This window comes from Gobio gobio (genome assembly GCF_949357685.1).
Source record: "Gobio gobio genome assembly, chromosome: 7".
NCBI classification, from domain to species: domain Eukaryota; kingdom Metazoa; phylum Chordata; class Actinopteri; order Cypriniformes; family Gobionidae; genus Gobio; species Gobio gobio.
Window position 1 is genome coordinate 14,936,562 of NC_137103.1, and position 72,089 is coordinate 15,008,650.

General features: G+C 39.6%; 2 protein-coding genes across 2 annotated transcripts; both read left to right on the plus strand.

The window, feature by feature from the left end:
• Window positions 1-884: 884 nt before the first annotated feature.
• Window positions 885-28,845, plus strand: LOC307128707 (serine/threonine-protein kinase pim-2-like; the record flags this gene model as incomplete). Its single annotated transcript, XM_079820649.1, has 11 exons — window positions 885-890; window positions 1,184-1,394; window positions 2,335-2,487; window positions 25,227-25,268; window positions 26,815-27,093; window positions 27,252-27,524; window positions 27,698-27,780; window positions 27,876-27,926; window positions 28,007-28,379; window positions 28,496-28,669; window positions 28,754-28,845. 11 exons carry the CDS (start codon window positions 885-887, stop codon window positions 28,843-28,845), a joined length of 1,737 nt encoding a protein of 578 aa, XP_079676775.1.
• Window positions 28,846-69,238: 40,393 nt separating this feature from the next.
• Window positions 69,239-71,051, plus strand: LOC307128881 (phospholipase A and acyltransferase 1-like). The gene is made up of 4 exons (XM_079820906.1): window positions 69,239-69,332; window positions 69,489-69,594; window positions 70,013-70,245; window positions 70,405-71,051. Exons 2-4 carry the CDS (start codon window positions 69,492-69,494, stop codon window positions 70,465-70,467), a joined length of 399 nt encoding a protein of 132 aa, XP_079677032.1. The 5' UTR covers window positions 69,239-69,332; window positions 69,489-69,491; the 3' UTR covers window positions 70,468-71,051.
• Window positions 71,052-72,089: the final 1,038 nt, after the last annotated feature.

The window sequence follows — 72,089 nt, forward strand, 5'->3', positions numbered from 1 at the left end:
TTTGTGTGTCCTTTTGTTGTGTTTACTTGGCCTGTTGTTAATCATACAAAGTTTTAATCCTGATTATTGAATAACACTGTTCATCAGACTTGTCAGAGACTCAATGATGAGACTGCAAGGCTAGCTGACCTAAAAACAGAGCTAGATTGCACAGATGAAGTGGTGACACAGTGGCTATCTGATGTAAAGGAATGGGCAGCTGGTGGTAAACATGACCAGATAAAAGAAACAACAAACATCCCTTTCTACAATCTAAATTTTATGTTTGATATTAAAGAGCAGCAGAAAATAGTAGGCGGATCATCATCTAATGTGATGCCACATTTTTCTCAGGTTTATTAGTATATTCCAGTTCCCTGCAGGAAGTGCACATACAAAGTTTAAATAAGTTGGATTAAAAGGTTTTACATAAAATTCAAACAGAGAAACGGTTCTGTGTTGTTTTAACAGTGAATTTGCTTTCACTAAATCTTCTACAGAGACACCTGATACATCTCGTGCCAGTCAAGGCACAACACACAGAGGAATGCAGCAATCAATTGAGGGGCTCTACCTTAGTGTGAGGCACCGGAAGCGAACCCTCTACCGTCAGAATGGTATAACTATATAATATAATAGTTTGATAAATTCAGGCTACTGTATGCATCCTACTCCACCAACATGGAATTAGCTAATAATGTAGTAGCACAGTTCAGCTCAATCATTGAATTCTGTTCTTTAAATGACCAGTCTGTAGGATTTAGTCGTATCTATCAGTGAGGTTTGACGATTGCAACTAGCTTCCCTCACCTCTATCTTTCCAAGCTACGGTAGCCGACGAGAAAATGTGAGAGGTACAATCTAAACCCAGTGTTTGTGTGTCCGTTGTGGGCTACTGTAGGAACATGGAGGTGCAACATAGCGGCCTCCGTGGAAAGGGAACGTATTTAGATAAAAAACTGCCCATTCTAAATTAATTAATGCACAATTATTATTTTCAGGCAATAATGAAAAGTGTGTGTGTGTTGGTTATTCCTGCAAATAGATTCCCCCCAAAATGTTACACACTGGACAATTTGTTTCCCATGTCAGTCTACATTATAATTTTCACATACTTCAATAACTGCAGCTTTACTTTTAAAATTTTTGGTGCTATAATTTTTTTCTTGTTGAAGAGTTCTGTCAAAAACCTCTGCCTCTGTAGCTACTTAATGTCTTTCTAGACAGCAGCAAGTTTCGCCATCGCCTTCGAAGGAAGCTGGCAGAAGACAAAAAACTCCTTCTTCAGGAGATACAGAAATACAATGATCTTGTACTAGACTCTGCAACAACCATTGATGTAGCTGTGGTGGAGCATTCCCTTACTGGAGATAGCACTGTGTCTCAAATATGGCCGTGGGAGGTTCATGGCAGTGGTATGTCTGTTTTTAGATGCTTCACAGGAATTTATTTACAGTTCTGCTTTATAGAGTATACTGAACTAAGGCATACATGTTACATATTGAGGGCCCTATCTTGCACCCAGCGCAATTGACTTTGTACACCGACGCATGTGTCATTCCTATTTTGCACCCGCGCAAAGCGCGCTTTTCCCTCCACAGAAGCACGTCGCTAAACTAGTGAATGAACTTGCGCTACCTGGGCGGTTCAGCGCAAAAAAGGAGGCGTGTTCCGGCGCAAACAATCCCTGGTGCTATTTTGCTGTTCCATTAAACAATTGCGCCACTGACCAGAAAAAACCTAGTCTAAAGTCAGTGGCGCGTTGCGCGTTGTTCATTATGCTATTTTAAGGGCGCAAAAATTTTAACTGAACGACTGAAAAAAAAAAGACTGTGAAATCACCTTTACCATAATGTACAACATTACAACTTCACTTCTCTGTCTTTCACTGCTCTTACAAGAACATCAGTCTCCTCGGCTGTGAACCGCTCCTGGCGTGCGCCTGGTAAATACGCCATAATAATAGCAATCCATAATGGAACTTGCGCACCTGCTTTTAAAGGGAATGTTGGATGACGCTCGGATTGGTTTATTCACGTTACGCCCAAACCACACCTATGAATAATGAAGCTACTTCAGACCAACCCATTTTAGATTTGCGCCGGGCGCAAGAGCCATTTATCCCGCCGGGAAAATAGCAACAGCGCCGAGACCCGCCCACAAAGTTACTTGCGCTTCGCGTTTTGACACTTGCGTTTCAGATCGTTAAAATAGGGCCCTGAGTGTTGTAATATTAATTTAGTTTAATGGTGTATTTTCAGTTTTCTTATGTATCAATTTGATAAAAAAAGTCAATGTTTGTAGTGATTATCCAAGATTGTCTCATGTATACATATAACTGTTATTGATTCTTAGCAAACATTTCAATCAAGAAACGAGTGCACGACCAAGTGATGTTAACAAGGCGACTACATGAGGAAACAAGAGTTTTGGTTTTGGAGATGGCACAACACTGCACGTGGTTGCAGAGCCTGGCAATGGTTCTCAAGAACAAGTTGGCTGAGGAGGGTAAGTTTAATTAAAACCCTGTCCATATAATGTGTTTTAAAAAAACATACAACAAAACACGTCAGTCACAGAACTTGGATGGAGTAGAACGGTTATGGCTCTCTTTGCCGTAGTCCTTTGGGATATACATAAAATGGGGATTAAAGTTGTTACTGTAGCTATGGTAACAAGTCAGTAAGGCTATAAAGATTCACATTTGCTTGAAAGATGTGCAGATTTGTTGTACTATGTCTGTTACTGGAAAGCGGAAATGAACGAAAGAATTTTTGTCCTGATGTGTTAGATTAATCTTATTATTATCTCCCCCAGTCAACATAGAAAACCTTGCTGGTCAGCAAGTAACAAAATGTGTTACTTCAGCAAAACTGTAGTGAAGAAGAAAACTGTTAACTTAAAACAGCTATCAGACATAAATATGCTGCTTTGGGCCTCCCTCCATAAAGTCACCTCAGTGAGCCATGTTGCTTTAAGTTGTTTTATACAGAAGCTAGCCTGGTCCCATGTCAGCGATACACATAAAAATGCCAATCATCCTGCTATGTAGATTTGAATTGGTGATATCTTTTTACTCCATTTAAGTTATTTGGCCTTATGAAACAATCTTAAAGGTTGTATCAGTGATTTCAGGCCCAAACATAAATGATCACATTCATCTAATCTTTCCTAACGATCCGCTAGCTGCCCGCCCCATAAGCAAGCCGTCAAAAAAACGCGTCTCTGTAGGCAGCATGGGCTCTGAGATACCTTTTATTAATGCATTACACACCTTACTTATTCTAAAACAGCTGAAAATCACCCTCTGATCCTAATTCTTGCTTTTTTGTTTTTCTGTATTTCCCCAGATGGAAGCTGCAGGAAGGACTATGTTGAAGGAAATGGACTTGCCCTAAATCTGTGTATTATTATTATGCTGATTGATTAACCACATCAAAATCTTGTTGAAAATTCAAACTGTATCTTTAGATTTTCCAAGCAATTTAGTAAGCACATTGCAGTTCATTGAAAATGCACAAACCTCTCAGTATAGGTGCACCAATCTTATCCAAAAATGTCAACTTTGCATGTATGATATTACCAGATGTAATTACTGGGCTCAAATGATATTAGGGTAGTGTATACTCTTTTAAGAGAGACTCCCATTAATTGTGGTGACCCTGTGACCTTTTCTTTTGCACCAACGTTAGGCCAAACTTTTGACTTGCATACAACAAATGTTATGAACCGATTTCTGTAATTTGCTCAGCAATGAATCATGTCATGTTGACCTTAAGACATTCCCTGTAGCACAATCATTAGACCAGAATGTAAAATTGAATATTGTCTAATTGGGCAGATTGCCATGAAATCTTGTAAGCACATGATGACAATTCCTCTATCATCACATTTAGGCCTTAATGTAAAAACTCATTCTTTATTGCATTTCTCAATATTCACTTATTCTGTGGTGCAGCAGCAGTGTCTGTGTCAGTCTATGATATTTTGTTTTTCCCCAGAGGAGGCTGCCTATGGATCACTACTTGATTGAGTGTATATAACTGTTGTGTAACTTTATATCACTGCAAAGATGCATTATAGTGTGTAACAGAAAAATACACCGTTTTTTATTTTACGATTATAATTTATATTGTATATTATTACAGTTGACAGATGACTTTGTTCTGCTGGAGCTTTTTGCAAGTGAACTTAACCTCACAGTCCAATGTTTTAAAATATAGCCTTATGGCTTGTTTGACAAATATGCATTTGGTGTATTTTCACTGGTATTGTTGTGAAAGACAAGAAATAAAGTATTTCCAAAGATGAATATTTTGTTTTTACTTTTTCATACTTTATTGAAAAACAATATTTTATGTTTTTATAGTTGATAAAAAACATCACACTGTGGAATCTTGTTTACAGATAAACTGTTTAACAGTTTAAACTCTGTCACATAAAACTGCATTATTAATTACTTTAATGCATGTCTTTTTACTTATTTTCAAACAATCAACCTTGTTTGTAATTAAACAAGATCTATCATAATAAGTAATGTGTATCTGTTAGGTGTTACAGTTTTCTCGATTGCTGAAACACTATAACTATGGATTTGAACTCAAATTTCAAAAACACAACACTGTTTATCAAAAAGCACACCCTTTCCCCCAAACTATAAACACTACGCCCCAGTTTTGACACATGAGTCAGATTTGTTAAACTTTCAATGAAAAAAAACTTTACACACATTATCCATTTATCATTGCCTACACAATGTTGTAATTTAGAAAGCACTACACAAAGAGTCAAAACTGATCACACAGCAATCAGAACCTTCAACAGATCGATGAAACGGATAAGATGAGAGGGGGAGGAGAAAGGGAAAGGGAAAAGAGACAAGCAGTCTCAGATGAGATTTGTGCCAGCTCCCTAGTTGGGGTTATCTCTCTATTCCCACAGCTCTATGTTACAGCTACATGTTATGCTACAGCTAGTTAGGGTTAGGGTTAGGGTTAGGGTTAGGGTAACCCTAACCCTCTGTGGGAACGAAGAGCTGTGGGCACTTAGGGCTCTGGGAACATAGGGCTGTGGTAACACAGGGCTGTGGGAACATAGGCACGCTCCCCCCTGTAGAGACGTGCCATTGAACTTGTTACCAAGCGGACAAATCAGCGTCCATACTTGAAGTTCTTCCAGTTTCCAGAGTAGGGTTGGTTTTAGGGTTATAAAATTGTAGCTTTACTATACACTCACCTAAAGGATTATTAGGAACACCTGTTCAATTTCTCATTAATGCAATTATCTAATCAACCAATCACATGGCAGTTGCTTCAATGCATTTAGGGGTGTGCCCTTACGAAAATAAACCATGGTTTTACTACAAATAAAACCAAAAAACCATGGTTATTGTAGTAAAACCATGGTAACCGCAAATTAACCATGGTTTTGATTCTCTAACCATAGTTTAACCATGGTATTTGTGGTAAAACTGTAGTTATATAAATGGTATTCAATTAGCCAAAAAACCATGGTTACTACATTTTTACTACAATAAAACCATGGTTAATTTTCGTAAGGGTGGTCCTGGTCAAGACAATCTCGTGAACTCCAAACTGAATGTCAGAATGGGAAAGAAAGGTGATTTAAGCAATTTTGAGTGTGGCATGGTTGTTGGGCCGGTCTGAGTATTTCACAATCTGCTCAGTTACTGGGATTTTCACGCACAACCATTTCTAGGGTTTACAGAGAATGGTGTGAAAAGGGAAAAACATCCAGTATGCGGCAGTCCAGTGGGCGAAAATGCCTTGTTGATGCTAGAGGTCAGAGGAGAATGGGCCGACTGATTGAAGCTGATAGAAGAGCAACTTTGACTGAAATAACCACTCGTTACAACCGAGGTATGCAGCAAAACATTTGTGAAGCCATAACACCGTAACCTTGAGGCGGATGGGCTACAACAGCAGAAGACCCCACCGGGTACCACTCATCTCCACTACAAATAGGAAAAAGAGGCTACAATTTGCACAAGCTCACCAAAATTGGACAGTTGAAGACTGGAAAAATGTTGCCTGGTCTGATGAGTCTCAATTTCTGTTGAGACATTCAGATGGTAGAGTCAGAATTTGGCGTAAACAGAATGAGAACATGGATCCATCATGCCTTGTTACCAATGTGCAGGCTAGTGGTGGTGTAATGGTGTGGGGGATGTTTTCTTGGCACACTTTAGGCCCCTTAGTGCCAATTGGGCAACGTTTAAATGCCACGGCCTACCTGAGCATTGTTTCTGACCATGTCCATCCCTTTATGACCACCATGTACCCATCCTCTGATTGCTACTTCCAGCAGGATAATGCACCGTCACAAAGCTTGAATCATTTCAAATTGGTTTCTTGAACATGACAATGAGTTCACTGTACTAAAATGGCCCCCACAGTCACCAGATCTCAACCCAATGGAGCATCTTTGGGATGTGGTGGAACGGGAGCTTCGTGCCCTGGATGTGTATCCCACAAATCTCCATCAACTGCAAGATGCTATCCTATCAATATGGGCCAACATTTCAAAAGAATGCTTTCAGCACCTTGTTGAATCATCCAGTATATATCCAGAATCATCCACCTTAACAAATGTAACCACACTCCAATTTTTTTTATAAAAACTTGAGAGCCCTGATTAAATTATATATGGATAATTCGAAAATCTAAATTTTAATTAAAAAAGAATCCACTTGTACAGTTAAACAAATTTCACATATAAATATGCTCAATGTAGTCTGTTCCTTTTGTCTCAACCACTTCATCCTCATATTGTTTTGAATTAAATTTATGTATGGAAATGTAAAAACAAAAATGATCATCTTTTGCAAGTGTTATTGTAGTGTATTTGTGTTCTTTCACAAAAATATAAGTGAAAATATTCCAAATGCTTATTTATTGCTTAATTACTCACTAGAGGCTTAAAGAATGATCAAACAAATTTATTGACAAGGTGCATAACAAATTGAAACTATATAGTTTCATAGGCAATTGGACCACATCAAGACTTCATTCTTTTAAGAGAAATGCATGATATGAAAAGGGATATCCCCTACATGGAGACACTGGTGGTGGTGAAGGGGTGAGTAGCAATGCTGAGATCTAGATGAATGTGGAGCTCTTCTCCTGATGACCACAGTGGAGGGACCTACTGTATGACACGATTGGCTCAAGAGGATTGAGATGAAAATACATTTGGTTTAAGACATAAAACACCTAGTCAGCTGATGAGTTTGGAGTAGAAGAGAGTGAGAGAGACAATGTAAAAGATATGATATAATGTGAGAGTATAAAGAAGGACAGTCTTATTTTTTTGAACTTCATATTTTAGCTTCATGTCAAACAAGCCATAAGGTTGTATTTCTTAACAGTGGACTGTGAGGTTAAGTGAACTTGAAAAGCACAGAAAACAGAACATGAAATCAAATTACACGTCAACTGTAAAAAAAATAACAGAGCAATTTATGATCATGAAATATGAAACATGCTTTTGAATAACATCTGAAAAAGAAAATTCAGTTGGATTAAGTACATTTCTAGTACATTCCCTTTCGAGATTAAACTCCAGGTCATATTCTTGGAGATGTTCCCCTTTTCATTACTACAGAAAGATGAGATATGACTTCAAATGCAGCACAGAAACAATTTAATAAATAGGCTGAAACCAAAATGGGGTTCAAAACATACATTTTATTTATTTTCATTATTTTGGAGTGAATCCTTTGGCTGCCAGGAATGGGCCCACTGCTCCCCATTAAAAACAGAAGGGATTTTTTTTATGTTACTGGTTGGGGTTTCCAATAACCTTAAAATATTACCGAACATGTCTTTTATAAGTATAAGTTTCATTTTCCGTCTATGAAGGACCACCACCTTCATGCATGCATTAATGGTGGTGGTCCTTCATAGATGGAAAATGAAACTTATACTTATAAAAGACATGTTCGGTAATGATGTGTGCTTTACACTTGTTTAAAAGGCTTGTTTAAGCTGAAACAGAACAGATTAATAAAAAAATGTTAGCAAAATAAAAAAGTTTAATTAAATAAATAATGAATGCATTAATTCATAAAGCAGAAGAACAGAATAATACATACCATACTGGACAGGGCTCCCAGTCAACCAGCATTTCTGCTTTGCCCTAATGTAAGAAAAGACAAAAAATAAAATCCATTCTTAGCATAAGGCTATTATGTCTGATTATAGGCATTGAGTTTCACTGATTTTCAGAAGACACTCCTTCATAAACTGTAATTCAAAAAGACTAAATACATAAAAAGTATCTACCGAACAATTATGGCATGTATAATATATGTATTTGCCAAAACACACGGAAGTTTCTAAATCTTATATTACACTCTGCATACTGCCTACACTCTGCAGTTTCTTTATGACTGTCTAACCTTTCTCACTCTTTCTCTTAATACCCTCCTGATAGGGAAAGCCTCTAGGCGAGTGTGGTAGGAGCAATCTGTGAACATCAAAAACACATTTCAAATATTTTTTAGATAGTTAGATTAGAAACAAAATAAACACAACTATGAATACTTAAGTAGTGACCAGACTTGCAAGGATGACAAGTGATGTTTATCACTAATCAAAACATGTATCATGGAACCAAATTACTCTCGGTTCCAATGTGGTATGCTTGCTTGAATAACCATACTACTGCTAAGCCACAGCTCACAACTAAGAACACTGCTGCTACTTCTACTACTTGGCAATGCATTTTGGTCAAATTTGACAAATTAAGCCTGTTGGATTTTATAGCTTGTCAATTGTAATAATCTCAATAACACTAATTCCTATTCTATAGGCTATCTATTATGAATAATCATGGTTACGTGTGCTACGCTGGACTAGATGGACTGGTCATGACATTTACATACAGTATTGTTGCCCTGTTGTTGATTTGACTGCATGTATTGTAAATATTGTATTTATTTGTAAGTCACTTTGGATAAAAGCGTTTGCTAAATAATTCATTAAAAGGTTAGTTCACCCAAAAATGAAAATTCTGTCATTAATTACTCACCCTTATGTCGTTGGACACCCGTAAGACCTCCGTTCATATTCGGAACACAAATGAAGATATTTTTGTTGAAAGCTGATGGCTGAGAAAGGCTTCAGATAGGCCTCCATTGGCATTCAGTACATTTACACCCCCAAGACGCATAAAAGGCACTTAAAACGTCGTTACAAAGTCCATCTCACCAAAGTGGCTCTACAATAATTTTACGATGCGACGACAATAGTTTTTGTGCGCAAAAAAAAATCAAAATAACACCTTTATCCAACTTGTTCTTGTCTTCCGTGTGTGCCTCCACGACGCATGTGCGAAAATATGACGCAGATCCGGCGTTCGGACACATGACCCAGAAGCGATTTGTTGACAAGCAGAGGAAGACGCACGTGTCTAAGCTGTTGAATTCTACATTGATCGTGATTTAGGTCTCGGCGTAGTTCTCAAAATGGGGCTTAAGTGTGCATTTCATTGATTCCCGAACGCTGCCGCTACGTCATATTCTCGCGCATGCGTCGTGGAGGCACACACGGAAGACAAGAACAAGTTGGATAAAGGTGTTATTTTGATTTTTTTTGCGCACAAAAACTATTGTCGTCGCATCGTAAAATTATTATAGAGTCACTGTTGTGAGATGGACTTTGTAACGACGTTTTAAGTGCCTTTTATGGGTCTTGGGAGTGTAAATGTACTGAATGCCAATGGAGGCCTATCTGAAGCCTTTCTCAGCCATCAGCTTTCAACAAAAATATCTTCATTTGTGTTCCGAATATGAACGGAGGTCTTACGGGTGTCGAACGACATAAGGGTGAGTAATTAATGACAGAATTTTCATTTTTGGGTGAACTAACCCTTTAAATAAATAAAATTGTGACTACCGGAAATTGTCTGTTGTAGTAGTTAAAAAAAATAAGCAATTGAACTAAAGCGAATTAACAGGGGTTAAGTTGCAATGTTTAGCAAAGTATGAATCATTGCATTTACATGCACTTACTCTTTTGTGGCCTTTTCCTTTCAGGCATATGCCTTGGTCCCCCTGTGGGATATAAGATTACAGTCCAGTCATATATCCACTCAGAAAACAAAACAAAACAAAACACATTTACAATAATTAGACAAAATGCACTTTGTAATGTCTTTTCAACATAAATATGTGTCCCTGGTGTGTCTAGACAACCCTAAAATATGAGAAAAGACCATCCTCTCAGTTAATGTGTGTGCAAACACGCTGTTTAATTTGGCTCCAGATTTTACATCACATGCAGGCTCATTGGAAAATAGTAATCATTGTAGGCTTTTAGAATACTCCATCTAAAATGACCTGTTTCAGACAGGGTCTGCATAAAGGACCAGTTTAAGATAAATAAGGACTTTTTTAGGATCATGCAAAGCTACTCTAGTGGAGTATCAGAATAAAAATATAGAACTGGAAATTAGCATAATAGGTCCCCTTTAAATTCTATTTAAGTAATGAATTTACTTATTAGAGAATCTGCTTGACTAATGAGTTTCATAGTTACCAAGCTATGGTAACAGTTATCAGAACCACCAATAATTACCCTAATAATAATAATAATTCATTACATTTATATAGCGCTTTTCTGGGTACTCAAAGCGCTTTACATTGAAGGGGGGGATCTCCTCAACCCCCAACAATGTGCAGCATCCACCTGGATGATGTGACGGCAGACATATTGCGCCAGAAAGCCCACCATACACCAGCTTACTGGTGAAGAGGAGACAGTGATGAAGCCAATCAGTATATGGGGGTGATTAGGAGGCCATGATGGACAGGGGCCAATGGGCAAATTTGGCCAGGATGCTGGGGTTACACCCCTACACCCCACTTTTTCGAAGGACACCCTGGGATTTTTAATGACCACAGAGAGTCAGGACCTCAATTTAACGTCTCATCCGAAGGACGGACAAACATTATTTACATACCTGACTTCTTTTTTTTCCGACTTGCGACTGTGCCCCATGCTGACCCTGTGAAGACAGCTGCGGGTTTGGAGAAGGAAAATTACTCATATACCAAATAAATCTTTAACTTATTATTTAAAATTCTTGAAGATCACAACATCGCTCAAGTGTGGCAGTACATGTATTAATAGGTGTAAAGTACATGCATTCTTATTGCGATTGAATTAAGGTTGCTCCATTAACTCTACGTGTTTCATTTTCTCATTTATGTCCATCCTGTTTGTGATTATCCTAATTTGTTTCAACAAGCGCCGATCCTGCGCTGACTTGTTCAGGGAACGCAAGGGGTGGGAGAATGGTTAAGTTAAGTGTTCATGGGACACTGACATTGCCAATTATTTGGAATATTTGAATAATCCTAATATCTTTAATAATAAAATTTGGCCTTGTAGTTTCAGCATTTGATTAGTAGTACTTATTTTACTTTTAGATTTATAATAGACTCACAAAATTTCTTCCAACAGCCCTAGTACAGAATCAGATAGACCTATCATCTATCTAATTATGTAATATCAGATCAACTTTGTTGATTATCCATTGAAAATGAGAACCCTGTAGGTGATGATACACAGGGCAACTTTTTGAGCAATGTTGCTGGGCAATGTTGCCATCAACGGGCAACCAGATGAGACACAGGGCCCACAACCCATCTAAATTATCCAGATAGAAATGTGTTGCCCATTTTCAATGTGAAAGTGCCCATGGAACAATCGCTCAGCAAGATTGCCCAGCAAAATTGCTCAAAAAGTTGCCCTGTGTATCATCACCTAGTGAGTTTTACTTTATCTAGCAGCAAAAAAGTTATAGCATGGTGTGTTTGAGTTCATTTAATTGAAAAGAGCCCTAACCTGTATCAAGCTCTATGGGGGAAAAACACTGGAAGTCAAGTAAAGTTAAAGTAACCCATGGGTCAAACACTTTTGGCCTTTACAAATATAAACTGTAACTCTTTAAATTTGTTCTTATTACCTTGCCCCTCCGTGGATTCCGCCAGCTCCACTTGCCCCTCCGTGGATTCCGCCTGCTCCACTTGCCCCTCCGTGGATTCCGCCTGCTCCACTTGCCCCTCCGTGGATTCCGCCTGCACCACTTGCCCCTCCGTGGATTCCGCCTGCACCACTTGCCCCTCCGTGGATTCCGCCTGCACCACTTGCCCCTCCGTGGATTCCGCCTGCTCCACTTGCCCCTCCGTGGATTCCGCCTGCTCCACTTGCCCCTCTGTGGATTCCGCCTGCTCCACTTGCCCCTCTGTGGATTCCGCCTGCTCCACTTGCCCCTCTGTGGATTCCGCCTGCTCCACTTGCCCCTCTGTGGATTCCGCCTGCTCCACTTGCCCCTCCGTGGATTCCGCCTGCACCACTTGCCCCTCCTTGGATTCCGCCTGCTCCACTTGCCCCTCTGTGGATTCCGCCTGCTCCACTTGCCCCTATGTGGATTCTGCCTGCTCCACTTGCCCCTCCGTGGATTCCGCCTGCTCCACTTGCCCCTCTGTGGATTCTGCCTGCTCCACTTGCCCCTCCGTGGATTCCGCCTGCTCCACTTGCCCCTCCGTGGATTCCGCCTGCTCCACTTGCCCCTCCGTGGATTCCGCCTGCTCCACTTGCCCCTCTGTGGATTCCGCCTGCTCCACTTGCCCCTCCGTGGATTCCGCCTGCACCACTTGCCCCTCCGTGGATTCCGCCTGCTCCACTTGCCCCTCCGTGGATTCCGCCAGCTCCACTTGCCCCTCTGTGGATTCCGCCTGCTCCACTTGCCCCTCCGTGGATTCCGCCTACTCCACTTGCCCCTCCGTGGATTCCACCTGCTCCACTTGCCCCTCCGTGGATTTCGCCTGCTCCACTTGCCCCTCCGTGGATTCCGCCTGCTCCACTTGCCCCTCTGTGGATTCCGCCTGCTCCACTTGCCCCTCCGGGGATTCTGGCTGCTCCACTTGCCCCTCCGTGGATTCCGCCTGCTCCACTTGCCCCTCCGTGGATTCCGCCTGCTCCACTTGCCCCTCCGTGGATTCTGGCTGCTCCACTGGCCCCTCTGTGGATTCCGCCTGCTCCACTTGCCCCTCTGTGGATTCCGCATGCTCCACTTGCCCCTCCGTGGATTCTGGCTGCTCCACTTGCCCCTCCGTGGATTCTGGCTGCTCCACTTGCCCCTCCGTGGATTCCGCCTGCTCCACTTGCCCCTTCGTGGATTCCGGCTGCTCCACTTGCCCCTCCGTGGATTCCGCCTGCTCCACTTGCCCCTTTGTGGATTCTGGCTGCTCCAATTGCCCCTCCGTGGATTCTGGCTGTTCCACTTGCCCCTCTGTGGATTCCGCCTGCTCCACTTGCCCCTCTGTGGATTCCGCCTGCTCCACTTGCCCCTCCGTGGATTCTGCCTGCTCCACTTGCCCCTCCGTGGATTCTGGCTGCTCCACTTGCCCCTTCGTGGATTCTGGCTGCTCCACTTGCCCCTCCGTGGATTCTGCCTGCTCCACTTGCCCCTCCGTGGATTCTGGCTGCTCCACTTGCCCCTCCGTGGATTCCGCCTGCTCCACTTGCCCCTCTGTGGATTCCGCCTGCTCCACTTGCCCCTCCGTGGATTCCGCCTGCTCCACTTGCCCCTCCGTGGATTCTGGCTGCTCCACTTGCCCCTCTGTGGATTCCGCCTGCTCCACTTGCCCCTCCGTGGATTCTGGCTGCTCCACTTGCCCCTCTGTGGATTCCGACTGCTCCACTTGCCCCTCCGTGGATTCCGCCTGCTCCACTTGCCCCTCCGTGGATTCCGCCTGCTCCACTTGCCCCTCTGTGGATTCCGCCTGCTCCACTTGCCCCTCCGTGGATTCCGCCTGCTCCACTTGCCCCTCTGTGGATTCCGCCTGCTCCACTTGCCCCTCCGTGGATTCTGGCTGCTCCACTTGCCCCTCCGTGGATTCTGGCTGCTCCACTTGCCCCTCCGTGGATTCCGGCTGCTCCACTTGCCCCTCTGTGGATTCCGCCTGCTCCACTTGCCCCTCCGTGGATTCTGGCTGTTCCACTTGCCCCTCCATGGATTCTGGCTGCTCCACTTGCCCCTCCGTGGATTCTGGCTGCTCCACTTGCCCCTCCGTGGATTCCGGCTGCTCCACTTGCCCCTCTGTGGATTCCGCCAGCTCCACTTGCCCCTCCGTGGATTCCGGCTGCTCCACTTGCCCCTCCATGGATTCTGGCTGCTCCACTTGCCCCTCCGTGGATTCTGGCTGCTCCACTTGCCCCTCCGTGGTTTCCGGCTGCTCCACTGCTCCACTTGCCCCTCTGTGGATTCCGCCTGCTCCACTTGCCCCTCTGTGGATTCCGCCTGCTCCACTTGCCCCTCTGTGGATTCCGCCAGCTCCACTTGCCCCTCCGTGGATTCTGGCTGCTCCACTTGCCCCTCCATGGATTCTGGCTGCTCCACTTGCCCCTCCGTGGATTCTGGCTGCTCCACTTGCCCCTCCGTGGATTCCGGCTGCTCCACTTGCCCCTCCGTGGATTCCGCCTGCTCCACTTGCCCCTCCGTGGATTCTGCCTGCTCCACTTGCCCCTCCGTGGATTCCGCCTGCTCCACTTGCCCCTCCGTGGATTCTGGCTGCTCCACTTGCCCCTCCGTGGATTCTGGCTGCTCCACTTGCCCCTCCATGGATTCTGCCTGCTCCACTTGCCCCTCCGTGGATTCTGGCTGCTCCACTTGCCCCTCCGTGGATTCTGGCTGCTCCACTTGCCCCTCCGTGGATTCCGGCTGCTCCACTTGCCCCTCTGTGGATTCCGCCTGCTCCACTTGCCCCTCTGTGGATTCCGCCTGCTCCACTTGCCCCTCTGTGGATTCCGCCTGCTCCACTTGCCCCTCTGTGGATTCTGGCTGCTCCACTTGCCCCTCCGTGGATTCTGGCTGCTCCACTTGCCCCTCCGGGGATTCTGGCTGCTCCACTTGCCCCTCCATGGATTCTGGCTGCTCCACTTGCCCCTCCGTGGATTCTGGCTGCTCCACTTGCCCCTCTGTGGATTCCGCCTGCTCCACTTGCCCCTCTGTGGATTCCGCCAGCTCCACTTGCCCCTCCGTGGATTCTGGCTGCTCCACTTGCCCCTTCGTGGATTCTGGCTGCTCCAATTGCCCCTCCGTGGATTCTGGCTGTTCCACTTGCCCCTCTGTGGATTCCGCCTGCTCCACTTGCCCCTCCGTGGATTCTGGCTGCTCCACTTGCCCCTCCGTGGATTCTGGCTGCTCCACTTGCGCCCCTGTGGATTCTGGCTGCTCCACTTGCCCCTCTGTGGGGCTCGCCTCGCAGGGTGTGAGCTGCAGAGTAATCAGCTGATCCTCATTGCCACTGGAATCCTGGGTCCATCCTGTGCAAGTTAACAAGTGTTGTGTTTTGCTTATTTAAAACATAGAGGTTAACCATAAGCTTGATCTGTACCTGTTTTAACTGTTAGGTAAATGTGTTTGAATAATATATACCAAATTTTCCCCAACCAGATTTGAAGGCACTTTTGATTGCAGGAGAACTATTGAGAGTCTACTGGATGTATTAGATATCTGTAATATATTTGATTGATTTTCTATGACGATAACCAATACAATATATCTTTAAGTCAGGAAAATAAAACCCAGAGTGCTCATAATATCATTTGAAAAAATGACAACTATAATGTTTGTTTACAGTCTGGGTCAAACTATTCAGTTAAGACTAGACTGTGTGTGCTAAAAAACTTTGGGCTTTATGCCTCAAAGTTAGTAGCAGTGTAAGTTTGTGGTGTATCCAGCAAAAATTTGATGGTTTTCTTTTTCTCTGTGTAATTTCCGTTAATGATCTACATTTTAGCACCGTCCTCGATATTGTTTCAATGAGTATATATAGATTCATCATCATTTGATTCATTGACCCAGTGACCAAAACGGGTCTTTGCAAATGTAATGTATTCAATTAGTATGTCACTACAAAAAATGCTGTGGTCACTCAGTGTGCCTAAACATTAAAAATATGGTTGTATGTGGGCAGAAAACAGAAATGAAATATGGCTCCTACAAAAACATACCACACATATGCTTGAATGCACTTAACTCTGGGTGCCAAATCCCATTGTAGACCAGTGTGCTGCATGCTATTAATACAAACAGGGCTCAATACACTTAGAATCTACATGTCTACATCTGCAGTTGCAGTTGTTTTAAAACAGTTTACTTCAATTCCCATAATCAATTACCAAGTGTGAATTTTTGTTTTTCTACCCATTTGCGTCTACATTAAATGTGTTGGTAGAGACGTCACATAGAGTAGACTATGATCATACAAGCATTCAGCAGCAGAAAAAAAGAATGACTGAATTTAAGTTTTAGAGGTGAGCCATTCCTTTAAGATTTAAACATTAATAAAATATTTTGCATTCTCAACACAAGTTGTGAACTGTGACTTTAAGATACAGTGCATGCATCTCACCTTCACAAAGGTATTCATAAAATGAACCTATCTTCTGTAGGTAGTCCTGGGCAAAGGTGGATAGTGTGCAGCGAGGCGTTATAATTTCGCATATTTTTGTTCTCCTTTCCTAGTAGCAGAACAGGTTTGTAGCCAATGGCATGGAGTTTCTCAAGCTGCAATGACAAAATTGTGTGTTTGCTGTTTAAAGTAATAGAAAAACAACATAAAAAATAACTAAGAATATTAATTAATAAATATATAACATTATTAATGACAGCATCCAGGTTACTGCCATTCAGGATTTTGAACCTAATGGTGAGTTTAGCTTTATGTGCAAACAGGAAAGGCTCATACAATAGAAGCAAAAAACAACTCTATATAGAAAAACAGTAAAAAGATGAACCTGACACCATGAGGGTACCCTTTATATAACTTTATATAAATATTTATTTTCGTAACATTAGTAGCTCAGGTTTTGCATCTACATTGATAAGATTATGTAACCATTGTGCAACTGGACAATGACAATCTAAAGATTTATTAAAAATAAAGGCAGAACCTTAGTGATTACTTGACCAAATGGGTGAATGCTGCACATATTTACAGTTGACGCATTCACATTTTAAAGTGCTTTGAGTAGTACAATATGAATGCAGTTCATGTGTTATTTCTCATCCACTCGATAAGAAAGTTTGATTATTAAATTGCATCTGTAATTCCGTCATAATGCATGCCTGTATTTGTTATGAACTCAAGAATTCCTGAGTTTCAATTATATTTGCTGTGTGTTCAAATTTTGCTCTGGTAGATAATTTAGGTGTGTGATGTATTACGGTGAAGATGTGATAACTTTATGGTTGTATTACTTACCACCACTAAAATAAAAACTACAAATCACAATTACGTGTGCCTTCAAAGTTGATAGTTAAATTATACTTTTAAATAGATTCTGATGACACAGGGAGGACAAAGTATCATTGAAAAAAAAAAAAATCAAATGTATCTATATTGGCAAAAAATAATGCTTTTCTGACCTTCCGACTGGCATGCTCAATAACAAATGGTACCACTGAATGTACTTCCTAGATGATCTGGACAGTTTACTGTCATGTATGAAATTGTACGTACCATGATATTGGCTTCATCCTTGATGGATGCAGTGTTGTGTTTTTCTTACGACCAGCCACCCATTCCTCTCGCTTCTCATCAAACCTCTGAAGCTTCTTCTTGAGGCGCTGCTTCAGGGGCTGCTCCTTTTTACAATGCGAGCAGATTTTTTGAGCGCAAAATATTATCCCCTGACAAAAGGGGCAGATCTTTTTTGTAGACCCCCCTGGCATTATAACAAAAGACAGACAGACAGACAGACAGACAGACAGACAGACAGTCAGATACAGACAGACAGACACAGTCAGATACAAACAGACACGCTGACAAAAGATGGGTAAGACAGACAAGTAGACAAAAGACAGACAGGGAGGAAAGAAAGAGCAATAGATAAAGACCGTGAGATAGATAAAGATTGAAGAGATGGACAGAAATATAGATAGTGAGAACAAAGAGGATGTAAGATATAGAAAATAATGAAGAGATGGCTCTTAAAAGTGCCTTTGGGTTTTAAAAAGCAGGTTCAGATATGTTCGACAGGTGATATGTTTGACAGGATCTGCAGGGAGAACAACAGAAAATGTTAATTATGTAGTGTTATGTTGAAATAAGATTTAAAAAGTGTACCCTAATAGTGAGTGATTCCCATTTTCTTATAAATGCTTAGGATAAATAAATACAGATCACGTTCTTATTTCCTGTGCTACTGTTAAAAGTCACGTAACATTTTTTTTTATTAATTTGTATTAATATATATAGGCCTACATATATATCTAGAACCTATATCTAGGCCTAGAACATGTTTTTTTTATAAACTCGTAATTGTATTAATTTTGGACGTGTAAATAATGCTCATGAATTCATCTTGCTTATTAGACTGTTGTAAGCGACTTACCGTGGTGGAATCGCGCTGGGCAATGGTTTCTGCGATGGTCGCACACACGTGCGTGACGTGTTGCACAAAATTGCGCCAAAATATCAATCATAATTAAAAAGTACAGTCTTAATATTTTATATCCGTGCTCAATTTTAAAGGGGTCAGCATAAATGTCCAAGTGAAGGAAACACGAGTATGTAGCCATTACATTTAAACACATATCACTTCCCAGAATGCATCCATCTCTTTGCCAAAGGATATGTTCATATAAAGTAATAAACATTTCTGCAGTAGTTAATTTATTACAACTTCATAATCAGTATTGAGATGAAAGTTATATAAAAGTAGGCTATTATTTTTTTCTTTTCTTTTTTTGGCGCAAAAAAAACAAAGTAGGCTCTTTTGCAAATTGAAATACCATCGACAATTATAAAATATCCCACAATAAATTAAGGCATGTTTTAAGCCTACAGCAGATGTGCAGTCCTGCAATTATGTCGTTTTAATGTATTCCGAAATTATATTAAAAAGAGAGGAAAAATCGTGATATTACCGAATGAGAAAAGGGTTAATTTCAGCTAGCTACCCTCAACGTCGGCTTATGGACGTGAGGGGGAAATTACCACAATATGTGATCGAAAATTATCAAATATAATGATGAATGTTTTAAGCATATATAAAATATACCGTCCTGTAGCTAATTATGTAATTTTAATGTTTAAAGTTAAATAAAAAAGAGAGGAAAAAGAGTTAGTGTTAGAAAAATAATCAAAGTTCAAAATTCAAAGATGAGGGATTTGCACTCAAATCTATCGGACGACCCTCTCCGTTGTCAAGTGACGAATAGGGGTGAGACCGTGTTGCAAAGAAAGACATGGTGCAGGCACGAAAAATACGTCCCTTTGAAATACATTAGATTGAAAGTCGTGCTGAGTGACACGAAAAAAAGAAGAAAATTCGTGCTAGAGGACACGAACCAATTCGTGTTGAGTAGCCTACCGAATATAAAGCAATACAACAAGGATTAAAATCTCCTGATTAAATGTTGAGTAATGTAGCCCTTAAAGTTTACAAAATGAATAACAATTGTAAAAAAAAATAGTGTGCTTTCGGAAGAAAGACATGGTGCAGGCACGAAAAATACGTCCCATTGAAATACATTGAAAGTCGTGCTGAGTGACACGAAAAAAAAAGAAGGATATCTGTGCCCTTGGACACGAATAAATAGATTAATGTTGAGTATAGCCTACCGAATATAAAGCAATAAAAACGAGGATTAAAATCTCTTGATTAAATGTTGAGTAATGTAGCTCTTAAAGTTTGCAAAATGAACAACAATTGAGAAAAAAACAATAATGTGCTCTCGAAAGAAAAACGTGGTGCAGGCACGAAAAATCCGTCCCGTTGAAATACATTAGATTGAAAGTCGTGCTGAGTGACACGAAAAAATGGGGAAATTCGTGTCAATGAACACGAATCAATAGATTAAATTTCGTGACTATGTCACGAACTGCCGTGAATAATAACATTAATTTTCATCATTGTCATACCACGATAAAGGAATAATACACAAATGTCCTTCTTCAGTCTTTCAGTCAAGATTAAGTTCCAAGTCCTTAAACACAGACACTGTTCTCGTAGCTTTTACGCTTTTAGAAAACTCAATGGATACAAAATACATCTCAAGTTTAAATCTTTAAAAAAAAAATTACATTTATTAATGTGGTATTTGGCTAACAGAAAAATAAGATTTACAAAATAAATATAATTTTTCACCTTAATCAAAACCAAAAATTACATTTTTATGAATCAATTAATATTAGGATCAATCTTTGATAAAATCACAAATATCAAACCAAAATGTCACTGATGTGTGAGAGCAATTCCAAAATAAATGTAGATTAAAGTTTCTCTAAACAGAAAGAACTGAGGGTATTAATGTCATTTTAAGTCTTTTGAGAGAGCACTTATCTGGATAAAACCTATGAATTAATTTAACAGTAATTTATCTCATTTTGTTGGTTATCAGATTAAAGTCACTGATATGCAAAAACACACATGAGGTCGCGTGAGCGTGCACATCCAATGTCAACACATTTATTGAACAGTTACAATATTTATACACACAACAGTTAACGTAAATATTATTATTATTATCCGAGAATGCTTCGTGTCCAAAATCTTCATCATTATAGCTCATAAACGTTAATAGAGCAAAACCTCGCAAGGCACTTCCAGTCTAACCCATAGTCACTGCTTCTGTCCAAAATGCGTCCAAAAATGCTCACGGGAGAATAAATCGGACATCATCTTAATATAAACTCTAGATTTACATTTATTTTGGAATTGCTCTCACACATCAGTGACATTTTGGTCGAGGGGTGAATAAATTAAAATTAATAAACGAGCCCAAAACAAAACGAAAAAGCCCATTATATGATTTTACTAATGAAGGAACGGGTGATGACGTTCATGATGTATAATGATCATAAGCACCATCTCTCAGTGTTTATGAACACATATCAGGGCCGGCCCGTGGCATAGGCGGAATAGGCAAATGCTAGGGGCGCCACTCATCCTTGGGGGCGCCAAAATGTATTACCGATATTTTATTAATATTCATTTGAAATATTACCAAATAAAGCGCAAAAAAAGCGTCCCCCGCCTCTTCCCAGTCCGCCGCATCAATCTCCCCCCGCCGAGCTACTTGAAGTGCGTCAGAAATATAACGTGCAATCAGTTTAACTTAGGGGAATTTGTTGTGTCGCGCCGCCTTTCGCCGCATCCAAAGCAGACAGGATTGCTTTTATTTTTTAGGGTGCTTGGCCGCTCGCGCCAGGTGTAGACTCAGTGAAAGTTGCCTGATCATTTATGACGGATGGCCGAATTGTAGTGTCAAAAAAGACAGAAGCCCTCTGATGATGGGAAGATAAGGAATACACTGCTCTTCTTACTTAGTATTTGTGTCTTGTTTCTAGTCTAAATATATACAAATTCTTAAATAAAGATGCATTTACTAGATAAGTTAAATGACATAAGATATGTTTTCTTGAAAATAAAATCAAAATGAAGTGAGTTTTTGCTTATAACAAGCAAAATGATCTGCCAATGGGGTGAGAAAAATAATCTTGTTCCTGATTGAAATCTTGTTTCTTTCCCAAACAGAAATAAGATTATTTTTCTCACCCCATTGGCAGATAATTTTGCTTGTTTTAAACAAAAAATTCACTTCATTTTGATTTTTTTCCCCCAGAAAATAAGAAAAAATATCTAATGTTATTTTACTTATCTAGTAAAGGCATCTTGATTTAAGAATTTTTAGATTTTATACTGGAAACAAGAAATAAATACTAAATAAGAAGAGCATTTTTTTGCAGTGTAAAGACCGAAGTAAAGTGATGTAGGCTAATGAATGAACAGTGTATCTAATTGCATAGTGGTAAAATACTAATGTTCGCTAATTTAATTCGTTATTTTTACCTTAAACTATGCAAGCAGCTGTTCTGGGTTCTCCAGAGGCCACACAGCCAGTGTGATTTTGTAAAAAAAAAAAAAAAAAAAAAAAAAAAAAAAATTTATATACATATATAAATATTATACGCATGTAATATGACTTTTTTTAATAGCTTAATGTTTTTACTCTGCAGTTGTGCAGTTTTAAGGGGATATATAGCAATTTTAAAATGTATTTGCCAAAATTAGTAATGATATTTATATACAGGTTCATTTAAAATAGTCAAGTCAAGTCAACTTTATTTATACAGCGCTTTTAACAATGTAGATTGTTTCAAAGCAGCTTTACAGTGTTAAACAGGAAAATAATGCAACATAATTTTATTCAGCTGTATAGCCATTCTGGAAAAAACGCTGATGTCATCAGTTCATTTCAATTATCATACAGTAACAGTGTGGGCTTTAGATCAATAATTCGATCAGTAATTTAGTTTAAATGGTTAATTTAGTTTATTATTTAGATTTATTTCGATGTTTAGTTGAAAAATTTAGTGTCCCCAACTGAGCACGCCAAGCCAGAGGCAACAGAATAACAAAATAGCAACATTTTAGGTAAAATTCACATTAAATATCTAAATTTCACAGTTTAATTCCTGGTGAAAACATGAATGCTCATAGTCAAGTGTAAGATTGCTGCCATCTACTGGAAAACAAACACTTTTGCTAGTTCTCAATGAATAGTTTGTGCATGAATGCTAGATGCTATTACTCTTGCTCTTTGTGTTTAGGCTGTAATGTGGCGTAGGTGCTATTTTTGTATAGTTTAACTATCATCAGCCTTTAAAAAATAAAATAATAATAATAATATCATGAACATAATGATGGGGTAGAATGGACTGGACATTAGAGCTGCAACTAACGATTATTTTTTCTGTCGACTAATCTAACGATTATTTTTTCGATTAGTCGACTAATCTAACGATTATTTTTCCGGATTAATCTTATGATTCTTTTTTACTGATTATTGTACTTCAAAGAGGGTAGTGAATTTGTATATTATTTTAACATGAAATCAATGAATGATGACAATATTAATTGTATTTCAGGAAGGGTAGTGTACATAGTAGGCTATGCCATTTTATAAAGAAATATATGAACACAAGAAGCTTTTTAAACATAATATATAATGATACTATTCATCATAAAATGTATACAGAGTAGGCCTAATTAGGAAAAGTTGTTTACTATAGTAGTTGAGTATGATTTACTTATTGATTTGTGTCAATAGTAAACGAAAATGCACTTGTATTTATCTGCAAAAGGTTCACATACAGGAGCTTTCAGCATAGTTTTAATATAGTATAACTAGTTGTCTATTTTGAAGATACATGTGCATAAACAACGACTAAAGCTGCCAGAAGTTTTAGCCCAAACTTCAAAGACACATTTAAATGATTAAAGCTAGAGGCATATCTTAACTTTAATGTTACTTTAATCATGCAAACTACCTATATACAGCATGTTATTATGCATATGTGTTTGGGACAGAGCGGAACCAGGTCGCATTAACAGGAGATATATGCAGCCCATAAAAAATAAAAGCACGAGACGTACTGGGGTCGGAGAAGAACCCCGGAAAATGTGACCGTCTGTTGCAATACACGCGCCACGGTTCAGCTGCGCGAGAGAACCATGGAGAGAACACTGGCAGCAGGGTTGCCAGGTTTACACAACAAAACCCACCCATTCGTTACTCAAAACTAGTCCAAAACAAGCCCAATCGCGTTTCGGGGAGGTTCTCTGGTAAACATCAAGTTCGGGGGGTTAAATATGTGTGTTTTTTTGCAGGGCTGCCGGCTAAAATTCTCATTCCCGGGGCTAAATATCACATAATTGGGATCGCTTCAACCCGCGGACATGAGACACAGCCCGCGGCAACAGTGTAGAAGTAGCCCAATTCCGCGGGAAAAAACGGGACTTGGCAACACTGACTGGCAGTGTGAAAGCTCACGCTCTCCACGCGCACAGCACCTGCTCTGCCACCGCGCGCAATGTGAAACCGGCATTACAGAGCGAACAAAGCACAGTTTTATTCGGCTTCTGTTTAAAGTACTCCCACACTTTTGAATGTCGCGGTCTGGCTTTATATGATAAATGATCATTTTCACTATGCCTGGGAGCAGAAGCTGCCATTATTCTAGATCTTCTGTTCCATTCTAGAACGTAAATAATGTGCCGCCGACGCGTCGACGCATTTCACGCACGTCGACGTATTTTCGTAGTCGACGTCATCGACGACGTCGACGCGTCGTTGCAGCCCTACTGGACATCATATAAAACAACAACAATAAAAATAAAACATCAATGCATTACAAAAATAAAACTGTACGAGTGTTTCCACAACTTAGACTGATAACGTGTAGTGCTAAACCTTGATACAAGGGGCACCAAATAAAATCTTGCCTAGGGCAGCAAATTGGTCAGGGCCGGCCCTGACACATATCATTTAAGTTTATTAAGAGTTAAATGTATCTGCGATGTCATGTGACGATTCGGACTTAAATATTACGGTTAGGAATAATGTATGGTAATAAAACAAAATCATACATCGAAATAAAATAGGCCTAAACTTTATGAATAAAATAAAACTTCAAAGCTTGACTTCAATGGACGGCAAACAAGTATGTAGTTTGCCCCGCTATTTTAAATACATACATTTCTAAATTTTAGGTAAATTAAACAGAGTCCCAATCAAAGAAATAGGCTACATTTAAATCAAATGTCTATATTTTGAATTGAAGGGGTGTCATTTGCAACTGTGAATTCATTAATTGTACTCAGTTTTCTTATGATGAACAATTAAGGCTTTGAAAATGATAAATTCCAGGAATTATAAAACAAGTACAAAACCGAGAGCGTAACTGCACTCACGCACGCGACGTTATTTGTGTTTTTGCGTGCGTGCATATGAGCGTGCTCATATGAGTTGCTATAGCGACGCGTCCTGTGAATATGAACTTTAAATATAAACAGTGGAATCCGTCGCTGTTTGTTGGTTGAGCGGAGGCGAGACACCGACACGGTTGCAGATTGTTTCCTGTGCAAATCTCGAGATTTTGAGGCTGTTTGAAAGAGTTTTGAGGAGGCTTTTATTCTAGAAGGAGATCGGAAGATATTTTCTTTCCATCGACTTTTATTTTTTGAAAGAGTTCATATTATTTCTGATTACAATTTTATTTTATTGTAATTTTCGACGGAGTTTGGAGTTTTATTTCGTTTTTTTATTTGATTTGATTATTTTTTGGGGGGAGGGGTATTTCTGAAGAAGGTTGTATTATATTCTCTTTTTTTGTATTGTATTTTGTATTGTTTCTATTACAGGTTGGAGGACGATGTCGATGGCTCTCATGGGTGAAAGAAGAAGTGAGTGTTTATTTTTGTTTCTGTATTTGTTGATTGGTATGGGTTATGGTATGATCGAAGAGTAGAGAAGCCCAAGAGGCGAAACTCTGTTGTGTTATGGGTAACAGTCTGTAGATGGCGCTGCTGAGGCGCGGCCGCCATTATTGACTGAAAGCTGCTGAAATCGTTAGCGCGCCAGTCACAACTGTGAAGATGAATATAAGTTTTGTCAAAACGCAAGCAGTGTTCTGCAATAAATTGCAAAAATTATACACAAATGCACACACAATAGATGGTGGTGTCTGATTAATTACTGAGATCTTATGACACCACTTCCATTTTAGTCCTGTTTATAGTTCATGTGTGCACTTGCTAGATTGCACATCTTTTTTGTACCTTTCCGCCTGTAATAGGACATTCACAGATTGATTTTGTTTTTGTTCTTGCCATTGAAACGTTCACTGTGTGCACTTTCACTGAAGATGTTGAAAAACAAGTTGTTAATATTTTTGGGATATTCTATGTAAAAGAAATTTCTTTAGAAATGTTCATTTATTATTTTATGAATTAATTTATTTTTCCAAATCATATATATGGTGATGTTCACTATTATCAAAATCAACATTTGAATAAATATCTTATTACTGTGTGTCTGCCTATATATTATTTCATGAATTTCTGTTATTCATAAAACAAGGAAAATGCATAATAGAACATAAATATTGATAGATTAAAGGTTTGCAGTAATTTTATAATTGTATCTTTGCAAACCGTAATTGGTAGGCTAATGAAGCCGAATCGGTGGGGCATACCCTTACGAAAAAGTACTACAGGAATCTTATAGTATTTTGGGACAAAATATTATAGTAATCTTATAGGAATACTGTAGTAATTTGGGACATACTATAGAAGTACGATAAGACTACTATAGCAGCTTTAAAATATTATAGAGGTATTACAGAACATCACAGAAGTATGTTATGTTCTGTAATGCCTCTAATATCCTAGAGCCGCTATAGTATTTCTATAGTAGTCTTATAGTACTATAGTAATATTTTGTCCCAAAATACTATTTTCCTAAGGATAATTAGGCCATTCATAACCAGCACATAGACGTAACATTTTCTGCCATTTAACGTCGGTCATCCTCATTAATGTATTTGAAATTGTTTTCATATTTAGATATGACGGCCAGAAAAAATTAAGTTATGTTAAGTTTTTATGTTAAGTTGGTTCAGTGCCATTGACTTCCATTATTTTTCGGCGTTTTCCTTCAGTTTTCAGTCCATAATGGCGGCCGTCATGGGGCAACGGTTGCTATGGAGCGTTCTATTGAGTTTCGCCTCTTGGGCTTCTGTACTCTTTGGTGTGATGTTGTACAATAATTGACTAAATTAATGTGAAGAAACTTGTGCGAGGTAACCACATGTGATCCCTAAATTTCCCGGGCTAAGTGATCACATGTATTTGATTCCTTGCATATGAAATAAACTTGAGTTACTCTAAGAACAATTTGTAATTGATTATTATTAAAATATGACTAATTATTTGATGTGAAATATTCCAGCTCCAGGCCGCTGCAGATCCAGCAGAGCTGCTTCCAGTCAGTCGGCTGGTCAGGAGGTTTGGATCCTCAGTTCGGATGACCACGAGGATCCGCTGCTACACCCGATACTGAGCCAGGAACTAGTAGGATATTTTGCCCCCCTGCCTTCTGATTTGGCTGTGTCTGTGTCCACAGGTCCGGCTGACAGGAAGAGGAAGTGGCAGAGCGGGAGCCGGGAGGAACCAGACGATGGAAGTCCATCCACTTCATTTAAAACACCTGCGAAACGCTCTCGCAAAGGTCAGAATAGACTTATATTAAAAAATGTATGGCTCAGTTAATCAATTATTTGTCATTAACATAGAAAGTTGAAAAAATAAAGTAACAATTTGTTGTAACCACTGACATTAATTATTCATAATATTAAAAAACAGTTTCTAATGTTTGAAATATTCCAGCTCCAGGCTGCTGCAGATCCAGCAGAGCTGCTTCCAGTCAGGAGGTTTGGATCATCAGTTCGGATGACCACGAGGAGCCGCTGCCAGACCCCACCCCGACACTGAGCCAGGAACTACCAGGATATTTTGCCCCCCTGCCTTCTGATTTGGCTGTGTCTGTGTCCACAGGTCCGGCTGACAGGAAGAGGAAGGGGCAGAGCGGGAGCCGGGAGGAACCAGACGATGGAAGTCCATCCACTTCATTTAAAACACCTGCGAAACGTTCTCGCAAAGGTCAGAATAGACTTATATTAAAAAGTTATGGCTCAATTATTAAATGATTTGTCATTAAAAAATATTCCTCAGCTGTTTGATGTAAGGACTGCATTAAAGTTATGTCTTTGTATAGCTTTAGAGACTGCAACATGTTTTCTCTTAAGACGTTTCTTTGATCGTATGTTTTGCAGAAGCATATGCGAAGGGCCGTTTGCTGGGAAAGGGCGGATTCGGCGCCGTGTATGCTGGGATCCGCAGGTCTGACGGACTGCCAGTAAGACATTTTCTTCCCTCCTTTGTTCAGACAGCCTTTATAAATGTTGATATCAGTAAATTCAGGTGTGATTTACTGTGGCTTATCGTCTACAGGTGGCCATCAAGTACGTCTCTAAGGACAGGGCCCTAAAGATGCTGAAAGATGTAAGTTCCAGCGTGAATCTGTTGTTCTGTTTCCTCCGTTTCGCTCAGCGCTGGATATAATGGAGCATTTGTCCCTGCAGGAAGGTCAGGGTCTGCTGCCTCTGGAGGTGGCATTGATGGCCCGGGTCAATTCGGCTCCCGCCTGCCCCAACGTCCTGCAGCTCGTGGAGTGGTTTGAGCGTGACACCCGCTACAGCCTGATCCTGGAACGGCCAGTTCCCTGCCAAGATCTGCAGAGTTTCTGCGAGGAGAACGGCTGTCTGGATGAGAGCTTGGCCAAGAAAGTGCTGGTGCAGCTGATCTCCGCTCTGAAGCACTGCGAGAGCCGCGGAGTCCTGCACCGGGACGTCAAGCCAGAGAACCTGCTCATCTCCACAGCTTCACACCACATCAAGCTGCTGGACTTCGGTTGTGGAGCGCTGATGAAGGACTCGGCCTACACGTCTTTTGCAGGTGGGTTTGCGTTACAGGAGGAAACGCTCTGTGGATGTTTGTGAACTTTTGGTGAGAGAATTAGTTTGGACCGGAGTTTATTCAGTGGATGTTTCTGGTCTTCTTGTGTCTCTCAGGTACTCTCGAATACGCCCCTCCTGAGTGGTTTAATCAGCGCCGCTATCATGCAGGACCGGCTACTGTTTGGTCTGTGGGGGTGACGCTCTATAACATCCTGTGCTTCCCCTTCATAGCCGCAGACAGGATCTCCTTTAGAAGCAGACTGATCTTCCCTAGAGAGCTGTCTACAGGCAAGAGATAGCAAACATTCAGAGGTAGAAACCCAGGATGAGTTTGTTGGTTTGTGTTTCTGAAGACTGTGTTGTGTGTAACAGAGTGCCATCAGTTGATCAGCTGGTGTCTCAGGGACGCGGCGGCAGACCGTCCCACTTTAGACGACATTGAGGTCCATCCCTGGTTGCAGTGAACAGGTGACCAGTGACATTACACTTATCTGAATCACAGCATTCATGGCTTGGATTGTATTGTTAGGATAGTGTAGATAAACGGTTTTGATTATGTGTTTAGGGTGAGCAGGAGTGACACCGGAACTGCAGAGAGCTTCCTGATCACCTACAGAAGTGGACCATCAACTACAGTTTACATCCTCTGCTCCCACTGATCTACACAAATATAGACACACTGTATTTGTCATAAATATAGATCAGTGTCTGCTGCGCTCTGTGAAGCTGTGTAGACGCTGGAGGAGCTGAACACGCAGCGCCAGCTGAAACCAGAGCCCAATGGGCCAGAGATCTGCTATTCCAGAGTAGCAAAACACGTAGTTTGTACCTCAATAGACCAAAGGGGAAAAAACACTGGGACAGAGCGCAGGGCTGCATTTCCCGATAACGTTGTCTCTTAGCGCGCTACGAAGACTCTAAAGGTATAACTTAACTAAAGGTATCCCATTTCTAGGCGTGCCCCGAACTATATCTTAGGAGGTTGCTTAAGGTTTACCTTCTTAAGTGCGGCGTCAGCAGGTGCTGAATTAGTTTATCAATGACTCAAAAATAGATGAATCACTCTATGCAGGGGCTGTTTAACTGCGTTATGTGAGACAGCGGTGTTCTTTATAATAGAAGCACTTCAGAAATTGTTGAAATTGCATTTACCAGGACTCGTGAGATCTTATAAATATAATCCAAATTGCAAACTAAATTCAAAACCGTGGATAATTTATATAATTTTGAAATGATTGTGCGAACCTGCAACCTCTTATGCCCAAAGGTATCATGCATCAACCCACTAACGGGCAGTATGCCATTTATATTATCATAATATATTTTACCATAGTCTTCATTTACTCCACAAGCAGAGTTGATTGCCCGCATAACATTATTGGTGTAAATCACTAATTTCGGTTATTGGATGACCTACTCAATAAAGGCGCAACACGCGAAACATAATCAACAGCTATAGCGGAGAAAAAAGAAAGAAAGAGAAGAGTGGCGGCAGCTGAATTTCGGGGCTGCTCCGTTGAGTTTGTCTTGAAAAAGTCGGACCAACAAGATCTAAAAGCTGCTGAATTTGCTGTCGTGGCAGGCAAAATTAATTTTGAATTGCAGCTTTGGACAGGGTAGCCAGGGGACTAAAGTTTTCACGGATGAAATAGTGCACATAGAAATGGCTCCGCGGACGGCGCCGTCTTTGATTTAGCACAAATATTCGCTGTATCGCTGCCATAGTTTGACCAAACTCCCCTCCACAATCATTCCCTTTAAATAAACTCCATAATGGTTTGCCAGCTGATGTACCTTTGGATAATATAATTAAAAAGCTTACAACCATTAGTGTAATGACAATTTTAATCCTTACATAAAAAAAACTTAAGAACGACGAGAAATCCAGCCCAGAACAGTCTGAGGCAGTGTTAACTTGCATAATGTGCTTGTTTTTCTCTTTTTGAAACTAGGACAGTAAAAATACAAACAGTCCAGTAGGCGGAGACAGACACACAGAAGCATCTATAAACTAAATACATTTATTATGCTCAGAACAATAACTAACATATTGTACGATGAGGTAGAGGGTGTGTGTGAAAGTCATTGAACTGCAGAGTGTAAACTAGCATAATGAGGTTTATTTATTATTACAAGGACAAGGAACAGAAATAAAATTAAGAAATAGAAAATACAAGAAATTAAACCCAGAGCTTAAATTAAATCCTTCCTGCAAAACAAGAGACCCAGGATCAACTAATTAATATTTATATTTATATATCTATTGTATTTTTTAAATTATTTATAAAAACCATGACAAGGATTAAAACAATGTGTAAATAAAAGCCTAACACATATAGTGAGTGTGTCTATAGTCAGTGCTGAACATTAAATGCAAAACGGTTCAAATATAAACACTTTCAAAAACTTGCCCACCGTAACACAGAAAAACAAAAGCACGGACTAAACACACACACATCAACTGATCTAAAAATATTAATTCTATTAATCTTATTTTTATATTACCATTACAACAATCCCTTTACATTAACTGCTCTCATAAATATACACATTTTGTATTTTATACCTTACAGTCAATAAAAGGCATATTTAATGTAGCAGAATGTGTCACGTGTGTTTGGTTTTGTTTCCTGTTCATGTTTCATGTCTTTTATTCTGAAGTTGATCACAGTCATGGTTCCTGTTAGTCATGTGATCCTCTTGCCCTCATGTGATCTTATCATGTGCTTCTCTTGTGTCATGTTAGGCTTGTTCGACTTCACCCAGCGATGCGCAGACCGATCGGCGGCTGACTTGAAGCAGTGCATGCCGGTTAGAAATTTTGTCCGACTTGAGGCAGCGCCGACGCCACGTGACAGTGACGTATGTCAACAAAGTGCCGCGAGAGCGATTCGAGAGCAGCCGGCGATTACAGCCGGTGCAGTTTCTCGAGAGCGACTGCATGAGGCTGCACGGGCTCTGATGACGACACAGCCGTTCCACGATTGGCCAGATTCACCGCATGACAGCGATCACGTGTGTTTCGTGTTTATTCTAAAACCTTCAGCTCCACTAATGCGCACAAATCTGTTTTTTTATAACAGTAAAACCTCCTTTCATGTAGTCGCGATGTTATATTGTCATGTTTATCAAAATATAACTGATTAAAAACATAGACCCCACTTCATTGATAGTGTAGGCTTATATGTTGAACTTTATTCTTGTAAAAACACACGCTGTATTAAGCAGTGCATAAAGTATTACATGACAATAATGTCTCTGAAACATCTGTGTATTGCCAAATATTGCATTTATTTCACTTCAGCTGATAAAGTGTGCAAACACAGCGCGAGCGTCACCGCGGGAAGCAGAAAGTGTCCGACTTCACGTCTGTGTTTGCAGCTCCTCCCCGCCTGCACGCGGCTACTCTCGCCGATCAGTTTCATCCAGCCGCAGCCGATGTCGAACACACCTAACGTCTTTTATTCTGAAGTTGATCACAGTCATGGTTCCTGTTAGTCATGTGATCCTCTTGCCCTCATGTGATCTTATCATGTGCTTCTCTTGTGTCATGTTGTCATTGGTTCATTGTCTTGATTGTTCACAGGTGTGTCTTGTTTAGTCATTAGTCCTTGTGTATTTAACGGGTCACTTCAGTGATGTAGCATTAAGCTTTGTATGTGTGTGTCTATATGTGTGTAGTGTTTCTTTGTGAAGTGACATCGACTGACCTGACATGAATAATACAGCGTTTTTAATAGTTTTCGCAGATCTGTGTGAACAAGGATTGTTTTGACAACGTTGTTGTCTGTACGCGGAAAGTGCATAGGAAAAACGCTTCCATTTTTACATTGTTGTCGTGTACACAGGTCAAACCGAAACCTCATGCTACAACATATTTGTTTTTTATTTCTTATTTCTGTTAAAATACATAGAGAGAGCAATTGATTGGGCAGAAAAGCTGAATTGAAATGCTTATCTTTCAAATGTGAATTTTGTCATTGTTTTGGAGCAGACTATATAGATAAAAATAGGACTAACATATACTAAAAGCCAAAAAACTTTTAAACAAAAAACATTTTATTTCATGGGGACTTTAAATTTTCCAATGAGCCTTAGCTCTCCCTGCGGCCGCTTGGGTCTCAACAGGTCCCGGTTTGAAAACCCCTGCCTTTATGGATTCTCTGCAATCCTAATGTCCTGTAAAATGTCTCCATTGCTGTGAGTGGTGCTTGTGTTCTATGGATAAACAGACTCTTATGTGTGTTTATTACACGGCTTTCTGGAATACTTGGTTCTGATTGGTCACTCACAACATTCAGCAGTCAGATATTTCTGAATAATAACCATTGTCCATGACACAGTATAACTTACTGCTTGTCCTGGAAATCCATGTTTCCTACATAGCTGTGCTCATGCTCTGTCTCTCTGGAGTAAAATAACTTCAACTCAAATCAACATTTTCTGTATTTATTTTTGGGGCAAAGAGCCGTGTAATAAGCAGGATAATATCAGGTTGTGTTTTATGCTGCTATACATTTTTTGTTCCTCAGGAGTTGCTGTTATTGTTCCAGCTCTCACAATTTTCTTTTCACCCAGGCAAATGCCCTTCTCTTGTTCTCTGTCCTCACCAACTGTTCCTTTTATTCAACTAACAATGATGATGATGATTAGTGTTACTCTAACGTTTAGTATTTTGTGATTTTTGAAGCTTTAAATCACTGTACGCTGCTGGCAAACAAACATACCTGAAAACTGATTCTTTGCCTAAATCTTCCTTTTCTTCTAAGAATGTGAATAGGGGCTTTCGCACCGGGTAGGAACTCAGTTATAGGAACTAGCCATCAGGTGGTTCTAGGAACATTTTCCTGGTTGCATTCGCGCCGCCAGGAGGAACTCTGAAGTGACGTAAGCCGTTCTTGTTGTTGTGACTTTTATTTTGATGGCGTTGAGAACGCCAGAGCCTGAGCACACAGATCTTGCTTCCTCAGTCTTCATTGGTTTACGATCTGTTTAACAGTCCTGTCTAATACATTATTACATTGAACTATTATACAAAGAAAGTATTAGCGTTTGCCGTGTGGTTGATGTCCAATGTCGCCAGCTGAGCAGAAATACCTAATCATGTTTCGCTTGGTCCGCTCAAATTGCGTTGGATTTTCTCTTTAGCGTAAAGGTTGAGCATCTTCCATCTATCACTGTTTTCCATGTTAGTAGAGTTAGTTCGTGGAGTAATAGGCTATAATCTGTGTTTCCACAGCTTTTTAAAAATGGCGGGTAGTTCCTATAGAGTGGTGCAGGTATGACGTCACTTTGTAGCAGTGGCGGCTACTGGTCTGTCAGAGAGGGGAAGCTCATTTTCGGCCTACATCATAAAATTGTCTATTTATTTAAAAGTAAATTCTGCCCTACGTTCCTTTTCAAGAAAATGGTCTGTGACCCTGTTGTACCAACTAGGAGTCTTTTCAAGTGACTTGACCAGTGTCCTCTCAATGGCCAGCAGAGCTAGGCTGCTTAAACGGCCTTGGCCCATTGTGTTTCGGGTGTAGGACTTGAGTCGCTTTAAACAGGAGAAGCTCCTTTCTACACCTGCAGATGTAGCTCCAATTGTTGCCACTAATGAGAACAGTTTGTAAAGCTGAGGCATTGCACTGTCCAACTCCATGTCTTTAAGGAACACCAAGTAATCACACAGCTTTCCCCTGTTACCCTGCAAGTCCTGATCTGCGCAGTTTCACCCACGACGCTAGCCTAGCCTACTAACGTTATATGAATGAATGAATGAATGAATGAAGGAATGAATGAATGAACGATCTAAAAAAAAAATATTAAACTGTTAAAAAAAATAAAAAAATATTAATATGTAAAACTGAAACAAGGAATGTGGTGTATAATTGTGTGAAATGTATGATGAAAATTCGCCAAGCAAATATCAAAGAATTAGGTTGCAGCAGTTTTTATTTCGACTGAACTTGAGAAATCCGCGATGGGACTGAGCGCGAATAGCTTCAGTGATTCCTTATAGTACAGAATCGCTGTCAGTCAAAAGGAGATGCAGTCTTTCGACAGACCCTCCAATCATCACGCAGAAGCTCGGAGTCCGGGCCAGCCCACTCCCCATTCACCCCCAGAGACGCTGAGCGTCCGTGGGCGGGACATAATCGCAGCGTTTATCCAATGACCGTCTAGTTTCGAAGCGCTGAAAAAAACCGTTCAAAGCAGCCCCATTGAAGTCAATGGACGCTGGGCTTCAATAGGGAAATGCACTGTGACGCTGCGGGAATGTATGAGAAGGAAATCGAGTCAGCCGACCTGCTATATGTAACTGATTCTGAACGAACTCGTCTTTGAGATGAACGTTTTCTAACACATTTTTAGTCAATAAAATGTTAATACAATAGTACATATTTGACCATTAATTTTGTGACATTATAAGGGAAGCCGAGCTTCCCTTGCAGTCTTAAAGAAATCGCCACTGCTTTGTAGGCCAGCTGGCAGTTAGCATCACACTGGTTCCCTCGTGAAAAACCCAATAGGATTTTCCCATAGGCTTTTGGATTATCGCAAAAAGGTCCCAGACAGCCTCTGTAGTCCCATTTAGCTATATGTTAGCAACCGCCTTTTACAAGACACGTAACAGCTTCAAAAAACCCTGAGTGGAGTAATACTGATGTATTTGATGTCATAGAATAAAACATGAAAGTGTCTTGAGCTCATGTTCACCACAGTCCTTATTTCAGTCATTTTACCAAAATCCCATTAAAAAAAAACACTGACTTCGGGACGAGGGAACTGGAAGTGCTAAAATGCTAACCCGTTTCCACGTTTTGGCCTACAAAGTGAAGTCATACCTGCACCACTCTATTGTGTTGGGTTAGACTCTACTCTGAAGCAGGAGCTAATTTAGTTCCCCCAAAAGGTGTTCCTAGACCTAAAATCATTCCTAGTACTTCCGCCAATAGTTCTGTAGGAACTATGAAAAGGTTCCTCGCGTGCGAAAGCCCCTAATAATTTATTGTACACCCAAGCTCTGCTTATACTAAGTTCTACTTGTGAGGACCAAGAAAATTACATTTTACATTAGACAAATTACTACACCCTTAAAAGACACCTTTGGCATTTTTGTGTTCCTGCTGGCAGAGGTGTTGGGTGGGCAGAGCTCAGTGGCGGCAGCCATGTTGTCTCCTGTGGTGCAGGCGGTGCTGCAGATGGGCTTCCAGCGCTCACTAGTGGAGAGCCTGGTGCAGTCGCGCTACCTGCTCACCGGCTCACGCTACACCTCAGTCTCTGACCTGGTGACCGATGTCCTGCAGGCCGAGGAGGAGGAGAGGCAGACGCGGGAGCCCAGACCAGGTGTGGAGCACCCTCTGTTTCCAAACTCATCCCTCCATCAAAACAGACGAAACATATATTTCATAACGTAAAAACGTTAACATGGTGTTTAAATTATGCAGTAGAAGAAATGATTTAAAGGCATAGTTCATCCCAAAATGAAAATTCAGTGATTATTTACTATTTACCCTGGTTTTGTTCTAATGCCACATGCCCTTCTTTCTTTTTTGGGCCACAAAAGGAGAAATAAAAAAATGTTCTGCTTGTGCTTGTCCATATAAGGGCAGTGAACAGGGAATGTTCTCAGAACGTTCTGGCAAGTTCTCCAGTAATGTTAATAGAACATTGAGAACATCCTCAAAATGTTATTTATACATCCTTCATGAAACACTTTTTTTCTGAAACATTCTAGGGCCAGATTTACTAACAGCTTGCGCCAGCGCAAACCCACTTTCAGGATTTACTAAAGACATGCAGTGAAAAATTAGTGTTGAAAAAGCGTGGACACAGTTATTGTTGCGACTGACCTTATTGCATATGCTTTTGTAGGAGTTTCCCTTTCAGACACAAAATTTAGTGGAGGAGAGTATTTCAATGAATCACGCAAAGTTAAATTTACTAAGGTTTGCGCTCGTCAATCAGCTTGTGATCTACATGTTTGCGCCATTAGGCCTATTTACCGCCCCAAAAAAGCACGTCTTAAACCCTCATCATCAAAATACTTAAAGGATTAGTTCACTTTTAAATAAACTTTTGCTGATAATTTACTCACCCCCATGACATCCAAGATGTCCATGTCTTTCTTTCTGCAGTCGAAAAGAAATTAAGATTTTGGATGAAAACAGTCCAGGGTTTTTCTCCATATAATGGACTTCAATGGGCTACAAACGGATCAAGGTCCAAATGACAGTTTCAGTGCAGCTTCAAAGGGCTTTAAACGATACCAGACGATGAATAAGGGTCTTATCTAGCGAAACGATCAGTTTCTGCGAGAAACCGAGCAGTATTTATGCTATTATTTTACCTCTTATCATTCCTGCAAAATTTACCAAAAACGCCTAAAAAAACCATACCCAAAGTAAATTGCATGCTGTTCTTGAAACATTTGGAGTATATGCATATTTTTGGTCTCTTTTAAAAGGTGACAATCTAAGGTTTGTTCCTAAACAGTCAGAATCACTGCAAGTCATACTGGTATTGAGTAATAGAACTTTTAAAACACTGAAAAAAGAAAATATGTAATTCCGCTAAAATAAATGTTGTAAAAAGATGCCTGCATATGACTATAGCTGGGAGCTATTAGCTGGAAAACACAATGGGATCACAGCATGAAGCCTTACCAAGTCCAACTTCTTATTTGATAACTATACCTTTAGAAAATGAGTATTTTGCACATGCTTATCTAAGTTCATGTCTAGGCGCTTTCCAAAAAAAGCCACTTGGAGACTCCAAATGACCCTTTGTAACCATTGACACATACAATGCTGCTATTCTTGAATGCTTTTATGTACAGGCATACTTTTGGGATCTAATGAAAGGTTACACTTAGAGCTGTTCTATTCCTTATCCAGATTTAAAATAATTTTGTGAATAATTGCTGAGACATGAACATTATAGTGTTTTTTTATAGTGTATATAGTGTTTTTGCAATTCATGAAACTAAACTTTGTGCAAATAAAGACAAAACAAGTGTTATAGTATTTATAAAGCTCTTTAATATTACAACTCACACTCATATATAATAAGAATATCTAATCAAACCATTAGCACACTTTACATGTCTCTCTTTCCTCCTCTTCTGCCTCTCTGGGAGTGTGGCATCTCTGCAGGCGTGCTCCCCTCCGTGTCCAAAATGCTCTCACGCTCTCACACTAACACGCAGTCGCAGACATGCACGCACGCAAGAACACAAATAAACAAACAAACACGCACACGCACACGCGCGCGTGTTCTGGGTCCTCGCAACGTCAACAGCAATCTTATCAAATGTTTACAAAACATGCGTGAATCCAGTGTGCCTTTATCTTTCTCTATTTCTGTTCTGTTACGTGATAGAAAGTCCAAGGCTTTCTCAGGCCGTATGGCAAACCCATCCAATCTGCTGCCTGTTAATTGTCAAACTAAGATTACTATGGGGGAAAAAATTAAAATTAATACTGTTAAGTTAGCACTCTTAAACATCCGTTCACTTAAAAACAAATCATTTCTAGTCAACGACTTAATATCCACAAACAACCTAGATTTTTTGCTGCTAAATGAAACGTGGCTAGAAGACAGCTGCAGTGCAACAGTCCTCAATGAAACAGCCCCTCCTAACTTTACTTTTATGAGTGTCTGCAGACCAGTCAGAAGGGGCGGGGGGGTCGCAGCACTATTTAAAGATGTCTATCAATGTAAGCAAGTATCATTTGGTGATTATTTGTCTCTAGAATATCTGGGCATTGTGCTAAAAGGTGCTCCACGCATCCTGCTTATCATTATTTATAGGCCTCCGAAATATTCTCCGGCCTTTATTGATGACTTTACAGAGCTGTTATCAGCAATCTCATCTGAGTATGACTGTTTTGCTATTGCTGGGGATTTTAACATTCACATTGACAATGCTGAATCCAGTACAACAAAAGATCTCATGACTGTTCTTAACACTTTTGATTTGACACAACATGTTCACGGACCCACACATGATCGTGGACACACTCTAGATTTACTTATCAGTAAGGGTCTAAATATTTCATCAATAGTTATTAAGGATGTGGCAATGTCTGATCATTTCTGTATTTTCTTTGATATATCAATCTCTCCTGCCATTGAAACTAGATCTGTCTCTATCAAAAAGAGATGCTTAAATGAGAACACTAGTGTGCTGTTTATGAAGGCTATATCTCTAACACCAAGCATATCTGCAGACTCTGTTGATTTTCTCCTTGACTCTTTTAACTCAAAAGTTAAGGGTGTAATTGATGATATTGCTCCTGTAAAAGCCAGGAAAAAGAGTGGCAAACAAAAAGCACCCTGGAGAAACTCAACAGCAGTGCAATTAATGAAAAGACAATGCAGGAAATCGGAACGCATGTGGCGAAAGACAAAACTTGTAGTCCATTATAAGATCTATAAAGACAGTCTTCGTGCTTTCAATGTGGAACTAGGCAAAGCTAGACAGACCTTCTTTTCAAATATTATAAACAGAAACATAAACAACACGCGCACTCTTTTTGCTACTGTAGAGAGACTAACAAACCCCCCGAGTCACATTCCCAGTGAAATGCTCTCAGATAGCAAATGTAGTGAGTTTGCTTCCTTCTTCTCCGAGAAAATCATTAATATCAGAAATGCGATCAGCACATCGTTGAGTTGCTCTGAGGTGAGTCAGATGAGACAACAACCTCAGAAAGTTACTATGACTGATTTCGAAGCAATTGATGGTAAAATTTTAGAAGAAACAGTACAGCACCTTAAAACATCAACCTGCACCCTTGACACACTCCCCACTTCTTTTTTCAAAAGTGTGTTTAACTGTTTAGAAGCAGATCTCCTAGAAGTGGTAAACGCCTCACTTCTTTCTGGGACTTTTCCAAACTCCCTTAAAACCGCAGTAGTTAAGCCTCTCCTGAAAAAGAGAAATCTGGATAACTCCATATTGAGCAACTACAGACCAATCTCAAATCTCCCCTTCATAGGCAAGATCATTGAAAAAGTTGTTTTCAGTCAGCTGAACAAATTCTTAAGCTCAAACGGATACTTTGACAATTTTCAATCTGGTTTCCGACCGCATCACAGCACAGAGACGGCCCTCATTAAGATAATAAATGATATTCGCCTCAATACAGATACAGGCAAAACATAAATTCTGGTACTACTGGACCTCAGTGCTGCATTCGACACTGTTGACCACAAAATACTTCTTGACAGGCTAGAAAATTGGGTTGGGCTTTCTGGAATGGTCCTCAAATGGTTCAGGTCATACTTAGAAGGGAGAGGTTATTATGTGAGTATAGGTGACCATAAGTCTGAGTGGACATCCATGACATGCGGAGTCCCACAAGGGTCAATTCTTGCACCACTCCTATTCAACCTGTACATGCTGCCACTGAGCCAAATAATGAAAAATAACAAAATGGCTTACCACAGCTATGCTGACGACACCCAGATCTACTTAGCCCTATCACCAAATGACTACAGCCCCATTGACTCTCTATGTAAATGCATTGATGAAGTTAACAGTTGGATGTGCCAAAACTTTCTTCAGTTAAACAAAGACAAAACTGAAATTACTACATTTGGAAACAAAGATGAAATTCTCAAGGTGAACGCATATCTTGAGGCTAAAGGCCTGAAATCAAAAAATCAAGTCAGGAATCTTGGTGTGATTTTGGAGTCAGACCTGAGTTTCAATAGTCATGTCAAAGCAATAACTAAATCCGCTTACTATCATCTCAAAAATATATCAAGAATTAGATGCTTTGTTTCCAGGCAAGACTTAGAGAAACTCGTTCATGCTTTTATCACCAGCAGGGTGGATTATTGTAATGGTCTTCTCTAGGGGTGCACCGATCCGATATTAGGATCGGATATCGGCCGCGATACTGACAAAATAGCTGGATCGGGGATCGGAAAAATGAACAGATCCACAAGCCGATCCAGGTGTTTTTTTCCGTCGCAGCAGAACCTACGTCATTCGTCAGCTTCACGTGTGTCGCTTGCTAGAAGGGAGCGAGCCAGAGAGTCGGCTGTGTGGAGGAGATATTTCACGCTTGCCACGCCAACTAGTTCGTCGCTGTTTCGAGGGTATTACTGCAAAGTCAGGGTCTTTCCTGCACTGACATTTTTTTGACGGCCAAAGCCTAATTTGATGAGTTATTGTGATTTACGAGTGATGTAGAACAGATGCTGCGCTCGTGACTGAGTGACAGAGAGACCGATCTGAGAGCTCCTCCCCCGCGCGCGCTCTCTGGGTCTTCAAAATAATCAGTGTTCGCTCTCATATTTCACATATTAATCCAAATCAAAAGCTCGGAAGACCGAAACCATGTTGCACGTGACACATTCGGACAATTTTGTCCTTGAATTATCACTGGGTGTGAATTGCGCTCAAAAAACATTGACTCTTCTCTGACCAGCTGACATAAAGCATACTTTCAATAAGCGGGAGACAAATTATATCCAGTTATGAAGTGTTTTCTGTGTGTTGACATCTTTCGCGATGTTCTAACAGACGGGATTCGCACACAACGCGTCTGCTAATGTCCGATTCGTGACCTAATGACTCCTTTGAACCGAATCATTTTAACGACTGGCCAGAACAACTGATCCGTCCAACACTGAACTCATGAACTCAGTTTATTAATTTACTCAGAACGCAACTGAAATGAGAACACAAGTGTGCTTACCCAATTTAGCAAGAGTGGGTAGTAAGAATTATTTTTAATTATCAACAGTATTTCATCTTATTTCTGTTGACAATGTGTAGTAAAATAAAAAGGCCTAGCCTACAATCATTTAATCTGGAGTGAGGTGAAACCAGAACAAAGTTGTTATTAGCTAGCTGAAAATTTTTAATAAATTGCATATGGCAGAAAATTAGACTATTTGTTAATTTGTAATGCTACTTTTTAATATTGATATGATTATATACCAAAACAATTATCTGTAGTGTAAAAAATGTTTGGTAACTGTCAGATTACTATTGTATGTTTGACCAATAGGCCTACACTGTTTTTTGTTTCCACTGCTACATTTTATTTATTTAAAGAAGTTTGATTACATTCTATTTTAGATTTGAATGCACAATTGTTTTTTAAATAAATAAGAATTCAACACCTTACATACATCTGTTATTTTGTCTTAGTTATGTTTAGTTAGTAAAGTCTGGTGCCTTTAGTCTCTTCAAGGAAGGTATAAGGTGGAAGATATACAGTTTATTATTAATTCAACAATATATCGGATCGGTATCGGGTATCGACAGATACACAAAGCCCAGGCATCGGTATCGGGACTGAAAAAGTCGGATCGGTGCACCCCTAGTCTTCTCACCGGCCTTCCCAAAAAGACCATTAGACAGCTGCAGCTCATACAGAACGCTGCTGCCAGGATCCTGAGCCGAACCAGAAAATATGACCATATCACACCAGTCCTCAGATCTTTACACTGGCTTCCAGTTACATTTAGGATCGATTTTAAAGTGCTATTACTTGTATATAAATCACTCAATGACCTAGGACCTCAATACATTGCAGATATGCTGATTAAATACAAACCCAACAGATCACTCAGATCATCAGGATCAAGTCAATTAGAAATACCAAGGGTTCACTCAAAGCAAGGAGAGTCTGCTTTTAGCTATTATGCCAGCCGTAGCTGGAACCAGCTTCCTGAACAGATCAGATGTGCTCCAACAGTAGCCACTTTCAAATCCAGACTCAAAACACATCTGTTCAGCTGTGCATTTACTGAATGAGCACTGTGCCACTGTACGTGCTTTGTCCGAACTGCTTGCATTTGAATTTATATGCTTAAATTGAACCCTGTTTTTATTTTTATTTTTAATTATACTCTTTATTTTTATCTTTCAATATTTTCTTTATTTTTTATTTCTTTAAATTCCTATTATAACTGTAATATTTTTATTTCATTTCTGTGTAAAGCACTTTGAATTGCCACTGTGTATGAAATGTGCTATACAAATAAACTTGCCTTGCCTTGCCTTGCCTTGCCTTGCACACACACACGCACACACACGCACGCACGAACGAACGAACACAAACAAACAAACACACACACACGCACGCCTGCTGTATCCAAACAAAAACGGCAGAGGTTAGCCGAGAAGAACACACCAAACGCAGTACAATACAATAAAACATGCAGTTATAATATAATAAAACACTAACACGCAGACATGCATGCACGCAAGCAAGCACACACACAAACAAACAAACACAAACGCACACACACACACACGCACACACTCCACACGCTGTATCCAAACAAACACAGCGAGAAGAACACATCAAACGCAGTACAATACAATAAAACATGCAGTTATAATATAATAAAACACTACCTTGTTGTTTTGGAAGTCCACCTCGAACAATGCATCCTCTTCTGACGAGTCAATATAATTTTACGGCGGATCGCAAACAAATACGTGCATTACCGCCACCTATAGCAGAAATGGACCATTGACACTTCCTATATTTCTATACCCAACATAAATTCCCTTTATTTACCCGCATAGAGTGCCGAAGTAATGACGTCACTTTGTAGGCCAACCCGGAAGTTAGCGGCGCATGGGTTCCCTCGATCAAAAAGCCATTCATTTTCCCCATAGACTTTTGGAAAATCGCAAAAAATAAGATCTGTGTTCAACAAAGAGCAATGACCCTTACACGTTTTGTCTACCAAGATAATCTTTACAAGTTAATCCAAAATGTATACATTTTGAAGCCCAAATAAAGCCGTCAGATATAAAATGCTAACGGTAGGCTATAAACGGACTACAGCACACCATGGTCGCGGATCAACGTCATCATCAAGCTTCCTCAAACTTTATTTAAAAGCACGCTCGCTCATTATGATCTGCGCTGTGTATGAACACTTATCCACTTTTTCATGAGAAATATTGCCCATTCGTTTTTTCCAAAAATGTTAGAAACTAATTTTGTTTATGCGTGCCTCTCTGAGATTTATCTTTTGTTAATGTTTTTTCAGACAATATGATTATCAATGTGATAACATTAAATGACATGAAACACAACCCAGTCTCTTTTTGTTAAATGCAAATTTATGTATGATCAATAATACAAAACGTATAATAAGCTACACATGAAATAAAGCAAACAATTCAGTCAAACATTCAAAGTCAGTGCTAGTCGGCTAATTTACAACGGTAACGTACAGTTATAGCCTAAAAATAAACAAGCAATGAAACTTAATTATCTTTGCACTCAGCCTAAACGATTTGCCAGGGAACAAATTATAGATCCATGAGAGCAAATATGGGCCGTTAAATCTCCACAAGACTAATTATAGCTGGAGACGCCACAGAGACATCAGAGCCAGCGGCAGACGTCAGAAGGACTAGCCGAGGAAAGTCAACTCTCGCCGGCTAAACAAGCGCTGACCGCCGCTGACTCACTGGAGCTCACAACTCCGAAAACACCAGATAAAATGTTTAAATAGGCACTCTTCTTATAAATAAACCACAGATTTGAGCTTTAAACAACTACATTATCGACTGAAAAAGTCTTAAAACTAAGTTGTCACACATTAACAGTAGATTTTAACACAAAAAGACGTGTAAACACAGCCCCTGTCAGCCATTTCTCAACGAGACAAACATGTGAAGAGAGTAAACTCCAAATGTTCAAGCATCCAACTTTGCGCGAATAGCACGATTTATTCACGCCACATAAGTTCTTCATTCGGCTGAAACGCGGGCTAGTGAGAGATTGCCTGTTTGTCACGATGACGTCTAAAGTCCCCGCCAAAGGATGTAGTCCCTTTTAGCAACTTGTTAGCAACCATCGTTTTTAAGACACAATAAAGTCTTAAAAAATCACAAGCAGGTTATAACTAGTGTGTTTTATGTCATAGATTAAAACGTGAAAATATATAGAGGCTTTGTTAACCACAGACCTTATTTCAGGCGATTTAGCAAAAACCCATTCAAAAAACCCATAGACTTTAGGGCGAGGGAACCCATAGGGCTAAAATGCTAACTCACTTCCGCGTTTTGGCCTACAAAGTGACGTCATTACTTCGGCACTCTATAGAGACATCATCGAATTTCATCCGGCGCTGCGTGTTCAGCTCCTCCGTCCACTCTCAGCCCCCAATGACAGGAAGAAACCCCCCCCCCCCAAAAAAAACCACCTATTTTAAATACGCTTATTTAACCCAGTACTTCCCAAATAATCTACCAATAAATTTATTATAGTCCTATCTGATTTTAATACATTTTGAATATTCAACTTAACTCCTATATTATTTAATTCCTCCTTCAACTCTTTCCTTTCAACCTTATATCTCCTACAGTGCATTATTACATGTTCAACTGTTTCACTAACTTCACATACCTCACATAAACCCGTTGGATGCTTACTTATTAGGTACAATGTACTATTCAATCTTGTATGCCCCAATCTTAGTCTTGTAATCATATTCTCTTCATTCCTACTCCTACCTGATATTCTTCCCTTACCCACTGTTGACTGTATTTGATGCATATGTCTATACCTTTTAGTTCATTGTCCAAATACTGCTGCCATAATTTCAGAATATTCTTTTTAATAATTGATTTAATTTCTGACCTACTAAATAAAATCTGTATATCTACTATTTCTCGTTCTATTGCCTTTTTTGCTAATGCATCCGCCTCCTCATTACCTCTCAACCCAATGTGAGCTGGAACCCACAAAAACTGTACCTCTAAATTAGCTTTTTTTATTGAATATAATTCTAGAACTATCTCTATTACCATATCCTGTCTTGTTTCTGACTTCATCTCCTTCAAACTTATTAGAGCTGAACTACAATCTGAACATATTACTGCCTTGGATATTTTAAATTCCCTAATCCACCTTATTGCCATAATTATTGCAAACATCTCTCCAGTATAACACTGTAAGAAATTTAATTCCCTGTGTCTTTGTGTGTCTCAGTCTCTGCTCAGCAATCAGTAAACAGCTTCAGGATCCTGGGAGAGTGCAAGTCAACGAACCACACGAATGAAGTCAATATGCTTTATTCAGAATGCAGCTCTCAGAGATACAGCAAAAAGACAGTGATATTTATACCATTAATCCACGCCCTTACAGTTAGGTGTGTGTGTCCGTTATAAGAACAGAAGAGTAACACCATATATAGAGATAAGTTCAACAGTTGAACGTCCTTGGTAGTAACAAAAAACAGGAACAGACTGGTCGCATAGAAATGATAACAGCTAGGTTTGTGCGTTTCTGTACACACGGCCTGAGAATGGAATGTGCTTGCGCACACACCAAGAGCTGAAAAAACAGGAGACACCTGTTGCCTCTCTCATGCTCAGAAAATGAAGTTTGCAGAAAACGTATACTCAGAATATATACACATATAATCTTTCAATCCCCTCTTTTAAGCTGAAAGCTTAACGTTTAGCAATTGGTTCATAACGATGTGATGGTGTCAAGCTAGAGACAGTAGCGTACACTCGATTCATCAAACATTGCAGTAAGCATGGCCCAAAAATACAGACAGCCAGTAGAATCAGCAATATTGGCATTAACATAGTTACAAATGGCGTGACCCAACCAAATACGGAATGCATAAAACCCCAACCCCAATCCTTTTCTCTAGTTTCATCCTCATATAACTTCTTCGCTGTTTTTCTCATCTCTTCCACAGCATGGCCCACAGCTCCTTCAGCTTCATCCTCAGCTGGAACAAAGGTGCAGCACTGATCCCCCACCATGGCACAGACGCCCCCTTTATCAGCCAGGAGCATGTCCAATGCCAGGCGGTTTTGCATGGTCATCAGGCGCAGGGCACCTAGTTCTTTTCTCACTCCGGTCATACCATCAGTGGTGTCATTGACAAACTTTGCCAGTCGATAGTGAAGGACCTCGATGTGAACCCATTGATCTGCAGTTCCCTTTTGGGGGAACATAGAGGTCCACCAACGAGTCCAGTGGGAGGTCAGGCGGTGGTCTTTAGGGACTTCATCCATGGATACGTCCCTTCTCAGTCGACGATGCGTGGGCCTAGGCTGGTTAGTTTGCTGGAATATCTGGATTGGGTAAGATAACTGAAGTGGGGCACACAGACCGGACCAGTTTTCCGGTATATCTTTGAATAGGTCTCCTGGGCCACAATACCACCACCAATCAATGTGTAATCTGAAAGTAATATTACCATATGACTCAAATACCTTTAATAATGTCTTTTTCGCCGTGTTGACGTGTACGGTGGTGGCATTGAAAGAGGTCCAGAGTGGTTGTTCACTGATCACCTCTTTACACATCTCTCGCCTAATCCGACCCCTGGGATCGGATGGATTGGTGCTAGTGCCTTGATAACATTTAGTAAATATAAAATTCTTTGGAAAGACGGGCCTGATGTTGATATGCTCAGGTAGGAAGGGGTGTTGGGGCCGGGAGCCATTCTGAGAGTGGTCCATGCATCGGGCTCGAGGGAGCCATGCATAATCTCTTCCTCCAGGCCATACGTACACATATGTGCATGAATGATCGTATAAAGATTGGTCTAGCACGGGCATAGAGATACCAATTACAGATGACATTATTTGTTGACATACGTAACATGATTCATCGGTGACGTCTCGAGCGACAGAACTAGCATATTGCCAAAACAAATTGTCCGTTGGCTTTGCAGCCAAGGTACATGTCATACAGAGAACAATTACATACACATAATACGGCTGCATTCTGAGAGTATGCTTAATATCAATACAACAATAATAACAATACGGAAAATAATGATGATGATGATGCTAAAATGGTACCAAAGCAAAAAATAAAATCAGAAAGGATATTGGTGCTGATGAGGGTTATTTCATGAGCAGCGCTGCGTGTTCAGCTCCTCTGCTATGCGATAACAGACAGTCAGCCAGCAAAGAATCGTGGTCAGTCCCAGTCAGTCCAGGTCACGCACAGCCCCAGCCTCTCCGCCCTTTGACGCAGTAGTAGTTTCTTCAAACCCTACCCAAGTGGCCCCTTGTTCAGGTATTGGACAGCTCTAGTAAACCTAGACAGACATGGTTATTCCCTACAATTATTGCTATTGCATTTCCATTAATGCACACGTCCTGGGACACCTGTAACACACAAAATTAGTTAGCAGTTTGTCCAGGGATTTTCTTCAACCTTGTAGCATGGATCCACTGTGGAAAAGATTCAGTTAGTGCTGCAGTTCGAGTTACCGCCACAATTTTTGTCGGGGAGCTATACTTTGTAGTTTCAAAAGAATCCCCCATCTTTAAGAATTGTTTGACCATCACTTCGTCCCCAATTTTGAATGGGTGTGTTGGGTCTAATGGTAGTGGTGCAGAACTCGAATGCAGCTTCCTCCAGTTTTCATGGAGTACCTCACATAATAATCTAGCATATTCCCCCAGGGGCACATCACATCCAACACCTCCAAGAATCCCACCTCCTTTCCAGGGGGCGGGGAATGGACGACCCATCACCATTTCATATGGGGATAGCCCTTTTAGACCCTTATGGGGTGCCATTCTCATTTCGGCTAGGACAACAGGTAACAATTTTGGCCAGTCATTATGACCAGCTGTGTGCATTGCTTTTCTCAATTTGTCTTTGATGGTGCGGTTGGCCCGTTCCACAATTCCTGATGACTGTGGGTGATAAGGAATGTGGTGTTGCCACGTGATCTGTAATTGTTTGGTCATGTCCATTAACAATTTTGCGATGAACGCGGGGCCTTTGTCTGAGTCTATGGCGAGTGGTATGCCATATCTAGGTATAATTTCCTTCATTAAATGTGTTACAACTGTCTTCGCATCCTCCTTAGCACACGGGAAAGCCTCAATCCACCTTGAAAATTTATCAATGAATACCAATAGGTATTTGTACGGACCTTTCTTAGGTAAATGCGTAAAGTCCACCTGCCACTGTTGTAATGGACTATCTGGTAGTGGCAAAGTTTGATGTTTCGCTACTGGTTTCGTAGTATTATTCATTGCACATGTCACACATCTCCCTAATGTGTCCTGTATTCTTGCTGCCAAATCTTGGATACATAAAAATTTAGACATATCCTCGTATACCCCTCTTTGGCCGCGGTGTGTGACACCATGAAACTCCCAAATGAGGAAGTAAGCACATGAGGCTGGCACACAAACGCGGCCATGACCATCAATGATAATACCCAATGAATTTTCAACCCCACCCATGTGGTTCCAGTAGGCCCTGTCAGAGTCAGATGCTGAGGCCTGCATTGCTCTTAAGTCTGTATTTGGTATCATACCACAGGTAAGGACCTGTGGGTCAGCTGATACTGCGGTTATATTTAACCATGGAGGCATTTTACCTGATAAAGCCCCCTCTTTTGCCATTTTGTCAGCTAAAGAGTTGCCTTTAGCTTCCCTCGTGTTGTCATATGAATGACCTTTGGTTTTAATTATGGCCAAACGTCGAGGTAGTCTACATGCCTGTATTAGATCCATTACTAACGATCCATGGGCTATAGGCTTACCATCAGCAGCAACGTAGCCTCTAGTAGCCCAGATCTGGCCAAAATCGTGTGCCACACCAAAAGCGTACCTGCTGTCAGTATAAATGTTGACATCCTCATCCTCAGCCAACGTACAGGCTCTGGTCAGTGCAATCAGTTCAGCAGCCTGTGCTGATGAAAAAGGCAGAGAATAAGATTCTAATGTCTTGTCTGTCAACTCACAAACGGCATATCCACACAAATATACCCCATCTTGTGGTTTGGAACAAGAGCCATCCACAAATAGAGATCTGGCGCCCTCTATTGGAGTGGACAGCATGTCAGGCCTGATAGAACAATCAGTAGTTATTGTCATCATACAATCATGTTCGTCAGCTTCGCAATCATCCTGTGCATGGATCAGTCGTTGTAAAGCATGTGCTACTGTGTCATGTGATGAAGTAGGCTTGACCACCAGGTTTTCAGTATTCAACAACACACCCTCGTATCCACTCCGTCGTTGGACTGACAAGTGTTGGGTGGATAAATGCCTAAGCATGTACTGAATCTGATGAGCACAATGTAATGTCAAGTGATGACCTTGTACAATCTTTTGACAGTCACCAACCATTACTGCAGCCGCAGCAATCGCCTTCAAGCAGGCTGGTAGCCCTTTTGCCACATTATCCAGTGATTTGGACAGATATGAACATGGTCTAAACCCTCCTCTTCTTCTTCCTTGTACGTGTCTACTTTATCAGTTTCTGGTGCCAACACGGGCACGGCTTGTATCAACGTATCTTCACCATACGCGTCTCCTAACTTGCATTGTAGGATAAACCTATAATCCGCACCCACTAACTGACAGTGACGAGATGTTCTAATCAGCATATCTACGAACGGTATTGGTTTCGACGGGCTAGGCAACAGATCAATTATATCTTTTAGGGCGCTTGGAGATGGGGGTTGAATGTCAATTCCCCCTCTTCGCTCCATCCATACGGCTGCCACATTTTGCACTTTAGGAGGATCGATTACGGACCCGGAGTCTGGTCCTGAATCGTCCATATACTCATTATCATCACATTCCTGCTCTATATCTTCACTTGTAAGAAGTGAAGGGTAGATTTTCGGTATTTCTCTCATCTTTTGTTCTTTCTTATTTTCTCTAGGTTTTTCAGAAATTTGCAGAGGCGCAGACGTCGACGATTTCGAAACACACATTAAATTAGGCGGTGGAACATAAGGGGGAGGATTTTCCCGTGACAAGGCAAAATCTTCTGACTTATCAGCCGTAGGTTTTTTCTTTTTAAATTTCTCAGGGTTAGGAACAGTCTTTAAGACGGCTTTTGGGACATATGCTCGAGTTTTGTCTCGCCATACATCAGCCATTTTATACCACACGTCATATCCCCCTTTCATGTAGTCATAATCCCAATTTGGGTCGCCCTGCCGCCCATAAATTAGGTCGAACGCACTTCGTAGGAATCCAGGGTCGAAAGTCCCTTCCCTGGGATAACTACGCCATTGTGTACCTTCTGTCCAGCCAGCTAAATTATCCAAATATGGATTTGCATAATACCCCCAACTACATCTTTCCATCCATACCTTAGGGGTTTCACTTGGTTCTGGTTTTGGATATGTTTGACCCATTTTCACAAGTTAACTGGCCAGGCACTGACACACACAGTTTACTTAGTCTATAATTGTACGTCTAGAATTTATACAATTTTCCCTTAAGTTTTGAGATACAACCAGAACAGGTAAAAAATTGATTTTATCTCTTACCTGTCTGGATGTATCCCGGACGAGCCCCCAGAACACTGTAAGAAATTTAATTCCCTGTGTCTTTGTGTGTCTCAGTCTCTGCTCAGCAATCAGTAAACAGCTTCAGGATCCTGGGAGAGTGCAAGTCAACGAACCACACGAATGAAGTCAATATGGTTTATTCAGAATGCAGCTCTCAGAGATACAGCAAAAAGACAGTGATATTTATACCATTAATCCACGCCCTTACAGTTAGGTGTGTGTGTCCGTTATAAGAACAGAAGAGTAACACCATACATAGAGATAAGTTCAACAGTTGAACGTCCTTGGTAGTAACAAAAAACAGGAACAGACTGGTCGCATAGAAATGATAACAGCTAGGTTTGTGCGTTTCTGTACACACGGCCTGAGAATGGAATGTGCTTGCGCACACACCAAGAGCTGAAAAAACAGGAGACACCTGTTGCCTCTCTCATGCTCAGAAAATGAAGTTTGCAGAAAACGTATACTCAGAATATATACACATATAATCTTTCAAGTATACATCGATAAACAATCTGATATCCTTTTATTCTTATACACTTTAACCTTTGGAATAATGAATGCAGAACCCACATGACCAGTTATTGAATCTTCTGAAGCATCTGTAAAAATGTGCATATATTCCCCATATCTTGACCCAATATACTCCCTTACATTATATACTTCTGTTTCATATGAACCTTCCTTTTGCCTTTTTTCTAATAAACTTAAATCTACTTCTGGTTGGGGCATGATCCATAATGGTACTCGAGATAAAGGAATTATTGGAGCATATCCAACCTCCTCCAATCTCATATCTCTAACCAATTTCCTCACACTCCATCCAAAACTATTACACTCTCTCTTCTCATTTTCCCAACTAGGACTCATTACTTTCCTTGTTGGGTGTTCCTCACTCTGACCTTTTAAATTATAAGATGCCATTAATTGCTGTCTTCTTATCTGCAAAGGCATTTCACCCATCTCTACCTGAAGATCCGAAACTGGAGAAGTTGGATATGCTCCGCAGCAAATTCTTAATGCTTGAGACTGAATTCTCTCTAATTTAATTAAATGAGATTTATTTGCAGAACCATATACAATACAACCATAATCAATTATAGATCTTATCATAGATATATATAGTTTTTAAAGCCAATCTATCTGCTCCCCATTCCTGACCTGAAATACATCTCATTACATTCACTACACGCTTACATCTTCCCACCATTTTTTCAATATGCTCTCTCCAAGTTAATCTACTGTCAAACCAAACTCCTAGAAATCTTACTATACTTACACGCTCTATTCTTTTTTGTATAATTTTAACTTAACATCCACATTCCTCCTCATTTTAGTAAAAAGTATTATTTTTGTCTTTTCCACTGAAAACTTAAAACCATTTTCCCCTGACCACTTTTCAACTTCATTTATCGCACTTTGCAATTTCTTTATGTTATAATCTATATTCTTTCCTCTAAACCAGATAGCCCCATCATCAGCAAACAATGATTTCCCCATACTTCTATCAATCCTTGAGAAAACATCGTTAATCATGATAATAAATAAAAGTGGACTTATTACACTGCCCTGAGGTGTACCATTATCAATTGCTCCACTTAAAGATATAGCTCTACCCACCTTTACTCGAATACTTCTTCCAATTAAAAACTCTTTTATCCAATTATACATTCTTCCTTTTATACTCATTTTCTGTAACTTTATTAATAACCCCTCTTTCCACAACATATCATAAGCCTTTTCTATATCAAAGAAAACAGCAAAGACACTTTCCTTATTTATAAATGCCTTTCTTATTTCATCTTCTAAAGATACTATTGGATCCATAGTCCCTCAACCACACCTAAACGCACTTTGATAAGAGAAAAACCACTTCATTTTTTCCAAATGATAATTCAATCTATCAGCTATCATTCTCTCCATTACCTTACATAAATGAGAAGTTAAAGCTATTGGACGATAATTTATAGGATTACTTAGATCTTTCCCAGGCTTTTTAATAGGTATAATTAATGCTTCCTTCCAACTTTGAGGAATTATACCTTCTATCCATATTCTATTATAAAATGTTAAAATCACTTCCATTGATGTTTCACTAAAATGCTTCATACAGTAACAAATCCCATCCACTTCATGGAGTAGATTGTTTCATTCTTCTTACTGCATTCTTTAACTCACTCATAGAAAATGGTACATCCAACAAATTATCTTCAGCCTCTTTTTTCTTCTTTATATCAGGATATTCCTTCATCACACCCTCCCTCATTTCCTTACTCTGTTCATTCAAATTTTCTGAACTATTTACTTTTATAAATGCCTTTAAAAACATTTCCACTTTATCTCCATCCTCCACAGCTATTTCTCCCTCCATACTTAAAACTGGATACTGACAGCATAGACTCTATGGGGGTCCGTGTAACGCTTCACAATTCAATTTTCAGACCATATAGTGCAAATGCAAAAAATAAAATATTGAAACAAACGTCCATTTTTTCCTTTTTCTCGGTTACTTCATCAGTGGATTTTTGCCATTTTCTCTCCTTTTTTCAAATTTCCTTTTGCTAAATTATGACTTAAGAAATTATCTTTTGAATAAATTGAAATCTAACCGATTTTATTTTCCTTCTATTTTTTCCCCCAATTTACGTGGACTGTGCCATATAACGTTAGCGGGGGGAGGTCGCGGACTGTTTTACATCGTTTATGTAGGCTATAGCCTGTGTGCACGTTGAGAGGTAACTTATAGTTTAAAAGGCTAACACAGAGGACGCCATAGTTTTTATTGTTAATAACTGTGCTAAATGTAGAATTCAGGTCTGGCCATCGGGAGCAGCGGGCAAAACGGTGGCCTGGCTACTTATTTCGCCCGCTGCTTTGTATTTATCTATACTTATTTGTTATTAGTGCACGCACACACACATACATACACACACACACACACACACACACACACACACACACACACACACACACACACACACACACACACACACACACACACTCACTCACGTGCACACACGCACACACACACACACACACACACACACACACACACACACACACACACACACACACACCTACTTTATTATATTGATGCATGCCTCGATGTACCCGAATGATTTAAGGACTCGCCATTTGATAATTAACGGCTTGTAATGAACTGAGTTAATGACTGCTAAATTTAAGGGCAAGAGAAGATGTGAGAAGCAGTATATTCAATGAAAAGTTCAATGTTGCCATGGAAACGAAGAATGATGATCACTAAGTGAAAACAATAACATCGACAAAGGAGTTTATTTAGGCCCAAATATTTTGTATGTTTGCATGTAGGCTAGGCTAAGATGTGAATAAAAGCTAACAAAAATTTGCTGAACTTTATAACTTAAAAAAAAATTATAAAGAAAGAAAAAGAGAAAAGACAGTCACAGACATAGGCTACCAATTCAGATAGATTTTAAACATTAATAATAACTTATTCTACTCTACAAGAAGAAAAAGTGAAAAAAGAGAGAGAGCATTTTCTTGTGGTGCCCCCCTGAGCACTTGGTGCCCTATGCGCAGCGCGTGATATGTGTAATGGGAGCGGTGGCACTGTACATTTGTCACACTTCCATGTCTGAAAAGCAGAAGCAAGCTCAGCGTAAAATAGACTCTTCCGCTGCCTGTATCAGTGGCAGTGCCCATAGCACGAAAGTATCGTAATTTATTGATGTAGCCTGCAGTTCATAACAGCCACGGGTAACAGGTGCCGCCACGGACCGCTCATGTTCGCATCAGTGGCATAACTTTAACCTAGAAATCATAGACCCCGGTGCACAAATATTATAACTATCTAAAATAAGCCTACTGTAATATATTGTATGTTATACTGTAGGCCTAATACAGTGAGGAAAATAAGTATTTGAACACCCTGCTATTTTGCAAGTTCTCCCACTTAGAAATCATGGAGGGGTCTGAAATTGTCATCGTAGGTGCATGTCCACTGTGAGACATAATCTAAAAAAAAAAATTCCAGAAATCACAATGTATGATTTTTTAACTATTTATTTGTATGATACAGCTGCAAATAAGTATTTGAACACCTGAGAAAATCAATGTTAATATTTGGTACAGTAGCCTTTGTTTGCAATTACAGAGGTCAAACGTTTCCTGTAGTTTTTCACCAGGTTTGCACATACACTGCAGGAGGGATTTTGGCCCACTCCTCCACACAGATCTTCTCTAGATCAGTCAGGTTTCTGGCCTGTCGCTGAGAAGATTCTCTGTTGGGTTTAGGTCTGGAGACTGGCTTGGCCACGCCAGAACCTTGATATGCTTCTTACAGAGCCACTCCTTGGTTATCCTGACTGTGTGTTGGTCAGGTCATTGTCATGTTGGAAGACCCAGCCTCGACCCATCTTCAATGCTCTAACTGAGGGAAGGAGGTTGTTCCCCAAAATCTCGCAATACATGGCCCCGGTCATCCTCTCCTTAATACAGTGCAGTCGCCCTGTCCCTTGTGCAGAAAAACACCCCCAAAGCATGATGCCACCACCCCCATGCTTCACAGTAGGGATGGTGTTCTTGAGATGGTACTCATCATTCTTCTTCCTCCAAACACGTTTAGTGTAATTATGACCAAAAAGTTATATTTTGGTCTCTTCTGACCACAAGACTTTCTCCCATGACTCCTCTGGATCATCCAAATGGTCATTGGCAAACTTAAGACGGGCCTGGACATGTGCTGGTTTAAGCTGGGGAACCTTCCGTGCCATGCATGATTTCAAACCATGACCATGTCTTAGTGTATTACCAACAGTAACCTTGGAAACGGTGGTCCCAGCTCTTTTCAGGTCATTGAGCAGCTCCTCCTGTAGTTCTGGGCTGATTTCTCACCTTTCTTAGGATCATTGAGACCCCACGAGGTGAGATCTTGCATGGAGCCCCAGTCCGAGGGAGATTGACAGTCATGTTTAGCTTTTTCCATTTTCTAGTGATTGCTCCAACAGTGGACCTTTTTTCACCAAGCTGCTTGGCAATTTCCCCGTAGCCCTTTCCAGCCTTGTGGAGGTGTACAATTTTGTCTCTAGTGTCTTTGGACAGCTCTTTGGTCTTGGCCATGTTAGTAGTTGGATTCTAACTGATTGTATGGGGTGGACATGTGTCTTTATGCAGCTAACGACCTCAAACAGGTGCATCTAATTTAGGATAATAAATGGAGTGGAGGTGGACATTTTAAATGCAGACTAACAGGTCTTTGAGGGTCAGAATTCTAGCTGATAGACAGGTGTTCAAATACTTATTTGCAGCTGTATCATACAAATAAATAGTTAAAAAATCATATATTGTGATTTCCGGATTTTTTTTTAGATTATGTCTCTCACAGTGGACATGCACCTACGATGACAATTTCTGACCCCTCCATGATTTCCAAGTGGGAGAACTTGCAAAATAGCAGGGTGTTCAAACTTATTTTCCTCACTGTGTAGAAATGTAGAATTCTAGAAATGTATTAAAAAGAAAGACGCTTTCAGCCTTACTCAAAGGCCGCAGAAACATGGCCAGTGGGTTCTTTACACAATCCATTCCCGGCATTCTTATTTTGCTTTTATGTATTAAATATACAGGCCATTAGTTTATGAAACCTTGATCAAAATTAAAATACAATTTATAGAAAAAGAAATTCACTTTAAAGAAATTATTTCTGCAAAACACTCAATAAAAATCATGTCTGACCCCACTCCATGTCTCCAGACATATTGCGCGTCTTATAGCCTATATCTTACTCATGCTGCTCACTTTTCATCATCAACATATGAAATTAAAACAATAATACAACAGGCTTATATTTAAACATATAGCCTAACTATGAATCTAAATAGGCTACGTTTTGCATTTAGCCTACTCCACTCCAAACGCTTCAAAAATGTATTTTGTTTATTAACGCAAAGTTTTTAATTTCAAATTTAATTTCTAAATTCAGTTCATATTTCCAACAAACGAAATTCCGAGCCAAAATAACGAAGTGGTAAAAAAACCTGCAAAAATGAAAAATATTAAAGAATTCGCGGGAGCTTTCGTCGGCATGAGTAAGATAGGCTATAAGACGCGCAGTATGTCTGGAAACATGGAGTGGGGTCAGACATGATTTTTGTTGAGTTTTGTTTTGCAGAAATAATTTCTTTGAAGTGAATTTAGTTTTCTATAAATTGTATTTTAATTTTGATCAAGGTTCATCTAATTGCCTGTATATTTAATACATAAGAAGCAAACCAAGAATGCCGGGAATGGATTGGCATGCGTAACGAACCCACTGGCCATGTTTCCGCTGCCTTTGAGTAGCCTAAGGCTGAAATAGCGTCTTTCTGTTTTTAATACATTTTTTGAATATATGTCTTAATTACAGTAGGCCTATTATAGACAGTTATGATATTTGTGGCTGCACCGGGGTCCATCATTACTAGGTTAAAGTTACACGCTTATCATTAGTGATCCATGGCACCTGTTACCCATGGCTGTTATGAACTGCAGGCTTCAATCAATAAATTACAACAATTTCGTGCTATGGGCACTGCCACTGATACAGGCAGCGGATTATATTTTTCTGCTTTCAAACAAGTGTGACAAAGGCATGGGCTAAATACATTCTCTAATGTGGATACAGACATATATATACACATCACTATACAACACCCTATTAGGAGAAAATACATGTCGTTTTAATGAGAAAAATATGTCGTTTTAACGACATAAGATCTCGTTATTACGAGACAATTATGTTGTTTTTATGACATAAGATCTCGTTATTACGAGAAAAGATGTTGTTTTAACGACATAAGATTTTTTTTTTATTTGTCCTTTGTTTTACCAGGGTAGTCACATTGAGACAGTAGTCTCTTTTCCATAAGATCTCGTTATTATGACATAATTGAGTGAAAAAAATAATATGTATGTGGCAGCAATGCGTCACCGTAATATTTACATAAGGCAAAATGTTTAAAATCTATCTGAATTGGTAGCCTATGTCTGTGACTGTCTTTCCACTTTTTCTTTCTTTATAATTTTGTTAAAGTTATAAAGTTCAGCAATTTTTTGTTAGCTTTTATTCACATCTTAACCTAGCCTACATGCAAACATACAAAATATTTGGGCCTAAATAAACTCCTTTGCCGATGTTTTCACTTAGTGATCATCATTCTTCGTTTCCACGGCAACATTGAACTTTTCATTGAATATACTGCTTCTCACATCTTCTCTTGCCCTTAAATTTAGCAGTCATTAACTCAGTTCATTACAAGCCGTTAGCCGAGAATGATAGGCTTTGATATGCCTATGTATATGTAGGCTATATAATGATATGCTGCAAGTCAAGAGTAGCGGATTCATAATTTGTAACGTTTAATTATCAAATGGCAAGTCCTTAAATCATTCGGGTACATCGAGGCATGCATCAATATAATAAAGTAGGTGTGTGTGTGTGTGTGTGTGTGTGTGTGTGTGTGTGTGTGTGTGTGTGTGTGTGTGTGTGTGTGTGTGTGTGTGTGTGTGTGTGTGTGTGTTTGTGCATGTGTGCACGTGAGTGAGTGAGTGTGTGTGTGTGTGTGTGTGTGTGTGTGTGTGTGTGTGTGTATGTGTGTGTGCGTGCACTAATAACAAATAAGTATAGATAAATACAAAGCAGCGGGCGAAATAAGTAGCCAGGCCACCGTTTTGCCCGCTGCTCCCGATGGCCAGACCTGAATTCTACATTTAGCACAGTTATTAACAATAAAAACTATGGCGTCCTCTGTGTTAGCCTTTTAAACTATAAGTTACTTCTCAACGTGCACACAGGCTATAGCCTACATAAAGGATGTAAAACAGTCCGCGACCTCCCCCTGCTAAAGTTATATGGCACAGTCCACGTAAATTGGGGGAAAAAATAGAAGGAAAATAAAATCGGTTAGATTTCAATTTATTCAAAAGATAATTTCTTAAGTCATAATTTAGCGAAAGGAAATTTGAAAAATGGAGAGAAAATGGCAAAAATCCACTGATGAAGTAACCGAGAAAAAAGAAAAAATGGACGTTTGTTTCAATATTTTATTTTTTGCATTTGCACTATATGGTCTGAAAATTGAATTGTGAAGCGTTACACGGACCAAACATGATTCATTCACCTCCCGAGTCCATATTGCGTCTATCTGCGATTAAACTAAATACACTCTTGACCGCAATAAGAACTGCCATGTTATGGTGAAAATTAAAAATCAAGAAAGCTTAAATCAAGATATACTTACTTGACACGTTTGCAGCACATAACGTCTTATAATACATCCAATGATCCAAAAGGTTCACTCCGTTGTTCTCGTTGTTTGATCAGCTTCAGTTTCCTCACGCATCGCGATCATAGAAACATGGCGGACAGCGCATTTTTCAAAATAATGACGTAGTATTTTTGGCGCATGCGCATTAAAATATTAAATAGAAATATTTTGTGCATGGTTAAATGTTGATTATAAATGTTTTCCATTTCTGTTCAAGTTGAAGATGTTCTAACTCACTGTGTAGTTGGACTGTAAGTTAAAATAACTTGACTCATTGACCTAACTAAAAGTCAATTATGTTTACAGTGTAGTCTGATTAAAATTAAATGTTTTTTAACTGAATTTGAATGCAGATTAATTTTGTTTAGATTTGTTCAACTTTTGCTGGCAATTAAATGTGTGTTTAATCGGCGTAGAACAACATAATGATATTGAAATTAATCTGTACACACAGTACTACATTGCTATTACATTAAAGCTACACTGTGTGATATTTTCCCCCATCTAGTGGTGAAAAGGTATATGACCATCCAGTGAATTTTAGTTTCTGTTCCTCTCAATTCCGATTTCGTTTCAACTCCTACGGTGGCCGATTTAGTCCAAGATTAACATGGCTTCCAGTTCGATCTCGTCCACATTCGACACGGTGCCTGTGGGATATTCTGTGCGCAGTGGGATGGTTGGAACTCAACTGGCCTAATTATTCGGCTAGAAAGAACTGCAGCTAATCCAGAGTGAACTTTGATGATAGTAATGTTTATTCAGTCATCCAATTGCAAGGCATAAACAGGTTTGCGTGGATATGTACATAAATGTGGTTTCTGTGAGAGAACAAATAAGGATGGTAAATATACATACACAGTTAAGAACTGTATAACTATACTTATAAGTTACATTTGTATAATGTAACCGTAAACCAGAGCTTATTGTACCATATATAGGCGCTAAATGCAGCTGCATTAAAAGGAGCGGAGCTGCCGCTGCTGCTGCTAACAAGCGGTGTCCGGTTACAAAAGTGTGTGCGCCACTTTAACGTTAGCACTGCAGTGCGCTCTGTATAACAATTGTTAATATGCCGATCAGACCTGATACATATTTCCATCAACATACATTACAAGCAAATATTTTCTATAAACGAATAAACATTGTTGATAACAAAATAACTGAATGATTATTCAAATAGGTGAGCATTACGCTATTGTAAGTTGACACAAAAATACTTCTGAGGTGACATCAACTGAATTACGCGATGACACACTCTGAAACACATCTACAATGACAATAACTATTATTACTTACGGAGTTATTAACGCACAGAAATACCACACAAGGAAAAACAGACTTTTGAGGAATAAACAAGCCAGGAAAACTCCGTATAACTCTGTTACTGGACGCTGCTGAGATGAAATCTCTCTGCGCATGCACCAGACAAGTCTGAACAAGTTGACGCGCACATGCGCGAGGCAGGGAATTTTGTACAGTGCCATCGAGTGTTAAAACCGGTTAAAACGCGAAAGGCGAAGCTTGAATTTACGGGTATGTCCCTCTTTGGCTAATGTACTTTCAAGATGGAGGGGCAACATGGCGACCACCGTTAGATCCCATTACCTTATGTATTTTCAATGGCATATTATAAACTTACGAGAATACTTTATTACTTGAAAGAAGTAAATATACATTAATGTGCACATATATTTTTGAAAGAACTAAGTGTTTTTAGCTAAGAATAGACTAAAAAAGTTACACAGTGTAGCTTTAAGCACAAATAGCTAAGCTACTCCTCTCATAAATTACACTTTATGTCAAATATTATATAAAAAATTGACACTTGTAGTTGAGTTCATAGAGCAGGAGCTAGTAAATTTTAAAAAGTGTATTGAAGCTAGAAGAAATACATTAATACACGCAGTATACATTATAGACTAAACACATTTAGAATACATTAACAAATGTAATTTTGGAATTTTTTTTCCATGTGCTTTAGTATGTCAATATAAAAATAAGTGTACTTTATAAAATATAAATAACAATAATTATTTTAAATATGTTTAAGTAAAATATAGGAAGACATTATTACAAGGTGCATTTTTAAAAAGTGCACTTAAGTGTGCTTATAAATATTGTCATGAAAGTGTACTTTTTAAAGTAAAAATTAATGACATATTATTACAAAGTGCACTTATTAAAAGTGCACTTAAGTGTGTTTATAAATATTGCCATGAAAGTGTACTTTCCTTAAGTAAAAATTAATTAGATATTATTACAAAGTGCACTTATTAAAAGTGCTCTTAAGTGTGTTTATAAATATTGTCATGAAAGTATACTTTTCTTAAGTAAAAATTAATTAGATATTATTACAAAGTGCACTTATAAAAAGTGCACTTAAGGCCCTGTCCACACGAACACGGGTATTTTCAAAACCGCAGCTTTTTCTACGCGGTTTGGCTGTTCGTCCACACGCAAACGCAGTATCCGGTTACTGAAACCGGACTTTTTTGAAAACTCCGGCCAGGGTGAGGATTTTCAGAAACGCCGGTTGCAGTGTTGTCGTGTGGACAGTGAAACCGTAGTTTTTGCCTTGCGACGTCAGAGTGTGCGCCGTTATCCGCTGTGTTTGACGTCAGATTGTGCGTCGCTGACTGCTTTGTTGACGATTCTGTGCAATGGCGGACGTAGCCCACATATTGCTGATAGTAACTGTGCTAACAGGGCTGCTTGTATCATGTACACAGATACATGCTCAGATATATTATTATATTGCGGAACAGAGGCGTCAGAATGAAATTCTACGCGGGGCACTGGCAATGACAACAAACCCACGACACAGACCCCGCCGCCGTGGCCGTCGCCGGTTTTGGACGAGACCCGGTCGGACCTCTAGTTGGTGGGACAGCTTTGAGAACGAAGTGGTTGTTGCTGAAGAATGGAGAGAGAATTTTCGTTTGTCGAGGACATCGCTGTTGACTTTGAGTGAGCTGCTTCGCCCGTACATTGAAGGGCAGACAACTGTAATGAGATCGCCTGTCAGTGTTGTCAAAAAAGTTGCCTGCACACTGTACTATTTAGCAGACGAGGGGCGATTACGCAAGACTGCAAACGCCTTTGGATTATCAAGACAGGTGGTGTCTAAAATAGTAAGGCATGTATGTGAAGCAATTACTGTCCACTTGGGCCCTGTGTATATACAGTTGCCTGTCACTGAGTCCAGTGTACACGAACTTGTAGCGGGGTTTCACCGAGCCCATGGCATTCCTCAGTGCATTGGTGCTGTGGATGGGACCCACGTAGAAATTAAGCAGCCATCTACAAATGCTATGGATTACTTGAACAGAAAGGGTAGGTTTTCTCTTAACATACAAGCCACATGTGACTACAAATATTCATTTATTGATGTAGTAGTCAAATGGCCAGGTAGTGTGCATGACGCCCGTATGTTTACAAATTCAATGCTGAACACACATTTGAAAAATGGCACGATCCCCTCCTCAAAAAAAAAAATTTTAGAACATGCGGAGTCAATTCCAGTTTTTCTTCTTGGGGACCCAGCGTATCCTTTGCTTCCCTACCTGATGAAGGAGTATGCAAATGGGGGAAGCACTGTTCAGGAACAGTATTTTGGACTCTCCTTATGTCGAGCCAGAATGGTTATTGAATGCGCCTTTGGCAGATTGAAAGCACGATTTGGAGCATTGAGAAGGGCGATGGACATTAATCTAAACGACCTTCCCTTTGTCATCTATGCCTGTTTTGTGCTCCATAACTACTGTGAGGCCACTAAGGAGACGATGGACGAGAACAGAGTCAATGAGGCAGTTCAGCATGACAAGGACAACCAGCCAGACACACAGACTTATTTCAGAGCCGACTGCATCACAGCAGAAGGGAAAAGGGTCCGGAGAGTTCTTACTGAATTTCTTGATCCATAAAGGGGACTTCTATCTGCTGGACACTGTCTTCTCTGCCTTGTACATGAGGGTGTGTTACATGCCAGTCAAACCTGCTTATGGTCTATAAAGTGTAATCCTGAACATGTGAAAAACTGTTAAGTGCCTTAAGTTAAAATTTGTTGTTTTGTTGCAGGAAATCAATTATGGCTATTTTATATGAAAATGATGTATGTGGTTGTAATGTCCTTGTGAGTTTAAGGCATCTACAGTTCACACATGGCATTGTCTTATGTTAAATAAACACTCACTCAGACATGTACAATATTCAAACTCTTTGTATTGAATACATTCTTCACATTGTTGGAACTGAATCAGCCACTGCACAAACAGTCACAAGTTCACAACCTGCCTGAGTTTCAGCTCAATTTAACAAATTAACTCAATGAGCAATACCAGTGTCAAAACTGGTAACTTAAAGAATACTACTGGCATGACCTCACCTCATAACTTAAAAGTAGGCGGGCTTCCTTTACAGAAAATCTTTTGTACTACAAACTTAAAGGGTTTGACAGTCCATTAAAAACAAAACAGACCTTTTTTTGCAATAATTGTTTTCTACGTACAATATTGAAGCCGCCTAACAACAAATGTAATATTTAACACCTCAAAAACAGGTGTACTTCAACAGTCTTTGAACAGAAAGTGAAAGTATAATAAAAAATGAAATAAATATAAAATAAAAAGATGCAGGCCAAACAACAGCTTTCTAATGTTTTTTGTTAACAACTTCAAATGTCATCCTGGAAAAGTGCTTGTGTGAATGAAAACGGTCTGAATCCCTGCACAGGTGAGGTACAGCCAGGTGTGTGTGGTGACACACTTACAGTAGTGTTGGGTGGAAATGTGGCAGGTATAGTGTTGGGTGGAAATGTGGCAGGTATAGTGTTGGGTGGAAATGTGGCAGGTGTAGTGTTGGGTGGAAATGTGGCAGGTGTAGTGTTGGGTGGAAATGTGGCAGGTGTAGTGTTGGGTGGAAATGTGGCAGGTGTAGTGTTGGGTGGAAATGTGGCAGGTGTAGTGTTGGGTGGAAATCTGGCAGGTGTAGTGTTGGGTGGTGGTGCAGATGCATACACGTGCCCATATGGACCCCTGGTTTGGTATGGTGACATGTTGAATGGTTGTGGTGGTGGAGGCATTAGAACTTGTCTCAGCAGTGAAAATCCATCTGCAATTGAGCTTGTCATACTCTCAAGACTACTAGATAATTTTCTGAAATTTTCAGATGCTTGCTTCTCTGACGTCTCCATCATGTCCAGAATTCTTTTTTTGATCTGGATGTCTTCCTCGGCTGCATGCAGCAACTGTGTCTCAGCTGGAAGCTTTCTTTTAAGTCTGTCCTGTTTGTGTCCTTTGAGTTTTGCCTGGAAAACAGTAGATTAAAATAATTATTTCAAACTTACATAAGAAAGTTTCAACTAAATAGCCAAAATGCTAAAATGTTACAACCGAGTTAGCCACATGACCAACAGAACATTGGTGTTATAAAGCTAAGTACATTTACATTGTACTTAAGTCCAGTTTTGTGTAACTTATGTTTTGAGTATTTCCAATGTCCAGTACTGCAGTTTTAGATCATCAATACCCACCAGTATATAAAGTACTTGAAGTTCACTTTAAATGAAAATTCTGTCATCATTTACTCACCCTCAAGTTGTTTCAAACCTGTATGAATTTCTTTCTTCTGCTGAACATAAAGGAAGATATTTTGAAAAATGTCAGTAACCAACTAGTTAACTGGAAACATTGACTTCCATAGTAGAAAAACAAAATTACTATGGAAGTCAATGTTTCCAGTTAACTAGTTGGTTACTGACATTTTTCAAAATATCTTCCTTTATGTTCAGCAGAAGAAAGAAATTCATACAGGTTTGAAACAACTTAAGGGTGAGTAAATGATGACAGAATTTTCATTTTAAAGTGAACTTTGCCTTTAAAATTATCCCTGCCTTTACCAGTTGTAACATTAACATGATGAACACATTAACACATTGATAAGTTCTCCAGTAATAAAATATCTGTTTTCTGAAATTAATTCATCATTTTTTATTTTGGTACTTAAGCCTTTTCATGGTTTTGTTGAAACATATATGCTTATACTTTTGTACTTTTACGATTTTTAATACAGGACTTTTACTTGTAACAGGGTACCTTTCTACTGTGTTATTGCTACGTTTACTTAAGTAAATGACCCGGTACTTATTCCACCACTGCAACAGACACACCGGTACCGGTGTGTATATAGAGTTAATCTACATTCTACTTTTATAAGCAAAATGCACTTCTTAATGGTCAACGATTAAGGATACATACATTAAGTAGAGCTCTCCTCTCCTTCACCACTGAGGGGGCCAAAGTGCTGCCATCAGAGTCTTGAAGTTGATCAGACACAGGAGACATTTCCGCAGCCGAGAGATCAAGTGTAGAAGATGCAGAATCTGAACTGTGATGAGAGGCCGTATCAACATCCGTCGTTTCTATACCGGATGGAATGGTTGTCGTTGCAGGAGAACCACCCCATATCTGCTCACATAGTTCAAAATAAAGTAGAACCACTCTGCCATGGCCGCTTTTCCTACCGGAATCCACCGCTTGCCTGTATTTACCCCGGATCGCCTTAAGCTTGTTGGTGATGATGGTCCTGGTTATATCCTCTTTACGATGAGGAAACTCTTGGGACATCTCAGAAGGGTACTGCTCTAGGAACAGCGCTAGGATGTCGGCGTACTTGGACTGGCAAGACTCCCAGTCCACGTTTTCCTGAGTTTTGCTAACTTTGTATTCAAGTGTGACAGTAAGGAACAATTGAACTTCATCATCACTCCAAATATATGACTCCCCCTTTCCTCTGTGCGCCATGTTTGTAAGCCTACCGGAACTGGTAATAACTTTCTGTTAGGCTTCTGATTGGCCAACATGCCTTTACGATTAGGGTGATATCGCCGCCTGCTGGTGTGGCATGCTCTTGACAGCGCTTGATAGCGGGTTTTTGCGTTTTCATGTAGACGGAGATTTCTTTAAAACCGAGCATGTGTGGACAGGATTTTTTTTAAAAACACAGGAGGAAAAACTCCGGTTATAAAAATACCCGTGTCCGTGTGGACTAGGCCTAAGTGTGTTTATAAATATTGCCATGAAAGTATACTTTCCTTAAGTAAAAATTAATTAGATATTATTACAAAGTGCACTTATAAAAAGTGCACTTATGTGTGTTTATAAATATTGCCATGAAAGTATACTTTCCTTAAGTAAAAATTAATTAGATATTATTACAAAGTGCACTTATTAAAAGTGCACTTAAGTGTGTTTATAAATATTGTCATGAAAGTATACTTTCCTTAAGTAAAAATTAATTAGATATTATTACAAAGTGCACTTATTAAAAGTGCACTTAAGTGTGTTTATAAATATTGTCATGAAAGTATACTTTCCTTAAGTAAAACTTAATTATATATTATTACAAAATGCACTTATTAAAAGTGCACTCAAGTGTTTTTATAAATATTGTCATGAAAGTATACTTTCATTAAGTAAAAATTAATTAGATATTATTACAAAGTGCACTAATAAAAAGTGCACTTAAGTGTGTTTATAAATATTGCCATGAAAGTATACTTTCCTTAAGTAAAAATTAATTAGATATTATTACAAAATGCACTTATAAAAAGTGCACTTAAGTGTGTTTATAAATATTGCCATGAAAGTGTACTTTAAGTACAAATTAATTAGATATTATTACAAAGTGCATTTTAAAAAAGTGCACTTAAGTGTGCTTATAAATATTGTCATTAAAGTGTATTCTCTTTAAGTATACTTAAGTGGCCTTTCATTTTAATTATATCATATGATCTGCAAGTGCACTTTTTAAAAAGTATACTTTTAAGATTTTAAGTACACAAAAAGTACACTTTCAATACAATTAAGCACACTACTTTTTCACAAGGGTAGGCTATTACAATTTAAATTATGACAGTATTAAATCACATGTTTAATTCAAAGTCAGAGTACTTCTTATTTATTCTTAAGGAGCCTGTTTGATTTAGAAACCATGCATGTTAATTAATGCATTAATTATCAAACATGTACTAACATGTATTAATGCTGCTTCTATTCATGCATGAATCCTTATGACTCCTGTCTTAGTTCATGATAGCTCCTCATTTGTTCATGATTAGTTCATATCTTCACTAATCATGAGTTCATGTTGAATTAACTATTAATTAATGTATTAATACATGATTATTCATGTACTGTTATTGTAAATTGTTACAGAAAAAAATAATTAATGACAATAGAAAACTGTCAGGGTTCTCCTCTGACAGCTCTGTATGTTTTGTCTTTGTTTAATGTGTCTTTGTTTGTGTTGTGCATGAACACATGGCTTTGTCTTGGTTTGTGTTTGCCATGTGCTCCCTGTGTCCTGCCTCTAGTCCTCATTGATTAACTGATTGTGTGCTCACCCTTTCCTCATGTTTTCTGCTCCTTGTTTGTCTGAGTGTGTTCACCTGTTCCTCATGTTCTCTGCTCCTTGTTTGTCTGAGTGTGTTCACCTGTTCCTCTTGTTCTCTGCTCCCTTTATAAGGTGTGTTCTTTCCCTCATGTGGTTGCTGGTTCGTTATACGTTATACCTACGTGTGTTATACTAGTAGTGCTAAGTGTTTGTGCTGCCTTTTGGTCTTGTATCCTCTTGTTTTCTGTCTCTAGTTCCTGTCCTGCAAGTAGAGCTTCCCTGGCAGCTTGCTCTCCTTGCCTAGCTGAAAGCTTGGTGAGTTTCCTGATATGACCTGACTGCATTACCCTAGGAATCCTGCCTGGCCATCGCTGATATCCTCTGGTCTCATGCTGCCCTGTCAGAACTGCTCTCCGGTCTACCACCTTCTGGAGCTAGTTATTGTGGCTGCTCTTCCTGCCTGTGATTGTGCTCCTAACCCGCCTACTGTTTGGACTGTTCACCTCCTCACCATGTCTTGTCTGCTGTTTTGTCAATAAACCCCTGACCCCCTGAAATGTATGTTTCAATTCCTTTCATAGTTCATATTAGTTTCATAGCAAAACAAGTTTATTCATAAATGATAAACCGCATATTTACACGGTTGACACTTGGCATTTGAATCTGTGATATCCCTACATTTTATATTTTCTGACAGACACATTTTCTTCAGTATCATGTGTCTGTTAACCACACCATTTAAAAATGTTAACCTTTTGTATTTGTACCAATGCATTTAACCTAGTGCTATGGTTAAGTGGCATTCTAAATATCTAAGTGTCAAGTTTTAGGGTGGTTCATTTCTCCTTGGTATTTGGTGTCTTATCTTAGTTGCTCACCCGGCACTGAAAAAAATATGTTCCCACATACAGGGGCGAGTGAATGTTTGGTCAAAATAGGCTTGCAGCCTAAAAGTGTCCATCTGTTAATCTCTCAAAGTGCTTTTCTAAACCATTCCAAGATGTATCCTAGAAACTGCTGGAAATACTGAAACAAATTATCCATCAGTTGACTTGACTATGCCACAAACAAACTTCTCCAGTGACATTTTAACCCAGGGGTCTTCTTTATTCTGATATTAAGCCCCTAGACTCTAGATCTACCCCAAGCATGTATGGATGTCACAGACATTTACTAATAAATGACTAATATTTCTGTATAGTGCATGCCAGACAAGTGATTTGGTGATTTTGCTTTGTAGAGAAAGACTATGTGTCTGCGCAAATGCACATTCAAACACACATACATATAGACTGAACACGTAATACGCATGTGCACACTGTAACGATTTTCACAGATTCACGTTTTGAAGTTTACACAGAGATAGCGTTTTATTATTTTTTTAAACTGTTAGTTTCCAAACATCGTTGTTGTGCAAATAACAGACAAAATGCATTAAAAATGCATGAAAGGGTTTCTGTTTTCAGTTATAATGTCGTGTAAGCAACCCTTAAAGTTAATAACTAATGATTTTTACAACAGAAATGAATCAATCAAAAACTCACTTTAGCGGGACAATAACTTTTTTTATAGAGTTGCTGTAAAGCCAAAATAAGTATCTGTCCTTTGACTTTCCTATTTTCATGGTAAAGCTGCTTTGAAACAATCTGTATTGTAAAAGCGCTATATAAATGAAGGAGACTTGACTTGACTACTGAACCACATTCAAGAACATAAGCCCAATGGAAGCAAAGGAGCAGCACATTATAATAACCACAGCATTTTTTATGTAAACAAGTGGTAGAAATTGAATGTGCAATGTAACGATACTGAGGAAAGGGGATGGCACTTCCTCATAAGCTCATGAATATGTATATTAATATGTATAAGAGCAGCGGTACTAGTTGAACTCCAAACATTGTAGAAGTTGCAGCAGAGGAATTCTCCTGTGGTGTCCTGTCAATTGATCACTGTTGCTACACTCTTCACTTTTCAAACTTCAAACTAAGGTATGTTATGTTCTTTCCTACACTATACAGGTAATGTAAGACTTTATTTTCAGTTTGGAATGAACCTGCTATTACGTGTTATCCTACATGGAAGCACAAGTTGATAGGATTTCCTTCAGTACTGTATATTTGCCAAAAGTTTTTTTTTTCTTCTAGGCCATGAATTTTGGAGACCTCATCTCATACTCTCGTGGTTTTTACACACACTGGGCGGTGTACACTGGGAAGGAAAAAGGACAAGATACAGTTGTCCAGTTTACAGGTACATTGATTCTCTGTAGAAACTTCAAATCATGGTTTCCTAAATATCTCTGACTAGCCTGTCTTACTAAAAGTGCTTCTTAAATACTTTTTAAACACGGTTACACTCATTCTGCACATCTGTTAACGTCTATGTTTCAGCTACTGCTTTATATAGTAATGGAATAAAAACCACAGTTATAGTCGATAGTTGACACCCGGAATGGGAGAAAAAGGGTAATTTATCTTATTTTCAGCCACTATAGAGCTTTCCAAAGCATATGATGCGTTTGTTCACTAGTATATTTTGTTTATTATCCAGACATGGTCAGGCGAATTTTAATTGTTAGTTATATCACATTATTATTTTTACATAGTTACCCAGTTGGGTTTTTACTGGATCAATCTAGGTATGGGGGAAACCTTTTTATTTCCTTTAGGTGAACCTGGATTAAATAGTAAAGAAGGAGCCAAGGTGATGAAAGGTTTGCTCGAGCCTGGTGGCAAAGTCAACAATCAATTGGATTGGAAATTAAAACCACAATCTGAAACAGAGATGAAAGCAACTATTAAAAAGATTTTGCAGGATGGCGCTGGAAAATACGATGTACTCGGCAACAACTGTGAGCACCTAGCCACGCGTATTCGCTACGGGAAAGCCCAATCACTACAGGTACATTTAAAATCATATTCTATAGAACGCTGATTACAAACAGATCCTTCTCTTTAGAACCTGATGCAGGCCTGAAATTACCACAATACTATATAATAACCCTGCACATGGAACATCAGCTTCTAATGGCCTTGTATTGGTCTTTTCTCTTTTGTGCAGGCGGATACCGTTGTCAATACCCAAAGACACTTTCATGATGAAGTGGCAGGGAACATGGGTTAATCTTTTCACTGACCAATATGAAGATGAAAATCATTTCTTCAATCTGGATTCCCTCTCCACTGCACTCTGGCGCATTTTCCTTCACCATTCCTTGCTGGTGGAACGATCTTCCCACCTCCATCCGGAATGCAGAATCACTGACAACATTCAGAAGACAGCTGAAAACCTCTTCCATGAGCATTTAACCTCATCTTATACAAAACAAACAAACAAAACAAACTGTTTTTTTTTTTAAATTCTACTTCCCTCCCTATTCTAGCTTATGCTACTCTAAGCAATGTCCAAAGCTTAGTATTTCAGGCGCTTTTTGTGATTTTTCGCCTCTTCAAGACGAATAGCTTCCTGTATTGTTGTCAGTCGCTTTGGATAAAGGCGTCTGCTAAATGAATAAATGTAAATGTTATTTTGTTTGTAGTGAATGTTTTTCCCCCAATCATATTAAAGTTGATTTGGCTCCATATTGTCTTGATTGTACAAAAATATCTTCAGTTTCACAAGAAATATGTAATTTTTAGAACAGGTTTTTATGTCACTTTGACAGGTTTTAAAGCAGTCAGTGGGATAATTAAAAGTGTACTTGTTTTAAACTACAGATTCGCTAATTCTCTACACGCCATCTCGGTGCACATCTCATCCGGGAGAATGAACCTCTCCCCATGGACACGCTCCAGAGCCCACCGCAGAAGAGGAATAACAAGTTCCCTTTCAGTCTGTCACGTTCGAAAAATTGGGATCACATTAGTTGGGAGTTACATTAAAAATAAAAATAAAATAAATTTTTTTTTTTCATAAAATCAGTCTATAGGCCTATATAAAAAGAATATATTTGCAAAATATATTTGATATGCCTTAAACATGCCTTAAATAATTAACAGATTAACAAAAAGAAAGAAAAAACTGACTGTGCTGCTGAGTTTGGTTCATTATTGTGAGGCGCTGCGCTCCTCAAAAAAGTTCACGGAAAGTAAACCAGATGACAGAAAGCGCTTTTTTTTTTTTTTAATTCATTTATTTTACAATAGCACAATGTAAGTAAACACTTTGCAATTTTGAACTATGTCCTACTCTTATTATCTGTATGACCAAAAGAGTATTTTACGTTTCCTCTGCTCGTTCGTGCTGGTGCCTCATGCACACACAACATATTCCAGCATTGCAAACTTGACATCGCAGCCTGTTAATTTTCAGCATGAAATAGTCAACCTAACATATAAAAAGTTACACAGCTCAGTTTAAATAGTCAGTAGTAGCCTATAATTCGTGCCATTCAGTGTGAGCACCGCTCCGCTGTGTTTCCAAGCACATTTTTGCGCATGTGAACAGGATGATATTTCCATCAGTATTGGGACGCGAGTGAAGTACAAAGTAACACGTTGTGTCCGGGGGAAAATTGGGATAGCTCACTTAACTGGAGTTATTGTAGACATGGAGGCAATGGACATTTCACAGCTCACACTTTATTCCTAGTGAAACTCGCATAGCAGTCCGTCACAAACGCTAAACCGCCCACAGGGTCACTTAAAGTCCCTGTAAAGGCAATTCTGAGATTTTTTTCTTAACACATTATAAATGTTAGAAATGTATTGCTGAAACAAATTACAAAGACTGTGAACTATGTAGTA

Coding starts and splice junctions, on each gene's coding strand:
- LOC307128881 (XM_079820906.1), top strand. CDS start 69,492: ATGAATTTTGGAGACCTCATCTCATACTCTCGTGGTTTTTACACACAC. Junction 69,595..70,012: donor TACAGTTGTCCAGTTTACAG/GTACATTGATTC, acceptor TATTTCCTTTAG/GTGAACCTGGATTAAATAGT. Junction 70,246..70,404: donor GGAAAGCCCAATCACTACAG/GTACATTTAAAA, acceptor TCTTTTGTGCAG/GCGGATACCGTTGTCAATAC.